The sequence below is a fragment of the Protobothrops mucrosquamatus genome, unplaced genomic scaffold, assembly GCF_001527695.2.
Source record: "Protobothrops mucrosquamatus isolate PMUCROS unplaced genomic scaffold, P.Mucros_1.0 scaffold8, whole genome shotgun sequence".
NCBI lineage: Eukaryota > Metazoa > Chordata > Lepidosauria > Squamata > Viperidae > Protobothrops > Protobothrops mucrosquamatus.
The window spans coordinates 1945132-2016684 of NW_015386395.1; the positions used below are offsets into that span (position 1 = coordinate 1945132).

General features: G+C 40.6%; 3 protein-coding genes across 3 annotated transcripts in view; 2 read left to right on the forward strand and 1 right to left on the reverse strand.

Annotated features, from left to right (window-relative positions):
- Positions 1-3421: 3421 nt before the first annotated feature.
- Positions 3422-13442, forward strand: PPP1R15A (protein phosphatase 1 regulatory subunit 15A). Its single transcript, XM_015810265.1, has 3 exons — positions 3422-3605; positions 7375-8875; positions 12185-13442. Exons 1-3 carry the CDS (start codon positions 3568-3570, stop codon positions 12470-12472), a joined length of 1827 nt encoding a protein of 608 aa, XP_015665751.1. The 5' UTR covers positions 3422-3567; the 3' UTR covers positions 12473-13442.
- An 8435-nt stretch (positions 13443-21877) lies between these two features.
- NUCB1 (nucleobindin 1) lies at positions 21878-39642 on the reverse strand. Its single transcript, XM_015810266.1, has 13 exons — positions 39396-39642; positions 38228-38339; positions 36771-36878; positions 35651-35783; positions 34561-34664; positions 32728-32913; positions 32440-32530; positions 30306-30364; positions 29954-30046; positions 28601-28690; positions 26763-26933; positions 24651-24762; positions 21878-22226 (listed from the first exon to the last, which is right to left on the reverse strand). Exons 2-13 carry the CDS (start codon positions 38327-38329, stop codon positions 22108-22110), a joined length of 1368 nt encoding a protein of 455 aa, XP_015665752.1. The 5' UTR covers positions 38330-38339; positions 39396-39642; the 3' UTR covers positions 21878-22107.
- Positions 39643-46340: 6698 nt separating this feature from the next.
- Positions 46341-71553, forward strand: part of TULP2 (TUB like protein 2) — a 27662-nt gene continuing 2449 nt past the window's right edge. Inside the window, exons 1-15 of the mRNA XM_029283031.1 lie at positions 46341-46419; positions 46786-46832; positions 51034-51069; positions 54586-54637; positions 56549-56705; positions 58048-58173; positions 60975-61082; positions 62380-62574; positions 63514-63696; positions 64167-64315; positions 64700-64882; positions 66702-66814; positions 69090-69204; positions 71089-71187; positions 71271-71442. Coding sequence (XP_029138864.1) covers positions 51038-51069; positions 54586-54637; positions 56549-56705; positions 58048-58173; positions 60975-61082; positions 62380-62574; positions 63514-63696; positions 64167-64315; positions 64700-64882; positions 66702-66814; positions 69090-69204; positions 71089-71187; positions 71271-71442 — 1684 coding nt within the window. The 5' untranslated portion in view covers positions 46341-46419; positions 46786-46832; positions 51034-51037. The remainder of the gene's footprint in view (positions 46420-46785; positions 46833-51033; positions 51070-54585; positions 54638-56548; positions 56706-58047; positions 58174-60974; positions 61083-62379; positions 62575-63513; positions 63697-64166; positions 64316-64699; positions 64883-66701; positions 66815-69089; positions 69205-71088; positions 71188-71270; positions 71443-71553) is intronic.

A 71553-nucleotide genomic window follows, 5' to 3' on the forward strand; every position in this document is an offset into this window, starting at 1 on the left:
AATATAAATGTATGCCTTTCTAGAAGAACTGACATTTAATACCAAGGATACAGTAGCACAGGTGCGAACTGCTCAAACAGGTTGTTAACAATAAGTTTTAAAGCCGAGCAGCCATACTTTCTATTTTAGAAGTGAATGTAGTCACAGTCTATTATGGAAAAAAAACACATGAACTCCTGTGCCCTTTCCCTGTTGCACATGCAGATTAGTGTGTGTGTGTGTATTTATGAGTGTGTTTGTGTATGCATAGTACAACCATAGCAACTTTTAAGATGTGTGGACTTCATCTCTCAGAATTCCTCAGCCAGCCATGCTTAAAACCCACACATCTTGAAGTTGCCTGATAGAACGGTATGTATAAAAATTATCTCTCCCCTTCAAAATGCCCCTTTCATTTCTTGTCCTGTTTATGAAATTAGAAAGATTTTTTAAAAAAAAGTATAATAAAAGTTTTTTTAACTTTGCTTTCAACTATTCTATTCTTACTGTAGATTTATTTTTGTGCATTTGAACAGAACTAAGTTTTTTTTCTTCCATGTAAAGTACCTGTGACAATATCAAAGGCAGGAAGACTGAGCTATAATCCTTTCTATTTGAAAGTCTTTTCGCTTCCTGTTTACTGTTTCCTTTGCTACCATAGTTTGGTACATCAAGTTAGGAAACAGCGAGATAGTTGCATTCTTCCATTAATGCCCGTTGTCCATATGCCTGCTGTGGCCTCCTGATTAAATGTGGAGGCAAGAGAGAATTACAGTAGAGGTAGTCCTCGACTTTCGACCACATTTGAGCCCAAAATTTCTATTGCTAAGCAAAACATTTGTTAAGTGAATTTTGCCCCATTTTATGACCTTTCTTGCCACAATTGTTAAGTGAATCACTGCAGTTGTTAAGTTAGTAACATGGTTGTTAAACACATCTGGCTTTGACTTTGCTTGTAAGAAGGTTGCAAAAGGTGATGATACGACCCTGCAATACTGGAACCATCATAAATGTGTGTCAGTTGTCAAGCGTCTCAATTTTGCTAATGTGACCACAGGGATGCTGCAACGGTCGTAAATGTGAAAAATGGTCATAAGTCCTTTTTTTCAGTGCTGTTGTAATTTTGAATGGTCACTAAATGAACTGTTGTAAGTTGAAGACTAACTATACAGTAGCAGCTACGGTGAACTGTTTTAAAAAAAGGCGGAACAAAATGCTGGTAAATAAATCCACACACGGATGATAAAATAGGCTTTGTATTTCTCATCCCCCAAAATCTCTTGTAAACTGCGGCTGTTCCCTCCACAAACAAGACACCCAGTTCTATGTGGGTTATTCTATTCATCACCAGGGAGGTTTTTTTTAAAAGTGAGCTTTTCCAAGAAACTATTTTAAACTCGCAGGAATGAAAACTGAAAATATTCAATAACGGAGAATATTTGCAGCTCAGGGTTGAAATGAGGGGATTATTTGGTTGGACTGTTTACTGTTGGCTCTTTGGCAGTTTCTTGATTGGGGTATTGTTTACCTGATTGTTGATCTGAAGTCAACCTTGGAGTTAAAGTATGCTGATCTGGGTGCTGATTGCTAGTGAAGAAGTGCTTAGGTCTTTTTCGGAATTAGAATCAGAATAACAGAGTTGGAAAGAATCTTGTAGGTCAGAGGACACCAACCTTTTCATGCTGGCAGCCCAGAGGGAAAGGGAGCAGCTGGGAAATTTGTGTGCTTGCGTGCGCAAATGGGGACGTGTGCACCCACACAGCGCTAGCATCCCCGTTCGTGCAGGCATACAGGAACTACCTGCTGCCACTAGCAACCCACGCGCATGTGCAAACTGGCTGTACAATCCCTGCATGCACAAGCAGCCCCATTTGCACAGGCGCTAGCCCCACGTGCATGTGCAAATGGGTCCACGGGTACTAGTGTGAGTGGGGATGAGTGTGCGCACTGACCAGCCTGTCCCGTGACCCGGTAGCCAGTAGGCCACGGCCTAGTAGTGGGCCACAGCCCGTAGGTTGGGGACCCCTCTTGTAGGTCATCTAGTCCAACCCCCCACCCAAGCAGGAGACCCTACACCATTTCTGACAGATGCCAATCCAATCTCTTCTTGAAAGCTTCCAATGATGAAACTCCCACAATATTTGAAGGCAAACTGTTCCACTTTTTGTTCCACTTTTGGGCTGGCTGATTGTCTCTTTTGCACAGTCTATAGATCAGACATGTCAAACACAAGGCCCGGGGCCCGGATGCGGCCTGCGAAGTGGTTTCATGTGGCCCGCGAAGCCATCCTGGAAACAGTGAGAGAACGGCCCCCGCTGCCTTGGCCCTGGCCCAGGCCGGCCGGGAGCCAATGTACAATTTTGTGGTGGCCATCTATGCTGAAACACATTCAGTCTTAGCTCCACAAGGCCATCTGGAAACAGCGAGGAAACAGCCCCTGCCGTGTTGGCCCCGCCCCTAGGCGCATACTGGGGAGGTGTCACCCTTTGTGAGGAATGAAGAAATGCACCATCGCCTGGAAGTGGCCAGCAAATGGCTCTCGCCTACTTCACATATTTGGCTTGATGGGCTCCGGCGAAGGGGTTTCATCAGGCAGTGAGGCTCCTCCATTGGACCATGCCTTGGCACTTGCCCCGGTCCCACCCCCTTCTGCCAGAGATAGGGTTGCCAGGTGTCCACTATTTGAGTGGACAGTCCACTTTTTTCACATTATGTTCACTATTTTTTTTCACAAAATAGTGGACATTTTTTTTATTCAAAAGCTTTATGATGAAATAGTACGTAATCTAAAGCTGTACAGTCTACTTTTTTTACTACTTAACCCCCCCCCCCCCGCTTGTCCGCTATTTTTTGGAAGCAGACCTGGCAACCCTAGCCAGAGACCTTCAGATCTGTCCCACTCCTGCCCAGGCCCCCACAGGCCCCCTTGAAAAGATGTAGAGCTGTCCATGCCCACCCAATAGGCCACACCCACTCCATCCACACCCACCCAGTAGGCCCCCCCTACCCCCCCCAAGGGCAACTGCAATGTTGATGCGGCCCTCAAATGAAATTGAGTTTGACACCCCTGCTATAGATGTTGTTAACTCTATGCGTCTATTAATGGCTGTTTTGTCAGAGTGGCAGGCTTCTAGAAATTCCCTGACAGTTTTGGACTTGGCCTGATCTAGGATTGTTACATTTTCCCAATTGAAACTAGCAATTGGAGAAACTAGCAGAGAACACCAAGGACCCTTGAAAATCCCCAGTAAGCTTCCATCTCACCCCCCCTTTCTCGCCACAGGACATTCCCCTGACGTCACCACTTCCTCCACTCCCCCCCCCCCTTTCTAGAACCCTCACGTCTCTTTCCCTCTCCGGCTCTGGCCACGCCCCGGCCAACGTCACAATGCGATGACGCTGTTCCCTGCGAACAGGTCTATATAAAGCGCCCGCGGCTTTTGCTTCGCTTTGAAATATCCTATTTTAATCGGCGAAGAAGAAGCAAAAAAGTTAGTCTCGATAGGGCGAAATGGTTCGTGCCGAGAAGAGCTGCTGTTTTGTAAAGCCTACCGTCCGGCTGCTTATTCACATTTATCCCGCAGTTACATGCTGGAGCGAGTTTATTACTGGCTAAAAATCCAGAGGTAAGAGGGTTCAATCCTTATTAGACGTTGCTTTTCCCCGGGGGCGGGGGGGGGGGCAGCCTCCTAAAATGATGCCCTTAATTTATTTGTCGCTTAGCCTCCTGGACCCCTTGGCCTATTAGGCGGTCCGCTCAGCCGCTCGATCTCCTCCTGCTCATTCCCGGCAAATGCACGTTTCCAAGGCGACTCTCCGCCTCCCCACCCCGTGTTTCTGTTTCCCACATGCTTAAAGCACTCCCCAGCGGCAACGCCTGTTTTCAGAGAAGCCCTGGTTCTCCGATCTCGGGCCAGGTGTCCCGGCTTGGCATTATGCTAGCCTGCCACCTCCGCCCTCTCGGTTGTCTTCCCAGGCCTCCACCCAAACGATCCGCCCTTTTTAATTGTTGGGAATCCTCCCTCTTTGCTTCGTGCGGTTCTCAGAACTGTTTTTCCTCCGTTGGCACAAGCGTGGTGGGGTCGCCTTCCCTCGGTTCTGGGCCCCAACCCCAAAGCCTTTGGGAATAGCTTTCGATGTTCTTGGTCTTTGCCTCCCGCCGCGCCCCCCCCCCCTCCCAGCTGTAACATGCTGTTATTTTTGCTCTGATCCTTCAAAATATCATTGGTATATAATTCGCTTCTCTAATTTGTGGCTCCCTCTTTTCATGCTAGGTGAATTTTTTTCAAGTCTTTTCTGTGCTTCGCCAAAGTCTAGGGTGGCTTTCTCCAACCTGGTGCCCTCCAGAAGGGTTAGTTGAGGTCCTTCATCCAAAGAATATTCCAAGTTTTTTGCTATAGAGTAGGGATCTTTATGGACTCTTTTGAGTCTCTTTCTCCCTTCCCTCCCCTTTCTCTGTCTCCCTCCCCCCTCCAAAGTAGTTAATCTCCTCTTCCTGTCTCAGTTTCCAATTTCACCAGTCCACCCACCCCCTTGCCTTCCAGTGCTACTGCTTGCTGTCCACCAAATGCTTGTTAGGAAACTCTCATTGAATCCTCCTTAACTCTCCTCTTTCAGAAAGAACCAAATACCCTCAGGAAAAGCCACTTTACAATTCCTTTCCCTCTTTCCATAATATTCCTCTATATTCCATTAGGATCTTCTCACTTCTTGTCCTAGAGAATCCAAGCTGTTTGTACTGATAACTTCTGATCATTGAAATCAGCTGTCAAAAAGTATTTGTCTGCAATCATTTGCAATCCCTTCTGCTTTTTTTTTTAAATGCCTGTCATTTCTCATACATTGAATATATTCCCTTCCCTTTCTCCCCTCCTCCCCCCATTTCCAGATCTAACCTGTTGTGGGTCAGAAGGGTTGTCTCTCCTCCTCTCTCCCCAGCAGCTGCACAATCAGCATCCGAACTCTTTGTGTGTGTGTGTATGTATGCTCACACGCCCCCCCCTCCTTCTTCCTGACTGGGGTGTTGCCAGCATTTCAGGGGCACTTGCTTCAACTTGTTTGGGGCGCGCCCTGAATTCAGCCTACACACCTCAACCAGTGAAACCTTCCCTAAGAAAGCTGGGAGGTAAACTGCACTACAGGTAGGGGGCAGAAGGAATTGTGTTGGAATTTGGGAGTGAGGCACCTAAGTATGTGGTCTTCAGCCTCTTCCCTTCCCCATTCCTCCACTTGCCAGCTCTTGTTTCTGAAAACTTATTCTGCCTTTGTTGAAAAAAAATTGGATTAGCAAAAAAACAGGATGCCCTGGAAGGAAATTTGCTCCACTTTGATTTTCCAAAGAATGCTGGAGTTGTGATTTTCCAAATGCCAGAACTTGTTTTCTTTCAATCTACACTGGAGGTTTTAAAGAAGAGATTGGACAACCATTTGTCTGAAAGGGTATAGGGTTTCCTTCCTGAGTTGGATTAGACCTCCAAGGTCTCTTCCAACTCTGTTATTTCGGCTTTGAGGTCTGATACCAGGAATAAGACATGCCTTTGTTTTCCTTCTGAATAAATAAAAAATATTCTTGCAGATAAAAAAGTATCATGCATTTTTGTCTAAAAAGATATTAAAATGTGCCGGAATGCCAGTTATTTTTCTGAACTAAGTTAAGATGTTTTAACCAGACTAGCTTAGGAAAGTTTATGGGAAACCTGTGGTCTTTCAGACATTCTTGAACACCAGTGCCCAGAAATCTTGGATTGAAGGGTGCTGAGAGTTATAGACCAGAATATCTAGAATAAAATAGAGATAATCCTCAATTCATGACCACAACTGAGACCAGAATTTCTGTGGTAAGTTAAATCATATGCAATTTTATGACTTTTTATGACTTTTGTTAAGTGAATCATATAGTCATTACATGCCAACAGGCATTTTTTGCCAGAGATTGGCAAAAAGGTCACAAATTGCAATCACCTGGCCACAGCATGCTGCATGCAACAGGTTGTAAATGTGACTTGGTTGCTAAGGTCCATAATTGCAGTCACATGACTACAGGGGTGGTGTGACAGTCATAGATATGAGTACAGATTGTGAGTCACTTTTGCCAAGCCTATCATTAAATGGTCATAAGGTGAGGACTACCTGTGGCTTGATTTTCAATTACAACATGAACACGTTCACTTACTACATTCACATAAACCGTCACCTTAGAAAACATGTCAAAAACCATTTTTTACTGACTGGTCTGTAACAGTAGTAGTGTTCAGTCCTAAACATCTATGTTGTTAAAAAATAGGTTCAGATAGCAGATGATGGGAAAGAGCTCTGTATGAAACAAAGGACAGATAGTGCTAGACTTGATGTATAGATCTAACCTCATAAAAAATACAAGTAATCCTCAGCCAAACAGTTTAGTGACCATTTGAAATTACAACGGTACTGAAAAAAGTGACTTAGGACTGGTGTCAACGCTGCAGCTTTGTTTTTGGTTGCCACAGTTGGGAGGGGGGATTGTGTGCTTTTAAGGGTAGACATAGCAATAAATTGTCCTGTGGGAACCAAGGTCATTGTTGCTGAGGTTTTGGCGGGCTGAGCTTTCCGCCAAAGTAGTTTATTGGGGAATGTGATTTATGACATATTTATGACATATTACTGGGGTTTAACTTTGTAACCTTTGGGAGGGAACTCCAGTCTTGGTTTCACATTTGATCCTGCCGATACTTTGTAGCCAATAAATATGTTCTTTAAGGAAACCTTTTGCCTTGGAGTTCTGTTTTTACTGGTTTCATCTATTGGAACCATTACAACTGGTTTTCACCCTTATGACCGTTGCAGCATCCCCATGTCACATGATCAGAATTTGGGTGCTTGGCAACTGGCATGTATTTCTGATAGTTGCGTTGTCCCTGGGGTCATGTCATCTGGCTCCTGACAAGCAAAATCAATGGGGGAAGCCGTATTTGCTTAACAGCCACTGCAGTGACTCACTTGACAACTGTGCCAAAAAAAGTTGTAAAATGGGATACAACTCACTTAATTGTCTTGCTCAGCAACAAAAATGTTGTGCTCGGTAGAGTCATAAGTCAATAACTACTTGTAGTTTGTTATAGCTCAAGAAAGCAAAGAATCTTGATGTCTAGGGAGATTCTCAGTCATCCAGGTCATAGTTGTCCCAAAGGTGCTTTTTCAGGAGGCAACTGGACTTTCTTGTTTTTTCTTTGAAGACGTTTTGCTTCTCATCCAAGAAGCTTCTTCAGCGCTGAAGAAGCTTCTTGGATGAGAAGCAAAAATCTTTAAAGAAAAAGAAAGTCCAGTTGCCTCCTGAAAAAGCACTTTTGGGACAAAAAATCTTGAGTTTTAGCTTACATGTGCTTACTCTAAATTCCAGTGTTGATTGCTTCTTTTCAGATTTAAAATGCCTCCCTGTATTGTGGCCAGCCAGTTTACCCCACCCTTTGAACCCCAAAATATTCTCCTCAAGAGTTGTTATCCCTCTGGACCTGGAATGGCAAAAATTCTAACTCCTGAACCAGTGAGCTCCACCCCTGCTGGCACATCTCCAGTTCTTCGACATATGATGGAGTTCGTTATGGTTTGGTTGCGAAGATTTTTATATTTTTGGCAGCCTTTCCCTGCAAAGCTGGTGAAGACTGTCTTGATGGGCATTGCCAGAAGGGCATTGCCTATCTTAGAAAAGATGAAATGCTTAAAGAAGGCCGGAGAACTTAAAAGCAATGAAAATGATACTGAGAAGATGATGATAGCGGAAGGCAGCTGTTTGGAATATCATCCTCTCAAGAGTCATACAAACTACCTTTCGGAGGAAAGTTTGGTTATAGATGGCTACTTTGGGGAAGACATTGAACAACTTTTGATTCATTCAAGCAGCCCTGCAGTGAATAACATGCATTTGGAAGAGGAAAGGATTTCCGAGCTGCGTTTAATAAGTCCTACGATAATATTTGATTTGGGAAATAATTGGCAAGGTTCTTCAGGAAAGGACATAGAATGTGTGACTATAAAAAGTTCTGAGCATGTCTCCCCTAAGTTGTTGGAAGATACTTACCATCCTGAAATCTTTACAAAAGAGTTGGACCTCTGTGGATATTTGGAAAATACTTTGGACTGTTTCAATCCTAATGGACAATTAAATTTTAATAAGGGCCTTGATCAAATTTTGGAAATCACCAGAGTTCCCCAGGAATCAGAGAAGAACATGAAATCTAATCGGGATCTGCCATTATGTGGGAAACAAAGCTTAACATGTTCACTTGATTCTTCAGAGGATGTGGAACAGCCAGAAATGAGCCAAAAGAGTAGAGAGAATGAAGATACATGCAACATGGACTCCTCTATCATCCCCAGTAGCTTCCAAAGTTCCCTGGTCCTCTCCTTATTCTACAGTCCATTAGAAGATGAAGAAGATGACAATGATGACAGTTCAGAAGACTGGTGGAGTGAAGATGAGATGGAAGAGAGTAGTAAGACCAAAACTTGTTCTGATGGCAATAATTCAGGAGACTTAGAGAACTATCAGGAAATAGAAGTGGAGGACTCTGCACAGCAGATTGTTTTTGAGAATCTTGGTGGAGCTCTGTCCATGAACAGTCAACCCTTCCACCCACTTTGTTTTTCCAAACCCATTCAGGCCCACACAGACCTCACCACTGATACACTGAAGCCCAAGAACCATCGAGAAACTCTCGTCCCTTCTTATCGGACAAGAGCCAGTTCTAAACTTGAAGAATCGTGTCATCTCCCAAAGCAGCCGTTGCCCAGAGAGGACCAAAAAGTTGATAATAATCAGGAGACCTACCTATGCTGCCAACCAAGTCCTGGGAAAAATGCTTCTCCTGTCGCAGCAGAAATACCTCTAGTTTCACAGCAGGAAATCCAGGTGAAAAAGAAGGTGAGTGTCCTAAAATATTTATGTATGCTCTTTGAATGTGATTGGAATGAGGATTTTCAAAATCCACCTTTGTTTTGTTTTTTTATGGCTCCTTAATTAGGAGCCACAAACACTTGTATTTCTGCTCTTGGTTGTGACAGATTGAAATTTAAGACTTGCCCACATGATTATGTTTGAGGAAATGTTTGTGGTTTTTTTTAAACTATTTTCACCATGGTGATGAAGAGAAGAAATGATACATGATGCTGTTGAGTTGTTGTTTTTGTAGTAGTACTGTAGTCTAAAAAATTGCATCAGTTGAATTTCTTGCAGAGGTTAAAAATGGGTTTTTTGGCTCCATTTATTTATTTTAGTTAATATGCTGCCTGATTCCTGCTGACCATGGATGGTTTACAAAATGTGAAAAACAAAACAAAATAACATAAAACAAAAAAGAGCCAAAATACCAAAAATAACTAACCCAGATGGTAACAAAGAAGAAAAGGGGGCTTCAATCCTAGTTGCCAAAGGCATGGGTAAAAAGTTAAGTTTTTGGGCCCCTTCAAAACACCAGTAGGGTGGGGGCCAATTGGATCTTGGGAAAAACCTCATTGCAGAGAGCAGGTACTGGGGTCTTGATAGACAACGTTGTTTAACTGGAGAAACCTGGAGCATCCCAACCCTGCCAGGTCAGATCAGCCGGGCAGATACTATAGGTGACAGACAGTCCCTCAAGTAGCCAGGCCCTAGGTCAGGGGACCCCAACCCCCAGTCCATGGACCAGTACCAGACTGCAGCATGCCAGCAACCAGTCCATACAAACAAGCAAAGCCCCATTCATGGGATGCAGGCAGCACACAAAACCACGCACTCTCCGGTCCGTGGAAAAACCTTTCTCCACAGAAGTGGTCCCTGTTGCCCAAGAGGTTGGGAACCGCTGCTCTAGGCTATATGGTCCATTTTATTGGAAAATAACTACAGATAGTTCTCGACTTACAAGCACAATTGAGCCCAAAATTTCCATTGCTAAGCGAGACATTTGTGAACTGAATTTTGCTCCATTTTATGACTTTTCTGGCCACATTTGTTAAGTGAATCACTGCACTTAAGTTAGTAACATGGTTGTTAAGCAAATTTGGCTTCTGCATTGACTTTGCTTGTCACAAGGTCGCAAAAGGTGATCACATGACCTTGGGACACAACAACGGTCATAAATATGAATCAGTTGCCAGGCATCTGAATTTTAATTAGGTGACCATGGGGATGCTGTAACGGTCACAAGTGTGAAAAACAGTCATAAGTCAGTTTTTTTCAGTGGTAACTTTGAATGGCCACTAATTAAACTGTTGTAAGTCGAGGATTACCTGTACAGAGTAGTCATTAAAGTGTTGTGTATTTTATCTGCCAGAGGCATAAATACCGGTAGTAGAGGAAAAGATAGTCTTTTATTGAAGAGGTGTTAGGATTAGGCCTTTGGAGGATGTTCTTCAAAGAACATGTTGAAGAACAAAAGGCTGAATGCCTGAGGGAGCAAAGGTGAAGTGTTTATCATTCACAAAATGCCTTTCCTATTCAGTAATTTCAGGCAGTTGAGCTCCAATTGAACAGACCTCTGTGGAAAAGCAAATGGGAAAAAGATTTATGTGATGTGACATGCTTAATTTACAGTTACCAGATTAGTGCCTGAATTAAGAAGAAATGGAGGTCATGGTTTTGTTTTTTTTAAATTGTGCCTGACTATGAATCACAGGACTCGTCCAAAGGAAATAATGATGTAAGATTCGGACATTTCCCAGTCTAGCAGAGTCATTTCCCCGCCTCCTTTTAAGAGATTGCCTATTGTAAATTAAAAATGAAGGTTCCTGGCTTTCTGTTTTCTACTTCCTTTTTGCCTTACTAGGACTTCCGCACTAATGTGCCAAGTCCACAGACAGATGCAAATTCTGTCCTTGTTTAACCACCCTAAATGCACAAACCGCTGGAGAAGAACTGAAAAACAGCAAACCCACAAGGCAGACAATTTTATTTGAACTTAGACTGGGCCTCTGTTTTAAAATCATTTTTGGAAGGTGGAGATTGGGGGTGAAAAATAGCATCTCTTTTCTTAAGGGAAAAATTTAAAAGACAGTCAACCGCACTTAGATGCCACCATGACAAGGGATTAGCTTGAGCGTTGATCATGGATTATGGTGGTTATAGCCCATGGGGCTTCCTGGGTGTTGAAGGCCAGTGACTACCTTTTAGCTCACTAGACTTCATGGATCTATTGTGAGAGTGAAATTATTTAATTTGCACTGCTCCAGGAAGAAAAATGGGATATAGCTCTAATCTCAGATTATAGCAAGGATAAAATGAAATGAAAAGGACTTTACCACTGAGAAGAAACAGTGTTGGAACTGTTGGGAAACCGCCTAAAATGAGTCAGATGAACAAATGTATTCCCTTCTTTTCCTGTAAAGGAGCTAGGGGAACAAAATGCTTTTGTGTTCATTGTATCCACCTAACAGCCTTGTGAAATAGTTGGGATGAGAAATGATTGGCCTAAAGTCACCTAGTGAATTTGGCTGTTAAAGGTTGTTTGGAACTTGAGTTTCCACACGTCTCAGTCCAACTACAGTACATAACTATAAAGAACAAAATTGAATTAAAAGATGGAGGAAGGAGACCATCATGCAAGGAATAACATTAAAAGAGGATATGGCTGAAGGATCCACCCTCCCTTATACTACTTGGAGGACCCTGAATAGGTTGAGAGCTGGGAGTGCCCAAGTGTAAAACCAAATGGATGCTCTTAGCAGATAACAACACACTGCGCGAATATGGAGAGATGCAGAGTCCGGCCCATCTACTGGTATGTTGGATACTACCAGAAACATGTAACAATAGTGAATTATTTTTGGCCAATGACAAAGCCAGGAAGGTGGCTTCATACTGGCAGTTTAAAGTTTGACCTAGACACAGAAGAAGTAGTACATTGGTGTAGACCTAAATTAGATTTAGAGCCAGTTTGGCACAGTGGTTAAGGTACTTGGCTAGAAACCAGGAGACAGTGAGTTCTAGTTCCGCCGTAGACATGAAAGCTGGCTGGCTGACTTTGGGCCAGTCACTCTCTCAGCCCAGCTCACCTCACTGGGTTATCGATGTGGGGAAAATAAGAGGAAATTTATGCTTCCTGACTTGAGCACTTATAAAGTAATAAAGGCTAAATAAAAATCAAATACACACAAAGAGTGTGTGGTATAATATAATTGCGTACTTGATTTACAGCAACAAGCACCTGTCCAGAAATATCAGCCTCGTTAGCTCACATCTTCTTTCTTCCATTCTTAGGTCCGATTCTCCCCAGTGGTCACTGTCCACTCACTGGTGGTCTGGGATTATGCCTCTCGGGCTGCCCGTCGGGGCCCATGGGAGGAAATGGCTCGTGATCGCTGCCGCTTCCAACGAAGAATCTCTCAAATGGCAGCCATCTTGGAGCCTTGCCTGGCAGTGGATCATCGGCACAAAGTTTGGAAGAGGATCTATGGGGTTTCCATGTCTCTTCTGGAAGAAGCCACTGACAGCATTCCCCTCTGTTCCGGTTCCACCAGAAAAGAGAAGTTGGGACTCCAGGGTTAGGAATGAAAAGCCTCTTCCACATAAAAATAACAATTGATGTGCACATAGAAGTTGAGGATTCTGGGGGAACTCTGGTTGGGGTTTTCCATCTCTAAAGGAGGAAGAATGTTGCTTTTGCTCTTCTGTTGGTATTTTAAAGCGTTGCGTGAACTGGGACCTCATTGTTCATAAGTTTGAAGCAATTTCAAACTAGTGACTCTGGGGATATAGTGCAGTAAGATTGAGTCCAGGCCAAAACATTCTGGATGAGATAAGAATGTATTGAGTATATGAAGGGGTAACATGAGAGAAAATATCAAGGATTTTGTTTTCTAAATAAATACAATCCTAGGTTGCTACTACTACTACTACCTCCTTTGATTTGGAAAGTCATGAAACGTGGCTATTGTGATGAGTATATGTGAGAAATAATTGCTTTTAAATACAATGTTAAGTTCTATATTGCAGTTCCATTTCACAGGCCTTAGTTGCTGTTGAAATGGCCAAGTGTTACAAGGGCTCCATCCTATGTGGTAGCCTTCTGAATCTTTTGGATCACAAGCCCCAAGATTCCCAGCCAACTTTGCTTATAATGGAACTGGGACTTGGAGTTGGCTGTTTTATCAGAGGAGCAGCTTGAAGATTATTAGGGAAAAAACTATTGCTAAACATACAGTTGAAAATATCAGTCCGATTTCTTCACCTCTGTAGTCTGATTTCATGGCTAAGCTTTTTCATAGGTATCAGTCAGAGGGCAAAAATCTGGATCCAAAATTTGACAATTTACATTTTATATATTTCAGCTACTTTTTTTAACCTGGAGTTGGTTTGCTTGCTTGTGTATTTGCAAAGTCTCTAGTAGCTTCTATACATTGTTAGTTGAAGAAAAATATTTTGGAGAGAGATGTATTAATTTATATAAAATTATTCCTTTGAAATCCCTGGTTATGTCTTGAATGTATCATAACTGATTATTGAATTTGTAATAATTATATATTTTTTAAAAGAATGTGCTTCCTTGTTTTCTTGATATTTATAATAACAAATAACGAATTATAAGAAAAGCCATTTGGCATCAAAGTAGAAACTTAACTGATTGTTATTTTTTCTAGTTAATAAGGATGGTTTTGGAAAACCCACAAGCATGATATGAGCAGAGTATCCTGCTTATAGTCTCTATCACCTGTTATAAACTGTTACAGATAAGAATAATTGATAGCTTATTCTTCAGAACCCTGGTAGCTCAATCTTTAAAAAGCTATTTCCCAGCTTTTCCATTCTATAAAAGTTGTAGTAGTCATTAAAAGCTTTTGTAGGTTATCACATCAGTTAGCAATTGGTAACATGAAGCCCTCCTAAGGATGATGGCAGATGTGATTCTGCTAGGAGGGTCAATGGAACTCCAAATATTAAATAAGAATACATGCAGATGGACGCAAGAAGATATGTAAATATTGCCAGTTATTAGTGTTCTTGCTCAAGTTTCACATGTGGAAATTTTCACAACCTCTCGCCTTCTTTTATCAAATCTAACCCCTCCCCTTCTACACCACCCACTTGATGTCTAATATGCTAATTGGTTATTTATCCACATACGGTGCGACCAAAATATTTTGTTTTTCCTGTTCTTAATCTTAATCCTAGACAACAACCAGCTTTCTATATAAAAATTCATTCATAGATCCTCCCAAACCATGATTATTAGAAGAAAATATCTTTTGCCTGGACTTAAGCAGCATGTTAAACCACAGCAGTTAAAAAGCCCAGTGAGTTTTTGTAGCACTCTGAACCAAAAACAAACCAATCAAGGCTGCTTATGGCTGGCATGATGTGCAAAAACCAGATCCCAGTGTGAGATTGCTGATTCATGTAGTAGCACCATCTACACCAACCTTAGTGACTTCCAGATTTGCAAACGTCAACTCTTGATGTTCTCGGCAGTAACTCTGCTGGCTGGAGATTTCTAAGAATTGAAGACCACAAATCGGGAAGTAGCAGCAATTGAGAAATGGTGCTTACATAAGCATCCTTCCAGGGCATAAGATTCTTTTCCCAGCCTACATGGAGATGTTGATGACCGAAACTGGGATTTTCTCCAGGTTGTTATCAGAGCAATAGTTCTCCCTATCCCGCCACGTTCCAAAAGTGAATCACATCTGCCAATTTATTTCTAAGGCTGTACTAAAATTGGTGTAAACACTAATTTAGTATATTCAGGTTTGCCGGTTGAAGAGAGGCTGCTTGAGACAGTATCCACATTGTTAAATTATGTCAGGGTGTCAAACTCGCAATGTCAAGTGATGTGTCGGGACGTATTACGACTTTTTTGCCATTGCCAGCAACGGGGTGGGCACAGTTTCACCATGACACATCTGGCCTGTGGCCCGGCAGTTCAACACCCCTGAATTATGTGATGTTCTCAAAGCTTTTAAGCTTGGATTTTTCTTTTTTTAAAAAAAAACTGGTTTTAAATGTTTGGTAGGTCAGTTTTTGATCAGCTTGTATGTTGACTCTACCTATGAACTGCCCTTAGAACAGGGGTGTCAAACTGCCAGTCCACGGGCCAGTTGCATCATGTGGAGACCACGCCCAGCTCCAGCAATGCAAAAAAAGTCACGACACATCGCGGCGCATCACGTGACGCGGCGAGTTTGACACCCGTGCCCTAGAGCAAATTGATGAGATGAAGATATATTAGATAGTCCAGTTTATGACCACAATTGAACCGAGCAAGGCAGTTGTTAAGTGATTTTTGCCCCATTTATTTTTGGGCACAGCTAATTCAGCGAAATCACTGCAGTTGTTAAGTGAATCATGCAGTCATTAAGCAAATCTGGCTTCCTCCATTTGCTTCATTGGTTGGAAGTTGGCTGGGAAGGTTGCAAGTGATGACCACATGACACCAGGACAATGCAAATGTCATAAATACATGCCAGTTGCCAAGAGCACCAAATTTTGATCACATGACTGTGGGGATGCTGCAATGGTTGTAAGTTGTAACTGTGAAAACTGGTCATAAGTCACTTTTTTCAGTGCCATTTATTTGAACAGTCACTAAACAAACGAGGACCATCTGTAGCTAAGAAATAAATAATGGCAACTAGATATAAGAAGAAAGATATTTCCCACCTTTTGCCAGTTTTGTCCTCATATGGACACAGCTATAAAAAAAAAAGTATCTGGAAGAAACAATCGGTGTAAAAGGGCCCAAATCAGAGCCACAGAAATGACTTGTGCTGAATCTGAACTTTTTCATGCAACAGGAATGCGAGCTGACATACCAAGGGTGCTTCAGTCATCAACGTTAAAAATAACCTAAGCCAACGCCTGCCACAAACAGTCTAAGGAACCATCTTAAAATAACTGAGGTGGAAAAAAAATATAAGCGTACTATTACATGTTTTATTAGATAACCCCTGACGCGAGATAGACTTCCGCCAGTACCATAATATTAGGCCTAAATTTGGATGACAAATCGTCAAGATTGGGATCTGTAATACCTAGCTTGGAGGCTTTACAGATAACCTTAGACTACAATTTACAGAATTCTCCATATTGGATGGAAGGCTTGTGATTAGGGAAAATTATAACTACTGAAAGGAAGAAGGGAAAAGAACAATTAATTTGGGCAAATCTCCATCCATCCATATCTAAATATATACCAATCACACTATATTCGATTTCATTATGGCAAGTAAGGAAAAGGAATAATAAATAGCAAGCCAAAGTATTGATGACATAAGGGAAAATAAAAGAAATACAGTTAAATTTAATTTAAGACAGCATCATTTACTATCTCTCTCTACACTTTTCTGTCCTTGCAAACATTTTAGCCTTTTTATTTATATATTGATTACTGCTGTTAGTTTTTATTTTTTGTTATTATCACCATTATTGTGTGTTTATGCTGTACACCACATGGAGTCACACAGTTTAAGTTGGGTGGTCTTACAAATCTTCAAATAAATAAAATTCAGACTTCTACCATGCCACGTATACCAATTCATATGTTGCCTTTGGTTCTTAAGATTTACCTTTCTTTTTCAGAGTTTCATCATCTCTACCTAATCCTAATTTACTTTGTCATTCCCTGACTCTTAACCTACTTTATTTTTGCTTCATAGAATGTTTTTGTACCTTGATCCGCCTTCATTCTCTGTTTAATCAAACCCGAGCTTACTTCTTTTGTGTAACCTGGTCATCCCATTTCATACACGGCCCATACTCATTCATGACTCTTTTTCTTTGTGTACCATCACACAAACTCCTTAAAGTAACTCATTCCCATGTCCTTCAGCTTATTTTTGTTTCTTCCAAAATTCCCTGTCTTACTCTATATAATTAAGCAGAAACATTGACAGACAGCTATTTTCATTGCAACAGATTACATAGAGCTCACTATCTTTCTGATGGCATTTGGAAATACTTCCTGTTTAAAGTTTGTGTTATTATTGTAAGAATTTTTCCACCCCTACAATGAGAAGCATATAATAGAATTAAAAGGCTTGGATATATAGGCATGATTTAAGCATGTTTTCTTCTGAGACCCTCCAAATGTGTTGGCCTATTAATTCCCATCAGCAGTGTTTCTCAACTTCAGCAACTTGAAGATGGGTGGACTTCAATTTCCAAAATTCCCCAGCTGGCTAGGGAATTCTGGGAGTTGAAGTCCACCTATGTTCAGCCAAGGTTGAGAAACACTGCCTATCAGTATTAGGGTAGAGATAATGGGGGTATAGTATAAAATGCTGACATTTCAAGAAATTAGTAGGATGGGGGAAGATTAATGTAACTTTATGCAACATTATTTATTTTTAACATTTTCTCAACAACCCTATGAGGGGGGTTGGGCTGAGAGAAAGTGACTGGTCTAAAGTCATCTAGCTGGCTTTTATGCCTAAGGTAGAACTAGAACTCATTGTCTCCCTAGTTCAGTGGTGGCGAACCTATGGCACGGGTGCCAGAGGCGGCACTTAGAGCCCTCTCTGTGGGCATGCGTGCAGTCGCCCCAGTCCTAGGCCTTCAGCTGGGTTTCATAAAACCTTTTCGCTTTAGGCGTCCGCCACCGTGTACAAAAAAAAAAAAGATTCAATCAATCAGTCAATTTCAACTTCTTGCGGGAAAAAAAGATCTTGCAAAGTTGGAATTGATTGATTGAACTTTTTAGTCCCACCCAGTCTGCCATGACCACCGCAGCCATGCCCACCCAATGGGCCACACCCAGCCAATGGGCCACACCCACCCGGCACCCGACGATGCATAAGTGGGTTTTGGGTTGCAGTTTGGGCACTCAGTCTCTAAAAGGTTTGCCACCACTGCCCTAGTTTCTCCTCATTATATGAAACCTTATCAAGACAAGAGTTGATGTGATCTGGCATAATATATTCATACACCTCTCTAGTTAGCCCACTTATTTGATGGGAGAGATTTTGATTCTCCTCAGCAGCCAGCTTGAAGGAACTCTTTACCCGACACCTGATTTATTTTCCTGGTTTAAATTTAAAGAGAACTAAGAGGCATCCAAATTATTTATGTTAATTCTTTCTCTGGGGCTAATATCACCTTTTATATATTTGCTTTGTGGAAATTACATATAAATCCAAGCTGATCCAGTAACGATAAAACTACAGTCACCGATTTAAACTCTTGTTAAAGAATCTGTGGAATAATATGGGTTCAAAAGGATGTTGATTCCACGTTTTAAAGAGTTAAATGGATCTTCCTAAGGAGCTCCATTTCGTCCTTGCTCTGAATAACCTTAGCCTCTGAGAAATCACGAGGGAAAAAGATAATGACCTACGTTCTAATTCTTGTCACTGACTCAGAAGTAGTTGTTGAATAGGTTGTGACCACAAAGAGAATAATTCACTTCTTAGGTCATTAGTTAGGTTCCATGTGGATGCGTATCATCTCTGGTTTCCAATATACCTTAGAAGGGCAGGTATGTTTACACATGTCTACACCCATGGACCAGGTTTTGCTCTGTGGAAGTCCAGGAAAATAATGGGTCTGATTCAGTGAGTGACCAACTGTAAGGTTTCTATAGTTCGGAAAACTTAAGTGAAAAGATGGGAAACAATACATAAATAATTATAGTTTGAAACATAAGCTTCCTATGGCTCATTACAGCCCTCTCAATTATTCCTTCATAGATGTGGTTGAGCTCCTCTAGCAAGGGTTGTAACTATGACAGAACTGTGGGAATGACTGTTTGCAAGACATCTTTCAATTAAGCAAATATTTTGCAGGCGATGTGACATAATGTCGTTGCTAAGTTTGAAATAACATCAGCTGCCCTATGGGAAGGTACCATAGAGGTAGGAGGAAGAGACATGTCCGCCTCACAGGAGGTTCAGTAAGGTTCTCTCAATGTCTTGGACCATTCCTACCAATTGATCTTTGGGAAGGATTCTAAAAATATCTTCATGTTCATTTAAATAATGCATTTGTATTACTATTATCACAATCAGCCAGATGTGTTTAGACTGGATTTGGCAATTTTATATATCTTTTGAGTCCTTCACTAAGTCCTGGGACAGGCAGATGTTATGTGCACGCCTGGCTGAGGAATTCTGGGAGTTGAAGTCCACAAGTCATAAAAGGGCCAGATTTGAAGACCCCTGTGCTACAGTATAGTCAAAAATTCTGTTGCTAAGTGAGACTGTTAAATGAGGTCTGAATCATTTTACAACCTTTCCTGCCACTTCACTTGTTAAGTTAGTAACGTGGTTAAGCAAATCTGGCTTCCCCCACTGACTCTGCTTGTCAGAATGTCCCAGTGACTCTGGAGCATGTCATAAACACATGCCAGTTGCCAAGTGGCTGAATTTTGATCATCTGACCATGGGGATGCTGTGACTCTTGTAAGTGTGAAAAAACAGTCATGTTACTTTTTTCAGTGCCACAGTAACTTTGAATAGACACTAAACAAATAGTTGTTAAGTTGAAGACTGCCTGTATTGTCACAGGATGTAAGCTTTTCCAAGAAAAGCTGCCTTTTACAATTGATTGCAACTTTGTCAATGTTGATAGTGTTCAAGTGGTGCTCCAAATATTTTGGAATTGCACCTAAGGCACCTATCACTATTGGTACTCTTTGCTTTTTTTTTTTTTTTTGCCACAAGTCATTCTGTTTCCATTTGCAGGTCTTTGCATCATTGTAAACTGTAATATTAAAAATGTCACAACCCAAGCTTAAATTATTTTAATGTATTTTTTCAATGTTATTAAAAACAAACAAACCACGAGTACTAAGAAAACCATGTAACTTGCTATTTTGGCTGGAAGAAACAGCGAGTCATGAGGCAGCCAATGTCAGCAAGTTCTTGCTTACACATTGACTACCGGGAGAAAGATGAGTGCCAAGACAAGATTTCTGCTTCAAAATGAAGAGCAAAGCAGTCGAGTGCCAAGGTATAAGTGCCAAAGTTTAAATTTAAAATTTGCCATGAAAGCTTGAAAGCCCAGTTGAATAACTGGAATCAATAAAGTAAGTCCCAGGATCAGAGCTGAATATGCTCCTCCTAATCTTGGAAGACATTCCACAGGTTCAAAGTTCAATCAATAGGGCAAGGCAGGGCTTTTTTTTTTTTTTTAATTTTCTCTCACACATATTTGCCTAATTACTTCTCCTGGATCATCTCTGTACTTTCCCATGTGTCAAAAGTTAGGCCTCGCATATCTGGGCTGCACAAATCATGACAACAGCTAGATGGCAGCAAAAAGCTCCTTTTCCGTTACCTCTTTTCTACCACCACCTAGTGCCTATTTTATAACTTCTGCAATCTACAGATGGGAAACCCCTTCAATACTGTTAGGGTAGGGACCATACTTAAAGCAAGCATGTACCAGCTTTTTAGGGCATTAGAATGATGTAGGTGTCTTGGGAATGCTGCACTCCCGGTAAAACTCGGGAAAGGAGTGCATCGGTCTCGGTTACTCCCACGACATTCACCTTCCTTCCATTGGGAGGAGCTGCCTGTAAAAACGACGGACAAGGACTTATTCATACGGTACAGTATCACAGGCTCCTGTGATTCACAGCTGCTTCAAACTCCAACGACAGGATGAGATTGTTGGCAAGCTACTGGCCCTTTTTTCCAGAGCCTGGAGGCGATTATGGAGTACTGCATCTCCTCCAAGGATCCTAGCAGCTAGCAATACTTGGTCCACTTTGTAGGGACTTGGCAGCAAAGCCTTACCCCTGCCTAGTACTTAAATAGGTGACCTCCTAGGGAATGTGGGCTAGAGCAGGGTATCTCAACCTTGGCAACTTAAAGATGGGTGAACTTCAACTCCCAGCATTCACCCAAATAAGAGACTTTCAACCAGTCCCCACACTTACAACCACTGCAGTGTCCCTCGGGCGATATCATCAAAATTTGGGCACTTGCCAATCGGTATGTATTCACAATAGTTGCAGCGTCCCAGGGTTCTGTGATCACCATTTACGACTTTCCCTGAGGTCTCCAATGAAAAAAGTCAATGGGGGAAGCCGGATCTGCTTAATGACCAGGGTGATTCTTTTACGACCACAACAAAAAGGCGCACCTCACTTTACAACTGCACCATTCCAGTCCCAACTGTAATTGTAAGTCAAGGACTACCTGTATAAGATGGGCAAAGTGTTACAGAAGCCAAGATAGGAAGATATGGGCTTTTAAAAATTATTTTGGTCTTCCAGACTAAAAGAAGTTATGGGAAAAATAGAAGAAATGTCAATGACCATTCACCCAAAATTGTACATATTTGGTAAGACATACTGCCAAGGAGCATGGTGACTCGGGCAGTTGGAACACTGGGCAGGAGATTTAGCAAGCCCGTGTTCGAGACGGAAGAGCTGTCGTGTTCGAGACGGAAGAGGTGGGATTGAGCTCTTATCCTTCACTCCAGCTCCTGCTGGGGACATGAAAGGAGACCTCCCCCCCCCAACTGGGTGTCCCCAGGGCAATGGTGATGTCACCTGCTAATCCTTTCATCCAGGAAGTGCCTCGGTGCTTCTGGCACAACTGCAAAAAACCCTGCCAAGTATACAGATACTGAAACCATGTCACATGCAAAGGGAAGATGGTGCACCAGGGGAAAAAATGCAAAAAAAAAAAAAGACTCCAAGAAATTCAATTTATTAAATAAAACAGAACCAAATTGTTTTAAAATAAAATCCAGCAACTTTCAACATGTATTTTGCAAACAGATGCAACTGTGGATATGGGAACCAACTGTGGACATGAAGGAAAGAAGGCAAAGCACAATACTCTAGTTAAGAGGCATCATACTCATTACCTTATCTTCCCTTTTATTTACCCATAAGCATTTCTGAAACTGGGGGATAAAATTACCGAGGCATCAGTAACTTTTGCTTCTTCTTTTTTGCCTGTCCCAACCTAATGAACAGCAAAGCCATTCCCTCCCTTAATTATTTCCCTCTGCCAAGGTATCCCCAAGAGAGTCACAGCCATCTGTTTGGTAAAAAAAGTTTGCTTGCTTGGAAAAAGTGGAGGATTGGGTGTAGAAGACAACCATTAAGCTTTCTCCTTCTGTAAACAATGCCTTGCATGGTCCCTCTTCCACAGTCCTGGGCTGAAGTTTGATTCAGATACCCTGACAATGAGAAAAGAAGAATATGCAGACCCCTCTGTGCATGCCATAGCCGTGTTCTATTGGACAGCAACTTCTGGATGTGCTTGGTTTTGAAGAGGTTCTGCTTGGTCTTTCTGAGCATCATGCTCTGGTGCTCCAGGGGCTCCTGGATGGGACTCAGGAGGAGAAGCATGATCTGGAGAAAAGAGATAAGTGTTACACCCACTGGTGCGATTCATCTTAAGAGCCTTGTTCCTCAAAATACCTACTTACCCACAGGTTTGGGAGTGAAACCAACACCTGAGGGACACCTTCTCTAGAAATTTTTTTCAGAGGTTAGACTTATGAAGATGGCCTGGTGTTTGTAGCTTGAACTCAGCAAGGATCAGGAAACAGATGGGTTTACAGATGTTGACTATTACAGCGTTCAACAGCCCCAACAGCAATTGCCAACGAGGCAGGAAGCTGTAGCCCAGCAACAATTGTAGCATCACAGATTTCCCATTTGGGTCCCTATCATTTCTATGAGTTTATAAATTTGGTTTATGCAACTGCACTGCCACCTTGTGGGATGATATGCAACCAGCCATCCCATAGTCACTGGGCATTAGCTAACCTCTTTACCTCGACCCACACAAACTTTCAGAATTTTTTGGATGAGTAAAGAATAGAGGTGAACCTTTATTGAAAACCTTACGAATTTTCTTGCCGTATTTGTTAAGTGAATCACTACAGTTGTTAAATTAGTAACACAGTTGTTAAGTGAATCTGGCTTCCCCATTGACTTTGCTTGTCAGAAGTTTGCAAAAGGGGATCACGTGACCCAGGGATACCAACCGTCATAAATGTGAGTCTGTTGTCAAGCATTTGAAAGTAAATCATGTGATCTTGTGGATGCTGCAACGGTCGTTAAGTGTGTAAAATGGTCACAAGTCACTTTTTTTCAGTGTCGTAATTTCGAACAGTCACTTCTGATTACATCTTCTCTTGGAAAAGGAGGTTGGGGGGGGGGGGGACACTCCTTGGTTGCTGCATAGCTAGTGTGAAGTCCTGTGCGAGAGTTATGGTTCCAGATCTTCTTAGTGCCAGAGGACCTGCTTAGTTGAAGCTAGAACAGTTTACATCAGTGGTAGGCAACCTTGGCTCTTTTATGACTCGTGGACTTCCATGCTGGCTCAGGAATTCTGGGAATTGAAGTCCACGAGTCATAAAAGAGCCAAGGTTGCCTATCCCTGGTTTACACCTAACTTCCCTCAGAAGAGAAAAGTAAGGAATGCTTTTACAGTAATGTTTGGCAGAAGGGCTCTGATTTTTAGCCAAGCATTATTTTTATGAAGAATACTTCTATCAACTGATGAGAGAACCAGATCGCTTCCATATATCCCAGCACCTACCTTAGGATTCTGATTCTCACATTCACTTTAAAAAAAAAACATGACAACCCTAGCTTTTCACTAAATGTTTTGGACTATAACTGTGGTTGTCCCAAACTGCAAGACAGTCTTACACAGGTCAAGGGCCTAAATACCCGAGGTGACTGAGGACTGATCCAACTAAATTAAGCTAGAATAAGTAAAATCTGCAGTAAAATGACACTTTTCAGGATACCCTCTTATCCTATTTTCCCTTTGCCCTGGTTTTCTACATTTTCAGAAACAGCCATATACTTATGTGTCTGAATAATTTTTCCCACCTTAAAGGGTTCTTTGACCCCTAAAATTTACACGTGCATCCTAACAATCTTTGAATGAAGCTTGGTGTTATCTTCTATATGTAACAAGAAAGATGAAACTTTGGGCTAACTAATAAAATAAGAGGATTATTTGTACAGATAGATCTTGATTTACAACAGTTCATTTAGTGACCATTCAAAATTACATCGACATTGAAAAAAAGTGACTTATGACCATTTTTCACACGACCGTTGCAGCATCCCCATTGTTACATGATCAAAATTCAGATACTTGGCAACTGGTTCATATTTATGATGGTTACAGGATCCTGGGATCATGTGATCACATTTTGCAACCTTTGGACAAGCAAAGTCTATGGGAAGCCAGATTCACTTAACAACTGTGGCAAGAAAAGTCATAAAATGGGTCAAACTCACTTATGTTTCATTTGGCAACATAAATTTTGGGCTCAGTTGTGGTTGTAACTTAAGGAATACTTGTATTATGTGGTCTTGAGGCATTGCCAAAGAGGCTAGCAGTAAACAACAGCCCAATCAAGGAACTATAAAGACTACTCCCACTAACACTGATAGGGCAAGCCTCGAGTGTGTAAAATATAAGCAAATCCTGTTCATTACTAGCACTAAGGATGTTACCTATTTTGGCAATGAAACATCTGCAAGAAAATAACCAAAGTTACTGCATCAATTGTTTTATTCTGTGGCTATACCGAGTTGAGTTACATGTACATAAGTACAATTAACATGAGTAGTAGCAACCAAACAACTCCAAGGTTGTAAGGCAAGGATTCTGTCTTTACCTTACAATGAAACAGCTTTAGAAAGCCATGTTCTCCTAACTCTTTTAAAGAAACTTTAGAATCCTGGTCTTCCAATCTTTTTCCTCTCTCAAATGGACATAAATTGCCCTCTTTCCCAAAATCTTACCTGCTGGGGCCGCATGAGGTGGCTGTGCCTGGAACTTCAGTTCTCCCCCAGGGCCAACCTGGGACGCTTGATCAAGTTGTTGAGATTTTCTCTGTTCCATCTGAAGCACAACCTGGAAGGGATGGGAATGTGGAGAGAGTGCCATAAGATGCAAAGCAATTCTTTGGCTTTTTAGCAGACTAAACATTTGGCTCTGGCTAGTGAAGATTCTCTGGGATCCATGAAAGAAGTGCCAGAAGGTTACCTGCAACTCAGGGGTTGAATATCTCTATTCTGAACACTGATCCCAGATTGCAGCAAACAGAACCAGAATTGAAGGCCCCACCAGAGACCTGGCATGTTACAATGAGTTACAGTAGTGGCCAAAATTGTGGAAACCTTTTGGGAAAAGTGTATTTTTGAGGTTTGATGGCTAATAACACCACTTTTATTTTGGAGTGGTACCATAAAATTATATATCAATAGAAAGATAATTTAATCAAGAATGTAATGCACAATAGTTGGTTCAATTATCTGTACTGTATTCTATGAAACGTTATAGCCAAATAACCAGAAAAAGGAAGCACAACTTGCTTATGTTGATATCAAGCAGCTTTCCTTCATCTGATTGTAGCCAATGAGCATGAGTGTTTAAAGAGCCAATCAGGTTTCATCTTGTTTTGGCAATGAGCCAATCAGATCACAGTAGGATTCAGTTATTGATGTCATGTATTGAAGCTGAGAGGAGGACATTTGTCAGTGTGTTATGTGATTGCTATCAAGTTGGTTGGGTTTTTTTTGTGTTTTTTCATTTAGTAGCTTGTAAATGTAATAAAATTAAGGTAATGGTGCAAAGAATTGACTGGTTGCCCAGAAAGCGATGTAAAATAGTATTATTAAGCGGCCTTACCAATGCCTTGGTAAGGCCACATGAGCAATGAGCAGGAGTGTTTAGAGAGCCAATCAGGTGTCATCTTGTTTTGGCAAGAGCCAATCAGATCACAGTAGGATTCAGTTATTGATTTCATGTATTGAAGCTGAGAGGAAGCTGTCAGTGTGTTATGTGATCACTATCAAGTTGGTTGGGAGTTTTTTGTGTTCTTTCATTTAGTGAGCTTGTAAAACATAATAAAATTAAAACAACAGTGCAAGGAGTTGACTGGTCACCCAGAAAGCGATGTAAAATAGTATTATTAAGTGAACAAGGCTACAGTTATAAAGAAATTAGAAGAAAAATTGGTGGAAACTTAACCAAAGATGACATTTCTACTGTACACTTTTCCCAAAAGGTTTCCACAATTTTGGCCACTACTGCACTTTCAGGGGAAAATTTCCATGATTCAATTTGTGAATTGAAAGCACATGATCTGTTTGGGCCACATTTATTTGAGTAGTGCTGGGGATAGAAGGGTCTGTCTACTTAAGGAGGGTTCAAACAACCTTTATAGTATACAGAAGTATAATAAATGCTGACCAGTAATGATATCAGATGCCATTCATCTCTTTTTTGATAATGTGGTTTAGATTTTCTGCTTATAGCGAGATTTCATGGTTAATAAAGCAGAGGTTAGCATGAGTCTTTTTTTTGGGGGGGGGGTGGTTAGTTGCCTCCTAGTTTCCATCTAAAAATACAAGTGCTGATTTAAGATAACTTGTAAGCCAATTTGCAAAAGCTTAAGCAAGCTTTAATTAGGGTTGAGTTCAGGGACTTTTACAATTTGAAAGTTTTGGTCCAAGTATTTGTTTTAATCCTTCAAAATTCACAACCAAGAAATAGCTCCCTATAAAAAGATCCTAAGGAAATCTACGGTCCTCCATATGTCACTGAACTATAGCTCCCATCATTTCTTACTACTAAGCATAGTATAGAGCAGTGTTTCTCAACCGTGGCAACTTTAAGAGGTGTGGACTTCAACTTCCAGAATTCTGGGAGCTGAAGTGCACATATCTTAAAGTTGCCAAGGTTGAGAAACATTGTTGTATAGTTCAAAAATATCTGGAAATCACAGGATCCCATACCGGTATATAAATGTCAGCATGACATGGGACCTCTGTTTCCCCTTATCAAAAGAAAGCATAGTGTTCCGATTTCCATACTACAATGTGTATCCCTCCAATTACAATATTCTCTACCTGTTGATACTCCTTCTTCTGAGCATCCAGTTCCACCTGCCGTTGCTGGAGCTCTTGATGTTCCTGGTGAAGCTGTTCTGCTCGCCGGTTTAGCTCCTCCTCTTGAGCTTTGAGCTCCGCCTCAAATCGCTGGAGCTCCGCCTCTGAGTAGATCTGTGTTTCTTCTACTGTCTAGATAGGGGCAGAAAGAAGAGAGACCACTGCCCTAAGAAGTACAAGAATACCAAATCTGTGGGCCACCTGTGCATAAATATTTCTGGGCAGGGAGAAACTAGTGACAGGATACTTATGAACCTCAATTCGGTTCTTAAAAAGTATCCTCCCCAGATACTACCTGGATATTTTGGACAGCAACCTGTTTTGCTGCATTAATTTTGGAATAATTCAAATCTCTTAACTTTTTTCCCTTAGCCATGATGGTTGGGACTGATGCATGTCTGAAAAACCGCAAATCGCTGAGCCGCTTTTCAACTCGGTAGTACAATCAAACATATCTAGAATGAATTTGCTCTCAACCCCATTCATATGTAGATGTTCGTTCCCCTGGAAATATTTCATTGGGGTTATCAGGACTGATAAAACAAGTGGTTTCTCTGCCATAAGATTATAAGGAGAGCCTTCCTGGATTATCTATATCAGGGGTGTCAAACTTGCAACGTTACGTGACGTGTCACGACGTATCGAGACTTTTTCCCCATTGCCGGCAATGGGGTGGGCGCGGTTTCGGCGTGACACATCCGGCCCACGGGCTGGCAATTTGACACCCCTGATCTATATAGTCCAGCATCCTGTTACTGTTGAAGCCAAATGGCTAATCAACACAGGAAAGTTTAAAATATGATGGGATGTGCAAATGACCTTGGGATAGAGGAGGAGGAGGAACAGCAGCTTAGAAAATGGTCAGCTAAGAAGAGATATCTCAGCTCACTGAAGGACTGGATGAAGAAGGGATCTCAGAAGAGCCCTCCTTAGTTCTCTGGAAAATGAAGGCAAGGGAGGAGTACTTTCAGATTCATAAAATTCTGTTACTGTAACCTTACAATCATAGTGTTAGGACACATGGTTTTGATTCTTGTTTAGACTACCTCGAAGGGTAGTCTAAACACAAAGCAGGATCCAGCCAAGACAGCATGCTCCTGTCCATCTTCTTAATCAATATTCAGAGGCCTCAGGCCTTTATTGCTACAACTAGAACTATTAAGACTAGCAGCCACCAAAAGCTGCCTCCTGAATTGGTGTGCCTGATCCTTTTTAAATTTGTGGATGTAGGAATGTTTGAGAGCCTGGAAAAATGTTTCTCAACCTCAGCAGCTTTAAGATGGATAGACTTCAGCTCGCAGAATTCTCCATCCAGACTAGAGAATTTAAGTCACAGAAATGGACCAGAGATTAGCTTCTCTAACAAGTTTTCAGAGGACAATCTCTGATTGTGGAGGGAGAAAGCTAAAATGGTCTATCACAGGGGTCTTCAAACTTGGCCCTTTTATGACTTGTGGACTTCAACTCCCAGAATTCCTTAGCCAGGCACGCCTGGGGCGTGCCTGGCTGAGGAATTCTGGGAGTTGAAGTCCACAAGTCATAAAAGGGCCAAGCTTGAAGATCCCTGGTCTATCATAACCTATCCCACCTAGAGTTCTTCCAGTATGCTGGAATTCAACTCACTTCTCTAAGGCTATACTGATCAGGAAATATGGGAATTGAAGGTCCAAAAGATTGGTAAGTGTGTACTAGCTGGGGAAAAAAATCTAACCATCTACTTGCTACTAGAAAAATGCTTTCTCAACCCTTCAGACCAACATTTGGAATCCCACTCAGATAGACAGTGTCATTTCACATACCTCCCATCCATCAGCTTCATTAAATTCCTTCCTCTGAGTGGATTTAACAAACTCTTCCAGGGTCACCAGCCGATCCTTATTAAGATCCACCTGCAGGAGGAGAACAAGCGGAGGAAAGAAAATGAAATTGCTTCCTTCTTTTTGTACTTTTCCTACCAAGACTAATAGATTTTGAGAAGTCTCAAAAAATAATTAAGAACTCATCCCATTTCTCTACTTGCTTTGGGTTGTAATTCAGCTGCAGGGGACATTCACTTTCTCAAAGCCCAGATCAAGGGTGCTTCACTAACCCAAACCAAGGGCTGTGGCAGTATTTAGAATGTATGTTTTCTTTTTACAGAGAACAGTAGCCAAAAGTAAACACAAAGTTACGTTACACGCATTATAACCAAACACATCCAACAATGAAAATAAAATAAAGAATCATGCTGGATTGAGCAAAGCCCTACCTATTATCCTATTTTCACAGAAGTTGAACATGTACGGTAGGTATGAGGTGGCTAAGAGCATATCATGCCAAGATATAATGAGCTTTCACTTACACTGCAGGAGTCAGAGAGACCCTGGCTTTGGAAACCATGATTTACATCTTAGCTCACTGTACAAAACCAGACACATTGATCTATCACGTTAGTAGGATGTGTGAACCCAGTTTTTCTGAAGCAGAATGTGAATGAAACTGGGGGTTCTTTAAGATCTTTCTTTGATGCACATTTTGGGGAAACTATCTTCTGCACACCTTTTGTGTCATTTTGGTTGGTACTACTATAATAAAGTTACTGATCTGGAAAATAAAAACTGGAACTGACAGAGACATTCCCCGTTAGTTAAAAATTCACTTGTTTCCAATAACCATCATCATTAAAGATTAGCCAGACTTTGTTTCAGGGTAGAACCCGGCAGCTGCAGTTAATAAATAACAGAAGTGAAATAATTATTCTTCCTGAGGAAAAAGTGAACTGGACTAGACTGGGGGGGGGAGGGAAGGGGGGAATTAGTTCTCCTATCTTAATGTTAAAGTATAACCTATGATTCATTTGAAGACCAAGGGGTTTTTAGGAAACAAATTCCCAATAAACTGGTCTCCACTAGTCCTGCTGGTATGCAGGATCAGTTTTTTCTTTCTGCAAAGCTTTGAAAGACAGCCAATGCAGAAAAGATGCCTTCTTTTGCTCTTTGCAAGCTCTCAAAAGTGAGACAAGAAAAGAAAGAAAGACAAGTCTCTTGTTCTCTTTCCCAGGCAGAGGGGATCAGGAGGCAAGAGATTTCGGGAGAGGAAGAAATCTCCTGTTCTGTCCATGAATTGATTTGTATTTTTGCTTTTATATTCACACACTTAGCTCGTACACTTACATTCTTCATGACATGTTCTCGCATGCGCAGCCGTTCTTCCTCCATTTCTAACATATCGTCCTCCTCATTTCGGGGATCGTATACCTTGTCCAGCTGCAAATAAAATAAAATAAAATAAAATATTCCTTAAGCTGATGTTTGCTTAGTTTGTCCCCACCCCCAAGGAAAAAAGTCCAGGGATTGATGTTGCCACTTTTGTATGCAAAATACATGTTCTATCTCTGAGCTGGTAGTCCAGCTTGCAAGACTGCTCTGGAGTTTTTTTCTTTTTTAATGGAGCATCACTAAAGCACCCAAGTTGTCTAAATTACAGGACTGTTATCAGGAAGAGTACGGTAAGTAAAGAACTTGCCTCCTTAGTGAAAAGGGCCTCCAATTCCTGCTCATCCAGCACCCCATCACTATTGGTGTCTGGGAAAAAAAGGGAAGAATGTTAAGTGAAGCACATCAAATGTGAACTGTTGTTCTTTTCTTACACTCAAACCCATATGCCTGTTTGAAAGATGTCGCAAGTGGGGCTGAACTTTGTTTGAGATGGCCCAATAAGTTAGAACAAAGTATGCTACCAGCTACACCAGAGATCTCCAACCTATGGGCCGCGGCCCACTACCGGGCTGTGGCCTCTTGGCCACTGGGCCGTGTGAGTGGCTGGCCAGTGCACGTGCATGTGCGCGCTTCCCTCCCCTCGCGCTGATGCTAGCCAAGCCACAAGCCATGAGCCTTGCAGTGGCGCTAGCCTCACTGCGAACCTTGCACCGGTGCTAGCCTCGCGCCAGCGCTAGCAGACCCATTTGTGAAGTGGGCATGCTTGCGGCCCCGTTCGCGCACATGCTTGCACAGTCACATTAGTGTGCCTGTGTATACGAGCATAAAGATGCCTGCCCCTCCCTTTCCCACTGAGCCGCCAACCCAGAAAGATTGGGGACCCCTGAGCTACACTCAGAAACAGGTAGTCCTTGACTTACGACCACAACTGGGACATAAATGGCAGTTGTTGAGCAGTTTTACAGTCATTAAGCAAAACTGGTCTCCCCCATTGATTTTGTTTATTGGAAATTTCTTGGGAAGGTCACAGATGGTGATCACGTGGTCCCAGGATGCTGCAACCGTTGTAAATACATACCGGTTGCCAAGCACACAAATTCTGATCACGTGACCACTGGGACACTGCAACACTGGAACATAAGTACTTTTTTCAGCACCATTGTAACTTCAAATGATTGTTTAAAAAATGGATCTAAGTCATGGACTACCTGTATAAGCCAGAATTGCTAAGAATTCTGACATCTCAGTTCAGGAGCCATGTATAGATAATCCTCAACATACAACCACAATTAAGCCCAATATTTCTGTTGCTAAGTGAGACAGTTATGTTTTGCCCCATTTTACAGCCTTTCTTGCCACTATTGTGAACTGCAGTGAATTACTGCAGTTGTTAAGGTAGTAACATGGCTGTAAAGTGAATCTGGCTTCCCCAAAAGATGATAACATGACCCCAGGACACTTCAATCATCAAAAATATGAGCCAGTTACCAAGCATCCAAATTTTGATCATGTGGCCATAGGGATGCTGCAATGATTGTGTGAAAATTGTTCATAAGTCACTTTTTTCAGTGCCATTATTAAGTTTGAATGGTCACTAAACAAAAGGTTGTTAAGTCGAGGACTACTTGTAAAGTATATGCTTAGACTGCTAGTTCTTTCTACTTAGATCCCACCTGCCAGGAAAAAAATATTCATTAATGTGGGGGGAAAAAAAGCTTCCTATTGCATCAAAAATCCACAATGTGAAATGGCTACTCCTTTCGTAATTATTACTGAAATTAGAGTTTATGGCTATTTATGTCTCATAGAAGCCAGAAAGAAGAACTGGGACATAAGATAAGGGGAAGTTAATTTATTTCTAGTCAGTTATTTTCACTTCACTTGGCCAGCAGTTGTATCAAAATATTTAAATTTATAACTGGAACAGTGGGGGTTGTGTAATGAGTCGAAGCACACAGTTATAGCTTAGTGGCCAGCAGTTGTATCAAGATATTTAAATTTATAACTGGAACAGTGGGGGTTGTGTAATGAGTCAAAACACAGTTATAGCTTTGTGGCCAGCAGTTGTGTCAAAATATTTAAATTTATAATTGGAACAGAGGGAGTTGTGTAATGAGTCAAAACACACAGTTATAGCTGATTGATTGAAGAGAGCTGGCTACTACGTGAGGCAATCTAAGCTGTGATTGGTTGCCTTGAATGAAAAGGGGTTTCCCCCCCCTTATTTCCCGCCTTTTTCTTCTGTATACCCCATGTGCTCTGTAATTTACCTGATGATGCTCCTGTTTGCCTGATTATCTTGTCTGGTGTATATCTAGATCTAAAATATATTTATTTATATAAAACCACAAGTACGTGTCAGAATCTATGACTTCATTTGGACACCAGCTGCACAATTCCCTGACAAGTTGTCTTAGAACTACACATACAGACTTCCCTACCATGAAGCTTGAAGAACGTCTTGGGGTTAAATTCATTGGGGTCCAAACCATCCGTCTCCTGCCAGACCTCTTTGAGCTGATCACGGCTGCCCTGCAAGGACAGAATGAGGAACTCAAGTCAAATGTCTATGCAGATTCTCAATCATCCAGGTCATGGTTGTCCCAAAGGTACTTTTCCAAAAAGGCAAATGGACTTTCTTGGAAAGGAGAAGGTCCAGATGCTTTTTGGAAAAGCATATTTGGGACAACTCAAGCCAAAATAAGCATCCAAAACCCTGGAAGCCCTACAGGGACGTTGACTTTGGGGTGCTCCTTGTGCTTCTTCTTGAGCTCTTCAAAATGTGCTTCTTCCTCACGACGCTTCTCCTCATCCAGAGATTTCAAGTATTCCCGACGTTCATGCTCTTTCATCATCTCATAGCGTTTGAACTCCTCGTGGTGAGCTGCATCATAATTCTCCAGGTCCTTGGTAGCCTAAGAGGGAAAAACAGAAAAGCAAGAACCAACATTACTGGCATGGGAGGAAATCACCGTCCTTTTATAATTCCTCCCCCCATCCCATAGGTTAATCCTGGACCATTGCATCACTTTCATTTGCCTCTAATTTCTGCCAGAGACCCCAACGTTGCTTTAATACAGGTCCAGATTAGAACATTCTCAGAATAACAGAACAGAATAGAATAATAGAGTTGGAAGGGACCTTGGAGGTCTTCTAGTCCAACTTCCTGCCCAGGCAGGAAACCCTATACCATTTCAGACAAATAGCCGTCCAGTCTCTTCTTAAAGATTTCCAGTGTTGGAACATTCATTACTTCTGGAGGCAAGTTGTTCCGCTGATTAGTTGTTCTAGCTGTCAGGAAATTTCTCCTTAGTTCTAGGTTGTTTCTCTCTTTATTTTCCATCCATAGCTTCTTGTCCTGCCTTCAGGTAAAGGTATTCTTATACTGAGGTAGCTAAGATTTTTATTTATATACAGATAGTCCTTATGTCTGCAATTGGGACTGGAATTTTGGTCCTAAGTTGTGACGTTTTTAAATCAAGGTCCCCATGTGACCGGACCCAATTTTACACCTGCTTTTACAATAGTGATTATGTGGATCACAAAGTAGCAAGTTCAAATGCATCCTCCAAATGGGTGTTTTTTTGATGAAAACTAACAAAAAGATCATAAATCATGGTGATGTGACCTTGGGAGGCTGCAACCACTTATAAATGTGAGCTTTTTTGCCAAGTGTCCAAAATGTGACAAATGGTGTATGTGCTGGCTGACATTTTATGACAGTCTGCAGTGCTTTATGAATCGCAATGCATCTTTACCAATGCAACTGTAACAATGAATCAGTTGTAAGTTGAAGACTATCTGCATTTGTTACTCAATTTTACACAGCTGCCCACCTCACAAAATGCAACTCTGGAGTATGAACCAAGAAGTGCCTCATTTGAATTCCGGTATTCAGTTTATTCAGTAATAAACTCACTGAATAATCTTCAGCAAATGTGTTGCACTCATCATCTGTTGCCTTCTCTACAACATGGAGAAATTACTGTTGATCTTAACTTCAAAAATTAACCAGGGCAGTCTGTTCCAGCCTTGGGTCTTCCAGCCTCTTTGAACCCAAACTCCCATCAACCACAGCAATAACCAAATTGAAGAATTTTTTATTAAAAGCTTTCCATGTTGTTTGGTGAGGTAAATGAGAAAATATCAGTTTTAATCTTCTGATTAGAGCTCCTAGGATAGAAAAGGAGTAGGAGGAAGAAGCATGGATTATCCATAGAGTGTTTCTGCATTTGGAAGGTGTCTAGAAGCTGGGACTTCCCTTTTAGCACTGACCTAACCAGGCACTCCAAGACCCTCAATAGCTGAGCATCAAATTAAGCTGAAATGTAAAAGAGATTAATCCTCTAACTGTTAGAATCAAGCACCAAAGCCTTCTAAGCAATTCTCACCACTCTCCTCTCTGTTCTGCCAAGTCTGGGCAAGGGTGAGGAAGAGAAGGAATAGAGAATATGCCCTGGGCTTGAATTCACAATATACAGAGGTGAAGGAGGGGCCAAAGTATGCAAAGCAGATTTAAAGACTTAATTATCTGAAAGAAATAAAAAAAAGTTTCAACATACGGCTTTAATGAGCAGCTCCAAATCTCGGGCTTCAAATGTGTGCTGGTTTTGAGAGTCCAGATGTTCAAACTGCTTCAATAAAGCCAGGTGATCAACCTGCACATCTGATGGAAGGAGATGAAAAACAGAGGTGAAGACTACAGTTTTAGATCTGAAGCTTAAATAAAAACCAGACAATACTGGGGCTCACATACTGCACTACACCAAAGTTTGCTTAACTGTTGTTTATTGAACATTGAATGCTAGGTTCACGCAACGGGCTACAGCAAAGCCAGATAAGTAAATTATGGTTTAGCACACGGATGTCAAACTCAATCGCGTTATGTGACATATCGTGACATATCATGATGTTTTTTGCCTTTGCAGAGCCGGGGTGGGCGTGGCCTGTGTGTAACGCATCCGGCCGCCAGTTTGACACCCTTGTCTTAGCACATTCAAGAAAACAGGTTGATTTCTCTCAATAGAGGTTTTTTTCCACACATCTTTGATTACTAGATTTTGAGGGTGGGACCTTTGAGAATGAAGTCCACTCCATTCCCCTTTAATATCCTGAGGCACAAGGGAAAGCCCATTGGCAGTAAGAATATCAAACTGATTTGAAGACAAACCAACCACTTTTCATCATTTAGCCAAATAATTACAAATTATTTGTGTTAACTTACAATTATTTGGCTAAATGATGAAAAGCAATTGGTTTTTCTTCAAATCAGTTTTCCCTAATATTCTATTACTGCCAACAGACTTCCCCTTGTGCCTCGGGATATTAAAGAGGCAATTAAGAATTGTTAATCCAGGGATTAATTTATCTGTGGGGTCCTTGGTACTCTGAACTTGGAGGTTTTCTTGCAGATGTTTCAATATCAGACTAGATAACATCATCTGTGCATTGATGATACAATAACACAGTGGCTGCCACAAGATCTGTTTGCACAATGATTCCATAGCAGGAATGACCAGCCATCAAACAGCTATTCTCCGTCTATCCAACTAATGATACTATAATAATGAAACCCAGGATTGAGGCTTCACACATTCTCTGTCCTCAGCATTTGCAGGAATCTCACCATCAACACTCTCCATCTCAGCTCACCTTGTTCCATTGTGGCATCCATTTTGGCTTTCAGGAGCATCCGGAGTCGGGACACCTCCTGTCTCTTCAGTTCATCTAACTTAGTGCGGACACTGTGACCAACAAAGTCCAGCTCTTTGCTGAGTTTTCCACTCTGAAAGGAGCAACAAGGAAGCAGATATTTTATTTTTATCCTAGCCTTGTGTTAAGGAATTCATTCTATATGTGGTCACTTCTTTTATCTCACAGCAAACTTGAAAGGTATATTATTTATAATTTATACCTACAATTTCAATATATAACTCAACTAGACTGTGCTTGACCCGAAGTAATTTGGATAAACACTGGGATTTCTCATCATAATTGGTCACTACATCACGTTGATTGTGTTATACAAGTAGTTCTCAACTTACAACAATTGGGACCAGAATGTTCATTGTTAAGGAAGATGATTAAGTGAGTTGCTCTGATGTTTTTTTGTTACAATTGTTAAGCAAATCACTTCAGTCATTAAGTGAATCATGTAGTAATTAAGCAAATCCTATTGACTTTGTTGGAAGCTGCTTGGATGGTTGCAAATGGCAATCACCCCAGGACACTTTAATGGTCTAAATCAGGGTTCTTCAAACTTGGCCCTTTTATGACTTGTGGACTTCAACTCCCAGAATTCCTCAGCCAGGCACACTGGCTGAGGAATTCTGGGAGTTGAAGTCCACAAGTCATAAAAGGGCCAAGTTTGAAGAACCCTGGTCTAAATACATGCCAGTTGCCTGAATTTTGATCACATGACCATGGGCATTCTGCATCCAGCTGTAAGTCTGTGTACCAGCTGTAAGTCATTTTTTTTTCAATTATATATATATATATATATATATATATATATATATATATATATATATATATATATATATATATATATATATATATATATATATTTCACTTTAAGACACAGAAAAATAGGATCATTTTCCCTTCTGCAAGTGAAAAGCACTATAGTAAAGGTGGTTTGTATCCATTACTGACTCCAAAATAGAAGTCCAAGTTTACCAAATTGAACTTGGATGGTTGCAAGGTAGTAAGAGAGGACTCAGTTCTTGTTAGGACATAACAGCCACCCTGCTCTTTGTATATCCCAATTCACCTTGATGTCCTCTGCATTGGCTGCTTGAAGTTTTTCCCGGAAATGCCCATCGGTTTCCAGCACATTGATGACTTCTTGGAGGTAGCGGTGATAATATAAGCCTGTGTCCTGCAGAAAAACAAAAGTCAGGAGCCAGATCCATCAGATATTGTACTTCTGCAAATGAGGTCTATTGAAACTTCTCTTCTGCTTATAGATAGTGCTATTCAGGGTATATTAGCAATGGCATGAACTTCAGAAAGGATAACATCATACTAATAAAATGAAAAATACATTATTAAGTACAAGAATGCAAAGGTTATGCTTAGAGAATTTTACAGTCTAAAACTGAAAATAACAGAGGAGGAAGGGAAAAATAACAAGCGTGGCTAAAAGTAAACAGAATGCATTTATATTATGATGTCCACTTAAACTTAGTTTGAGAATAGCAGTCTTCCCCAGCTTGAGCTTATCATAAGTATGCTAGTTGGGGAATTCTGGGAAATGAAGTCCCCATTTAAGAACCTCAAGTTGGGAAAGGATAAAGTAGAAGATTAGAGCCAAGTGTTTTGGGGTGGGTTTTTTTTTGCCAAAATGTTTACTGAAAAAAAAAAACTCTGAAGAAACTTATCACTATGTAATATCATCCATGAAATAATTTGATAGGGAAAGATAATTTCTGATATCCAAGGATAGTTCATTATATATTTAGGGCCCAATGCCCTGGGTAGAGGTTGGACTAGAAAAACTCCAAGGTCCCTTACAAGCCTGTGATTAATGCCTTGGGGATGAATCCACATAATTACCATTTAAACCCCAGCAATAGATAGTGCATGTGTCACAAGACTAGTTATGGAAAGCACAAATTTGGGAAGGGACAGTATAATGGCCATGGTATCTTATGTAGGGTTTCACTTTGGCCCCTCTTGGAAACTTGTGGGCACTACATTATTCTGAAATTTGGTCCAACACCATTTTTCATCTTATGTTATCTTTACCAGTGTATCCATACAATCTTTATTTGCAGCTCGTTCAGGTAACTAGAATAAGATGATCTCAGGTCAGCTGTCATAAGGTAGTGAGAAAACCTTGGGGAGCAGTTTGAAAAAATGGCTACATTGACTTGTTTGCTTAAGGAAAGATAATGTATTAAAAAAGAGACCTTTTGTGAACTTTTTGCTGAAAACTGATAAAAATCAATTTAGGGATTTATTGATTCAAAAGTTGTGTTTATGGGAAGAAGAGAACCATGTTTGTAATTTGGGAGGGTGGAGATGGCAATTATTAGGTTTGTAACTCCTGCAAAGAAAAGCTGAAATGCTTTAGATACAGATATATTGTTATTCTTACTTTTTCTTTACTCTTTTGTATTTTTTTCTTTTAGTTTTTTAAACCTATTAAACCCATAAAACACATATATATGTACATATAAAGGCTCTGCCAAGCAGAGAACAATGGACAATCATCAGAGCACTTACTGGTGGTTCTGGGGCAGCTTCTTCTTTCTCTTTGGGCCGTTCAATGGGCACACAGATAGCCAACCCTAAGAGAGCAAAGCCCATAAACCATGGTAGATGCATCTTTGAGTCCCTGAAATCAAAAGCCATATAAAGAAAAGAGAAGGTAAGCAATCTAAGAGAGGAAAACAAGCTGCTTTAATAGGACTCAATTTGGAGCAGGGCTCCAGTTTATGGGGGGAAGCTAGAAAGTCTAAAATAGGAATCCTTTGGAAAGTTGCTCAGTTCAAACTGAAGCAAGCAACAAATTCCTGGGTCGCGAATCTTCTATTTCCACCGAAAGACACTCAAAGTATCAAAGTGACATTTTTCCTCCAATGTAAATCAAACCCTAACCCAAAACCCAGAAGTTGTGAATGCTCCAACACTGGAAGTGTCTATGGAGATTCTCAATCAACCAGGTGATAGTTATCCCAAAAGTGAAAGTTTTTAAGAGACTGGACAGCCATTTGTCTGAAATGGTATAGGGTTTCCTGCCTGAGCAGGGGGTTGGACTAGATGACCTCAAAGGTCCCTTCCAACTTTATTATTATTATTATTATTATTATTAATAATAATAATAATAATATTACTGATCATCGCACAGTCAGCCAGATGTTCAGATAGGATTTGGCATTTTTATTTACCTATTATTAGTATTAGTAGTATTATTAATATTGAAGTGCTTTTTTAAGAGGCAACTGGACTTTGTTTTTTCTTTGAAGCCATTTCACTTCTCATCCAAGAAGCTTCTTCAGCTCTGACTGATCCTTCCCTTCCCCACCATCCAATCAGAGCTGAAGAAACTTCTTGGATGAGAAGTGAAATGGCTTCAAAAAAAAGCCCAAGAAAGTCCAGTTGCCTCTTGAAAAAGCACCTTTGGTCCAACACTGGACGTTTTTAAGAAGAGATTGGACGACCATTGGTCAAAAAGGGTATAGGGCTTCCTGCCTGAGCAGGGGGTTGGACTAGAAGACCTCCAAGGTCCCTTCCAACTCTGTTATTCTGTTAAAACCAAATCCTACAAAATCGCGTTATCCAGATAAACACAAAGAAGCTTGAGACCCCCGCCCCTTTTTTTCCCGACATACCAAAAATCAGCTGCCAAATCAATGAATACACCCTTCCACACAGCCAGGGCCGTACTTACGGTAGAGAACGGGACTCTCCTCCCTTACAGACTCTTATCCGGAACCGCCGAAGATGGAGAAGGAAATGTGAACCAAATGCACTCCGTACATGCGCAGACAAATCTCCGGGAACACCGTTGTTGTTTTCCCCTCAGCCGATACCCAAAAGCTCTTCTGCGCTGGACTGCGCACCACGTGATCCAGGCCGCGAACGTTCTACAAGCTACCCCGCTCTATCGCCTCAGTCCATTTCTAAGCCCCGCCTTTATATCTAACCTAGCTGGCCACGCCTCTTTATATTGAGTTTCGGATACGTCACTTTCTACCGTGTCACGTCCGGTGCTCCATTTTGCATCATGACGCCTTCGCTTCCTTTCTCTTCCCCTATTTGCATGGGGGACTATAAGAATCCGCCCCCTTTTTCCAGAAGGAATGCCCCTCCTTTTTTTTTTTTTCCCCTTTCTAGAGTTTTCCCGTAGGGACCGAAAGAAAGAAGTCTGATAAAACTAAGGACAAGGTCACTGAATATAATGTGTCGGGGTAAATGAATGGCAGGGTTTCCTTATAAATTTATTTGGAATTCAAGTAATCAATTGAAGCCTGGGTGAAAAAAACAATAACCAAACCTCCTGAGCATGTTCAAAGTGCATAAAAATAGAACTATATCCGATCTCGGTTGCGAAAATTCAGATAATCGCTATTAGTGAAAGCTAACATTTTGCTGTCGTCTTATGTGCTGTCCGCATTTTTTGCCCTGCAAATGGGATAGCTCTCATTAAAAACTGCACAGGAATTTCTTTTTTAATTTAAAATTCAGATTTGTCCACAGGAAAAATCTCCAAATGGATTCTTAAAAGGTGGGCAAATGAAGATTTGGACTTTCCCAAATTCTAGCTTCGATTACATAGAAAGCAAATATCAGGAGGGGCAGGATTGATGTTTTAATGTTTCTCAAACTTGGCAGCTTTAAGATGTGTGGACTTCAATACCCAGAATTCCCCATGGCAGGTTAGAGAATTCTAGGCATTGAAGTTCACAGAAAGCTGCCAACATTTGAGAAACAATGGTTTAAGCCATGAGGTCCAGTTTTAAAATGGAACCTGGAAATTAGATTTTACAATCTGCTTCTACTTATGCAGTCCCAGGCAGGCCTGCAAGTGGATTGCTATCCAAAGGTTTTGGTGGGCTATTTGGTGCATGGGGTTGTGTGGGCAGGAATATTAAAAGGTTAGAAAAATACAGTACAAGTAGTCCTTGACTTAAGACCACAATTGAGCCCAAAATGTATGTTGCTAAGTGAGACATTTGTTAAATGAATTTTGTTCCATTTTGCAACCTTTCTTGCCACAGTTATTAAGTGAATCACTGCAGTTGTTAGTAACACGATTGTTAAGTAAATCTGACTTCCCATTGACTTTGCTTGTCAGAAGGTCACAAAAGATGATCACATCAGCCCGGGACACTGCGACTGTCATAAATATGAGTCACTTGCCAAGCATCTCAATTTTGATCACATGATCATGGGGATGTGGCAATGCTCGTAAGTGTGAAAAATGGTCATATGTTGCTTTTTTCAATGCCATTGTAATGTTGAATGGATACTAAGCGAACTGTTGTAAGTCGAGGACTACCTATATAAGAAAAATTATATCAGCATTCTATTTTGTTTTATATCTGCAAATAATACATTGAAAAAGCAGACAGCAAAAAGCAATCGAGAAGCACAAGGTGGAAGAGAGGAATGTAGGAATCCGTCACAGCTGTGAGAAGGTGATTAAGGAGTTTAGTAAGCTGGCCAGGATAACCAGCTAAGAGCAGTTTATTTCAGGGGAGGGAGAATCAAAAATGAAGGAACAAAAATGAGAATAAACTTGATGGAAGATTTTTGGTAGACAAATGATATAAACCAAACAAAATTAGCACACATAAGAGCCATAGAAATCAGGTCACGCTATGCTAAAATTGGTTTTCTAGAATAGTTTTTTTTCAACCTGATGACAACTACTATACTGGCCAGGATTGATGGAAATTGCGAAGTGGTCCATCTGGATAATACCAGGTTACAGGAAGTAACAGTTGTGGGAGACTTCCTTAAGGGAATTGTCAAAATCATTGTCTAAACATTCTGGAATTCATCATTCCAGAACAGAACATCATTTTTAATCCTTTGTAGCTGGCTGGCACTGTCATGGTTACCCATTGTTCAATAAGAAAACAGTAACCTGTTTGGCAACCTAGCCCTTAACATTACATATACAAGTGATAAAGCAGCTTCAGTGAGTTGTTCAAATAAAAATATTAATTAGCAGGGAGAAAGTTAAGTGAAGTAGCAACTTTTAAACTTGAACTGATCTATTCCCTGAGGGATTAAAAAAAAAACAGCAAAGGCTGTTTTGCAAAAATATATTGTCAAATACATTTTTAGGATTATAGGATAAAAAAGTGCAATGGCCATGCTCCACTGGGAAGATGATATTAGCATGTCAAAAAAGCTGAAATCTCCAGATAAGGTAAGTTAATGAAAGGTAAAAAAAGAAATACTTATTTTTCTGTTTAAGTTCCAGCACATATGGGACACTGTTTGTAAAGACTTATGACTTGGTGTTTATCTTATCATGTAGTGTACTAAGATATGTTTTTGTTTTTTTTTAAAAAGCATAATTTCTTGAAATGAGCCTTGTAGTTGAATTCACACATAACACCAAGTCATAAATTCAGTTTACGAATCATAGTGGGTTTGCATATTACACTAAGACAAAGAACAAGACACATGATGCTAAGGTATAATGTGAACCCAAGTGATAACAATTTGTAAAGTTATTAATAAGATTAAGAAAGTAATTAGAAAAGCTTTCTTTTTGCTTATTCATTTCTAGAATTTGGGTTTTCCTAAGTAAAGAGCTCAGCAGTTGGGCTAACAAAAAATATGTAGTACATAACACAGGGTGAAACTCAGTAAATCTAAATGCAGTATCTAAGTAATTAGCAGTTACTATAGATTTTTTTAAAGGGTTAAATAAATGAATTGAAATTGCATTGATTAATACATCTTAGCCAGGAATACTAAGGAAATTCACATATTCAAAGATGACACTTCTGAATATCAGATTTTAGACAAGAAAACGGGGATCTTAAGTCTCTGTTTTGGAGCCTCTTAGGGGTGTCAAACTCAATTTCATTGAGGGCCGCATCAGCATTGCGGTTGCCCTCAGGGGGCCGGGTGGGTGCGGCCTACTGGGTGGGCGTGGATGGAGTGGGTGTGGCCTACTGGGTGGGTGTGGCCAGCTCTACATTGTTCGCGTCAAGGGTGCCTGTGGGGGCCTGGGCAGGAGTGGGATAGATCTGAGGGTCTCTGGCAGAAAGGGGTGGGATCAGGGCAAGTGCCAAGGCATGGTCCACTGGAGGAGCCTCACTGTTCCTCTCAGCCCATGCAGGGGGAGGGGGTTATGGAGCTAAGACTGAATGCGTTTCAGCATAGATGGCCACCACAAAATTGTACATTGGCTCCCAGCTGGCCTGGGCCAGGGCCAAGGCAGAGGGGGCTGTTCATTCACTGTTTCCAGGATGGCTTCGCGGGCCACATGAAACCACTTCGCGGGCCACATCCGGCCCCCGGGCCTTGTGTTTGACATGTCTGCTCTTAGAGATAATGATTGGGACAGAATGATGAGGTTGTAGTTCAATCCAACAATATCACTATAATGTAAATAAGGAAAGCTATGCCTTTCTTGATGAAATACAGTTGAATAAGTAGACAGACTACCAGCTTATGATAACAGGATACAAAACCGTAGATGACTAGAGACTTTCATATTAAAGTTCCTTTCACACAAGCTTGGTTCCTTGTCATATCAGAGAAACATATTGTTTTAATGGCCATGAAATTTGTTGCCATTGTGTCTTCTGAGATTTTTGTTTAACTCCTTATTAGAGTATGCCACTCTCGGATTTCATGGTGGGTGTCCCTTCCAAGTATTCATCAACCTGGCACTGAAGTTTTTTTAAAAAAAAATTGGACGGGTTTAGCCAGGAGCTACCATTTGTTGTGATTACCAAATAGATTAAAACAGTGTTTTCCAAATTTGGCAACTTTTAAATTGTGTGGACTTCAGCTCCCAAGATTCCTGGCTGAATCTTGGTTAGGGAATTCTGGGAATTGAAGTCCACACATCTTAAAATTGCCTAGGTTGAGAAACACTGGTTTAAGCCAAAGACAATCTTTCCCAAACTGGTGCTCTGCTGAATGGGGATTATGGGAATTAAAGTACAACAATAGATAAAGGAAAGCTGATGTAAAGACATTCCCATAGGCATTTCCTGAACATTTAATACTGGGAATGAGTGTGCATGCAACTGGTACAGAGTTATTCATCTCACCATCAACTCATCAAATTTGCAGATGACACCAAGCTGGCATAAATAGCGAATAAGAGGCTCAGGAAACAGAAGGATCTTGACAGACTTGAGCAATGGGCCCTATCTAACAAAATGAAATTCAATATAGAGAAAAGTAAGGTTTTACATTTAGGCAAGAAAAACCAGATGCACAGGTACAGAATAGGTGGTACCTGACTCAACAGTAGTAACTGTGAGAGGGATCTTGGAGTCCTACTGGACAGACATTTAAATAGGAACTATAGGCCAAAAAAGCCAATGCAGTCCTAGGCTGCATTAACGGGGATAGAATCAAGATCATGTAAAGTTTTAATACCACTTTATAATGCCTTGGTAAGGCCACATTTGGAATATTGCATCCAGTTTTGGTTGCCACAATATAAAAAAAATATTGAGACTTTCTAGAGTGCAGAGAAGAGCAACAAAGATGATTAGGGGACTGAAAGCTAAAATATATAAAAAAAAAACCAGTTGCAGGAATTGGGTTTGTCTAGTTTAATGAAAAGAAGGAGTAGGGGTGACGTGATAGCAGTGTTCCAATATCTAAGGGGTTGCCACAAAAAAGAGGGGTCCAATTTATTCTCCAAAGCACCAGAAGGAAATATAAGAAGCAATGGATGGAAATTAATCAAGAAGAGAACAACCTAGAACTAAGGCGAAATTTCCTGACAGTTAAAACAATTAATCGGTAGAACAACTTGCCTTCAGAAGTTATGGGTGATCCAACACTGGAGGTTTTTAAGAAGAGATTGGAAAACGATTTGTCTGAAATGGTATAGGATTTCCTGCTTGAGCAGGGGGCTGAACTAGAAGACCTCGAAGGTCCCTTCCAACTCTGTTATTCTGTTATTCGGCCATGACAGCCAGTCATATATAGCAGGGCTTTTCAACCTTTTCACCCATTGTACCACTTTTAGGATATGGCAACATCTGAGTACCACCAGTCGCCTAGCAAGGTGTCAAAAACTTGATGGCCCCAAGAAAAAAAAAGGAAAAAAGTGATAAAGTACAGGTAGTCCTCGACTTACAACAGTTCGCTTAGTGACTGGTCGAAGTTACAATGGCACTGAAAAAAGTGCCCCCAAGCCACAGCCGAGCAAGACACCTGCCTGCCGACCTGGCGGCGCTCTTCCTCCTGTTCGAGGTTTTCATTGTTGTGAGCATTTCTGTTGAGGATTGGCAGCGGGGGTGGGATGGGGGGGTGTTTGGTTTTTATTCCCCCCGTCTGCTGGGTGGTTGCAGCAGGTTTTGGTCACTTCACATGACCCTGGGATACTGTGACCGTCATAAATATGAATCAGTTGCCAAGCATCTGAATGTAAATCACAAGACCCTGGAGATGCTGCAACATTCCAGCTGATCGGCGCTTCTTCTGGGCTCAGCAGAAGCACCAGGATCAGTGCTGCTTTCCAGCTGATTGGTGCTTCTTCAGGGCTCAGCAGAAGCACCAGGATCAGCGCCGAGCTCCAGCTGGCGCCTGGCATTGATCCTGGTGCTTCCGCTGAGCCCTGACAGCCCTGCAGCTCCAGCCATCTCTCGCTCAGGCTTTTGCAGTGCTGCCACCGGTTCAGCTCATTCCCCTGCCCCACTACCACTTTTCTAGGATGGTTGCATACCACCTGCCAGGTGCCAATGTACCACAGGTGGTACCCGAACCACTGGTTGAAAAGCCCTGATATGTAGAACATCAGGAGAGTCCTGAATTAGGTCAGCTACTGAGCTGGGAAAGAATATCTAAAAACTGAATGGAAATTCTTTGTAGGAGCAGAATTTATATCACAGAAGATGCCTCCAATTTTCAGGAATTCCTCCCTTCCATCACAGCCCTTGGGATTCCTTGATCCAGCATGTAACATTTTCCTAAGTCTGCAGAAGCTTCTACAGGAAAAACAAAATGGGCTATTGAGTTGTACCAGCCTGGCTGAATGAAAATTCAATCTGAATCCAAGTCACAGAATTGCCAATTATGCAAAACTGCTTATATGTGCATCATGATGCTTAAAAACTGTATGATGCTTTGTGTTCACACATGCTCATTTGCACATAATTTCTGCATTTGGTTGTGGGGGGCCTTTTGGGGGCCTAAATAATCTTACACACCTTCATAGAGAAAGCAATTAATATGCTCACATATAGGTGACAGAACACCCACCTACAATTGTCTTTTCCCATTACTTGCATAGCTAAGATCTTATGCACAGCCATGGACATTGGGGGACCTAATTATCTAAATATAAACGTACCCACATGGATTTCTGAAGCTAATCACTCACATACCCGCTTTCTCTCTCAGTTTTAAGTATATGCAAACATTAGAGGAACATGTGCCTACTGGCACAGCCTACAGTAGACCTTTATATAAACAAACTACAAAGTCTCCATAAAGAAGACTATGCCAGCCACAAAACCTGGAGACTTAAGACAGACAAAGCTGATTAAGCAAGAGAGAATGTGATGCCGGTTTTGGTGGGAGAGGAGGAGGGACCGTCAACTGCCCTCCCACTGAGCCAGCTGCAATTTGAAAGCAACGTCAGAACTGAGCGAGAGAAAGAAGGAGAGAAAGAGAGAAAAAAAATGAGAGGGAGAGCAGGATCTAACTTGGATGTTTGAGATTTGAGAACTGGGATTACTGGATACCGTAGAAAGAGGGTAAGTAAAAAGGGAGCCTGACTTCTTTTGATATTGAATATCGTTCTGTTGTGTTGATCACTTAGCTTTGTTGGCATTCCATAGCAAATGGTGGGATACAAATATTTGAAACATGTTTTTAGTGTGCGTCAAAAGTGACTGAGCACAGAGAGCAATAATGGATTCTGAAGCTTTGTAACACAGGCACAAAAAAGAAAAAGGAGAAAGCAAAGATTCCTTGCTTCAAAGAGAAGTGAGTAGAGTCCAGTGATTTAAAACAGAGACACTTTCGGAGTCAGAGCTAAAACTGCTGGGCCATACTTAAAGGTGCTAAGAAAACTACTTTGCAAGATATTATTAAACATGTTTTTTTCCCCCCACTTCCAGTTGCAGTTGGAGCCTATTTTAGTGCAGTCATCTCCGAGACACAAGATGTAAGTTACAGAGAGCATTCTCTCTATAGATGTGTGTGAGTGTGTGCCTCGGGGCTTTATTTATGTTAATCTCTAATGCCCTGTCCGTCTTGGGATAACCACAGATGCCAGAAATGGACAGCCTTGGTATTACCATACCTTCACGCTTTTAATCCACACTCTTAGTCTCCTAAGGTCATGGTTTTTTGAAGACTTCTAAAGGCAAAACCGGTTGCACTGTTGTGAACTCTGCCATCTGGGACAGAAATGGGCAGATTTCAGGCATGTAGAATCTGCTGAGCTTTTTACTCAAATCCCGAGACCTACAAGTGGAATCAGATACAAAACCTGTGACTCAGGCAAAGGGACTCACAGCACAGTAAGAATAGGGCACTTTGGAGCACAGCAGAATTCCTGTCTAGTTTTTATCTATCCAATCTTTATAGTTATTAAGGATATATTTTTTTTTATCAGCAATCTCATTTAGGAGGAGGCAAACATTTTCTTAATTGTTTTTGGACACTGGGGATTAGAAACTTTTATAATCTTCTGGAAATTATCCAAGAAATCTAATAATATGTTCCCAACTGCTTTCTAATCATCCATAAATTCAGAACAAATGTAATTGCGGTAATGTCCTACACCAGGAAATGTACATGTGTGCATGTGTGTATGTATGTATACATATGTACTGTATATGTATATGTGTATATGTATTTTAATGTTGTGTATAGGTATAGGTATAGGTATGGATGGATTTATTCATCTTTCCATCCATCCAACCATCCAATCACCCTGACTCGACCCCAAATTAAGGGATTACAAGGTTGTAAAAAGGGAGTTTTTATATATATATATATGAATGAATTAGGCTGTTGATTCTTCAAGCTTCAATATGAACTATACTGCCTTTGTAGTGAGTCTCCAAGACTAGAGTTAATTGATTGAATATTATCAACAAATACAATTGTAGATTTCTCTAAGTAGGTATAGATAGGACCATTGTCTGCAATGTTGTTGACCTCTTGATATGATTTCTCTCTCTTTGTGAGGTGAAATATTCCTCCTTAATTCTTGACCCAGTGGAAAAGTGTACCATCATGTACACTTGTTCCTGTGGTAAATTCCTAGTGTACCATCATGTACACATGTTCCTGTGGTAAATTCCTATCATGTCTCTATTGCCTGGGCCCCAGTCACCTGACATCTCTCCATGGTAATGGGTGACAAAATTTAACAGATTTAGTCCTCTATAACAGTGTTTCTCAACCTGGGCAACTTTAAGATGTGTGGAATTCTCAAGCACAGCTGGTTGAGGAATTCTGGGAGTTGAAATCCACACATCTTAAAGTTGTTGAGGTTGAGAAACACTGTTATAGAAGGATGCCTTTGGTTGGTGCCAGAGTAAGATGGAAAATCAAATGCTATAAAATCAAGAATGAGTTGAGGCACTGGTGGAGAGAAGATGAAGGAAGAGTCAAGGATCAGAACAACAATGAAGTGTTGCCCGAGGATATTTGTGGGGCGGCTAGATGCCTGTGGGGAAAAACCCATATGTAGTGTTAACAATACTAAGCTTGATAACTGAGTCTGACACAGCATCAAGGCAGCTTTGTGAATCTTTCTAACATCTAAGATCTACTGTGATTGCTGAGGTGTAAAAACTAGGTCTTTGGGCTTGACTGGATAAGTTAGGAAAAGCACTGAAGCAGAAAATAATTGCCTCTTCCTCCCCTTTCCCATATCAATTCACTATTTACCCACCCCAGGAAAGAAATGTCACAATGTGCTTTTCTCCATCCTGAATTCTTTATTGATCATGAGAAGGTCTTTTACAGTATTGGAATCCATCTGTAGATCTCAGCCATTTTCTGGGACAGCTGCTAAATTAATGAGAAAGCATTTGATTGAAATTTTCTCCCCTGAGTTTTTTTCCCCTAAATCATTATTTTAATTCATTCTCTCTGCCTCCCCAAACTCCTCAACATCTCTTATGGCAGCCTTCCTGGGCCACAAATATTCTCCAGGCATCACTCTTGCTAGGATCGTGGTTCATTTAGTAATATATGCCTAGAGCTTATGAAGTCAGCTTAAATAAAGGAACATATATTATATACAAGAAGATCTGTTAGAATCCTCCCACAGTCAAAATCCTTCTATAAAGATTTGTTCTGGCAACATTTTACCTTCAAAATTAAACTGAGCATGAGTTACAATGCCTTTGTTAGGAGTTGCTATGATAGATTTTTTTGTTAATTGCGAAGTCGTGTCCGACCCATTGTGACCCCATGGTCAACATTCCTCCAGGTCTTCCTGTCCTCTACCATCTTCTGGAATCCATTTAAGCTCACACCTACTGCTTCAGTGACTCCATCCAGTCACCTCATTCTTTGTCGTCCCCTTCTTCTATTGCCCTCAATCTTTCCCAGCTTTAGGCTCTTCTCCAGTGAGTCCTTCGTTCTCATTAGGTGGCCAAAGTATTTGAGTTTCAACTTCAGGATCTGGCCTTCTAAAGAGCAGTTGGGGTTGATCTCTTCTAGGACTGACCGGTTTGAACGCCTTGCAGTCCAAGGGATTTTAATGGACTGTAAAAACTTGATTAATGTTTGAATTGGTGCTTTGATCATCATCAACCAACAAATGAAATCTGAATAAAGGGAACATCTGGTTTCACTATTTCCAGGAATGTGCATGCTGGAAATTAAAAGGGTAAATATGTGAATTTTCAGGACTTTTTCACCGTTGGATTTCTATTGGATTGAATCAAAAGTTTCAGGTTTTTAATCCAGCATATATCAATTTGTGTTAATCTGAAGCTTATTTTCTTTTGGGCCACCTGAGTAACTTTGTTTAACTCTTTTAGCTCCAAAAATTATAAACATGGCCTAGAAGAGGCAGATCCAAGGAGAAACATGTATGAATATATATGTATAAGGGAATTCAAAATATATCTGGACACATGGTAGAAACAATGTGAAATGAATCAGAACAGAACAGCAATTCCTCATATTTTCCTGAATCTCTGTTCAGTGCTTGGATTGGGCTGTTAATAGTTACTACTGTTACAACTTTTTCTCCTGTGCCTTTGAGTTCGTCTTGACTTCTGGCAACTATCTGGATGAGTCCCTGTAGTTTCCTTGGCAATATTTTCAGAAGTGAGTTGCAATTTCCTTCTTCCTAGGGCTGAGAGAGAGAGAGAGACTGGCCCAAAGTCTCCCAGCCTAAGCTCTGTGTGTTTAACCATGGCACCAGACTGGCTCTCTGTAGTAAACTGGGCTGCAAAACACCAAATGATCCTCTATGGCAAAAAAGAGTTAAATGAATTTCCCACACATTATCAAAATTTTGGCAGCTTGAATAAGGTAAAGTTACCAAGTTCTCAGCAGTGGGAATACTTTCACTTTTAGAGCCCATTCTCTCTCTCGACTTATTAAGAAAGGCATTCAACCTTTTACTGATGGCCTTTGCAGGCTGTATAGGTAGTCCTTGACTTACAACCACAACTGAGCCCAAAATTTCTGTTGCTAAGCAAGGCAGTTGTTAAGTGAGTTTTACTCCATTTTATGACCTTTCTTGCCACAGTTGTTAAGTGAACCACCGCAGTTGTTAAGTTAATAATGCGGCTGTTAAGTGAATCTGGCTTTTCCATTGACTTTGCTTGTCAGAATGTCGCAAAAGATGATTGCACGACCACGGGACACTACAACTGTCATAAATACATGCCAGTTGCCAAGTGTCTGAATTTTGATCCTGTGATCACGGGGATACTGCAACAGTCTTGTGAAAAACAGTCATAACTCACTTTTTTCAGTGTAGGTTGTAACTTCAAAAGGTTACTAAATGAATGGTTGTAAGTTGAGGACTACTTTTAAATGATAAGGAAAGGAAAAAAAGACAAAGTCACAATCTTGGCATGTAAGCTTATCCTTTTTACATGCATGAAATCCCCCAGATTCTAAACATAACATTAGAGATCACATTGCTGTCATCTAATGATCTGTAGGATTTTTGTAGCCCAAATGTAATACTGTAGACCTATATTTAGATTAAAATGGCTTGGAGTTCTATAGGTATTGCCTGCTTGAGATAGGAGCACAGTATTTATGATAAAAACCGAAGACTCTAATCATTAATTTCACTGTATGATTAGGGCCTGATTTAGCACGGGGAAAGCCATTTTAATGTTCATGATTTGATTCTTCTGTACTGATTTTCTCCCCAGCATAATGGAATCCTCAACTACATCCACTCCTGGAAGGTAAGGAAGATGACAACACAACAGTGACGTGGTGGGAATGGATGTTTAAATCTGTTCAAACTTCCAATGGAAAAGAGTACCAGAGACTAGCCCTATTTTATGCTATGTATACAAAAATAAGCAACCAGTAATGGGCAGCGAAGAGTTGAGGTTTTCTGTCTAAATTTGGTAGGCCTACCTTGGCCTATGTGCTAAGATGGTCCTGATTTAACAACCACTCATTCAGCAACCATTTGAACTTACAACAGGACTGAAAAAGTGATACTTACAGTGGTTCTTGAAAGTCTAGTCATCACAGCACCCCCAAGATCACATGACTATGATCCATGTGATAGACAACTGGCCCAGGTTTCTTATTATTCTGTGGTTGCATGATCACAATTTCTGACATTATCTGCCAGCTTCCCACTAGCAAAACCAATGGGAAAGCCAGCAGGAAGTCAGAAGTCACAATGGTGAGGTGCTTGCTTAACAACCTATGATTCGCTTAACAGTGGTAACTGGGCATTGCCAGAACTGCCTTTACTAAGCAGCATGGTCATGTGACATTACATGTTACAACTGCATTGTTTAGTGATAGAAATTCTGGTCCCAATTATCATTGTTAAGCAATGACTACCTGTACTGAATGTTTTAGGAAGGAAAGCCTAGGTGGGTCATGTCAGACCTGTGAGCAAGGCTGAGATTTTCCATTGGAAGTTTCTTTGAAGGACTGAGTCTTTATTTTTATTTTTAAATAGCTACTCCTATTTTAGCATCAGAATTTTCATTTTATTTGCTGTCCATATTGTGACCAACTCAAAGTGCAAAGGACAAACTTCCTGTTTGCTTTTTCTCAGAAGAAGGCTATCCATAGCTCTGATTGGCTGGCCCTTGTATCAGACATGAACCTACCATCCACTCAGAACAGGCTTCAAATAGAAAGAATGTGCCACTTTAAAAAAAAGAATTGGAAATAATACTGGAGTGAAAATCTAATGGGATTGCCAGTGTGAAGTGATTGGCTTGGGAATGGGTTCAAGAAGATCCATTCTGATGCGGAGGTTGGAATTTGCATCCATTTGGGAACAATAGTGGGCCAATGGATGGATGGTCAAAATGAAGACTGCACTTTTTTTCTAGTACATCAGTAAGTAGCTACATATAAACAGTAGAAAAGATAAGATGGGTCTCATATGCTGTATATATTCATTACATTTCTATCTCTTCTCTCTAAGGCAATGATTCTCATCCTTGGCAACTTTCAGATATGTGGACTTCAACTCCCAGAATTCCCCAGTCAGCAAACGTCTGGGACTTGAAGTCGACACATCTTGAAATGCCAAGGTTGAGAAATACTGCTCTAAGGATTAAAAGCAGACTGAGTGATTCCACTTCACCCTCAGAACAACTTTGTGAGGCAAGCGTGGCCTCACATCATCTAGTGAGCAACATGGCCGGACAGGTTTTTCCCCCGAGGCCAAAAAATAGAATTTGGATAGGCCTCTTTCACCATTTCAGGGCCACAACTAAAAAGTCTCTGCTCTTCCTGGAAATGGTGGAAATTTCTTTGGAAGATGGAAGGGAAGTTCATGCAGGAAAAAATATAATATCAGAATGCATTTTTGCTTTGGTGGGATTTGATTGTAACTTCCATCATTTATATGTGTATTAAAATCACATGCCACTGTTTTGATAGGGTATTCTACATTTAGATGCTTCATGGCATAAGGCCTTTTTATCTGAGGAACTGCCTGCCTTTGTTGTTTCTGTCCATTTGGTGAGATCAAGCAGAATGGGCCCGCTCCAGGTCCCCTTGATTAGAAATTTCTTCTGGTGTCTTCTCTGTCATGGTGTTTGCCCATAGAATGATTTCCTCTGAAAAATCAACATGGCTCCCTCTCTGATGACAGTTGAGAAGCAAACCTGTTTATTCTCCCAGGCTTAGGGAGATAGAAATGGTTGAGCCCCTGTTATATTAGATTGTTTTAGTTTATATATTTGCTCTTTTTTTACTTTTTAATTATAAACTGTCTGGAGTTGTTGGGCCTCAGGCAGCCTATAGATTGAATACATAAATAAATTGTCTCCACATAAAACAATTGTACTTTGACTTCTACTTCAGTTGTGACATTAGAAGCTCACATTATTGTACTTTTAATTTAAACATAATATCCCAGTCTGGTCTAGCCTTCTAGTTCAGTGAAGCTTTAGGATGGGACATCTCATTATTTTTGTTCTTTCTAGAATAGTAGCCTTCTGCTTTGTATATATTTTGTTTTTATACTAGTTTGACTGTCAAAAGGACTTTGATTGAGGCCTGAACCTTTGTGGGGGTTCTGAGATGACCCTGGTGGAGAAAGAATGGCAGCTTGAATATGCAATACTGTATAGAAAAGGTTGCCTCTGTCTTTGAGGCAGTATCTCTAAGACGGGAGTGGTCCTTGAAATTTTTTAATACGCTAAATAAATAAATTTTATTTATTTATTTAGCGTATGGTATCTACAGAGATCATGCAATCACTGATATGAAAATTTAGTTTAAATAAAGTGTCAGCAAATATATATAAATGTATGTATATGTATATGTATAAAATAATAAATATTATGTGGACAATACAATATAGGAGATAATATATTAAGATAAAACCATAATAAAATCACCATAATGTGGAACCATAGAATTGCAAGGGGGTAGCTAACAAATATCATATCATATCATATCATATCATATCATATCATATCATATCATATCATATCATATCATATCATATCATATCATATCATATCATATCATATCATATCATATCATATCATATCATATCATATCATATCATATCATATCATATCATATCATATATGATAGATGTTATAACACTACAAGAGATTCATTTGGCTGACGAGGATCAGATTAAATCTTGAGGGAAGATCCTGGGGTAGCTGACTTAACATCTAATGTCCATGGCTCCTTAATGTAGTTCCGTCATGATATCAAAGAATGCAAGATTATTAATCGTACCAGCAATACAATATTTAGTGGCTTAAACATGCTTAAACGGGATTTAAAACATGATGCATTGAATCAGCTTTTGTTGATCTTGTATCTAAAGATATAGACCACAACTCCTATATCTTCCAGCCATTATGGTTAATCATGCTGACTGGATGTGATTGGGATGGTAGCATCGGATGTCTGAAGGACACTGGTTTGGAAAACAGAATGGAAAATAGTGCTTACTTAATGAGCTTTGGGTTGGGTGAACATTGTGGGGGAGCGATGTCTCAGCACAAAAACCCTTTTCCCACCCCAGACCTGGATGCCCTTTGAAGCTTTTGTGAGGTCACAAAGTCCCTGTAATGCCATGACATTCAGAATCTTTGGGAAACAGGTAATCCTGGGGGCCCACCTGTCAGCGGATGGGGCTGCCCTGGAGCTGGCAGAGTGATGCCACATCTCAAAATGTACCACAATCTGTATCGCCGCCTCCGTGCCTTCCCCAGTTCACCTCTTAACACTGGCACCTCTTTTCCTTCTAGTAATGGCAGTGGTGAGGCAGCATTGATCCGGAAGCAGAAACTGGAATTCCAGGTATTTTGCTGGGAAAATACTTTTCTGATTCTGTGGTGGTATTGGGATGAGAAGAAATGGCTCTTGGTGTGAAGAAACATCTGATGCAATGAGAGATGAGGTGGGTAGGCTAAAAGCAGTGTGGAGCAATAGACACATAAGGGACATTATGTTGTCCATAGGAAAACTGCAGGTAAGATACAGAACTCTAAACTCGGTCCTTCCATCGTGTTGCTTGTAGTGGTGTTTGAAAAAAACAGCTCTTTGTGTGAAGAAGTTTGTTGCATGGTGTTTGGGCTCCCACCTTGTAGAAGTGTGCTTACTCAAAGATTCTGGGTTCTTTTGAGAGGAAAGCTGATATATAAATAACACAATTAATAGGAAGAACAACACCAAAATAAAAATAATACATCTTACCACATATCAGTAAGAAATATTAGTTCAGAGCTAGGGAGTGAAAGAGACACAATGGGGCATCTTCCCAACCAGGTGGATTGAGGTACATCCCTGGAAAATATAGCCGAGCCCTTTGTGAATGTTCAGCTTTTATTTTATTTTAAAATTAAATCTATTATCATACAGGTAGTTCTCAACTTACAACAGTTCATTTAGTGACTGTTCAAAGTTATAATGGCACTAAAAAAAGTGACTTGTGATTATTTTTCACACTTATAAAGCATCCCTGTGGTCACATTATAACAATTCGAACACTTGGCAGCTGATTCGTATTTATGACAGATGCAGATGGAGTCATGTGATCAGCTTTTGCGACTTTCTGACAAGCAAAGTCAGTGGGGAAGCCAGGTTCACTTAACAACCTTGTTACTAACTCAATAGCTGCAGTGGTTCACTTAACAACTGTGGCAAGAAAGGTTGTAAAATAGGGCAAAATTCACTTAACAGCTCTCTCACTTAGCAATGGAAATTTGGAGGAGAAAAGGGAGGAGGAGGAGGAGGAGGAGGAGGAGAAGGAAAAGGAGAAGAAGAAGGCGGCAAGCCATAGTACATTCATTCCTGTGCAATTGCTTCCTGGCTAAAAACAGTTCTATTTGTTTTTGTCAGAAATCAATCCTACAGAGTTGAAAGTAGGTTGCACTTATTTATTAAATTTATATGCTGCCCATCTCACTATCCAAAGCAACTGTGGACAGCTCACTCTCTCTCAGCCCACAGTGTTAGGCTTAGGCAACAACCAATGGACCAATATTCAGCTGAAAAAGTGGATCCTGCACTTTCAAATAACACTTGTTGTTGTTGTTGTTAGTTGCGAAGTCGCGTCCAACCCATCGCGACCCCATGGACAACGTTCCTCCAGGCCTTCCTGTCCTCTACCATCTTCTGGAGTCCATTTAAGCTCACGCCTACTGCTTCAGTGACTCCATCCAGCCACCTCATTCTCTGTCATCCCCTCTTTCTATTGCCCTCAATCTTTCCCAGCATCAGGCTCTTCTCCAGTGAGTCCTTCCTTCTCATTAGGTGGCCAAAGTATTTAGTTTCAGCTTCAGGATCTGGCCTTCTAAAGAGCAGTCAGGGCTGATCTCCTCTAGGACTGACCGGTTTGATCGCCTTGCAGTCCAGAGGACTCGCAGGAGTCTTCTCCAGCAGCATTGTTCAAAGGCCTCAATTCTTTGGAATTCTGGGGAGGGAAGCTATGGCAAATCTACACAGAATACTAAAAAGCAGAGACATCACCCTGCCAACAAAAGTACGTATAGTCAAGGCCATGGTTTTCCCAGTTGCAATGTATGGCTGTGAAAGTTGGACCATAAGAATAATACTAAGGAATGAAAAAGAAAAATAAAGGCTGCCCTGGAAAGCTGATCTTTCACTGAATGTCAGAACAGACATTTAAAAATGAATTTTGTGTGCCTCTTTGTAAGTAAGTAGATGGTAACTTTTCCTTACTTGCAATCTCTCTGAACTCTTTTTCAGCGCCGTATCATTGAAAAGAAGCAACGCCGAAAGCGCCAGGAGCCACTTATGGTTCAGGCCAATACAGACACCAAGGTGAAGGGGTGCCGGGGGAGGCAGAAAGCCGAGGAACGCATCCCACTCATGGAATCTTGCAGTGAACACAGCCTGGGGAATAGTGAGTATCCTTGTTCTTTCCAGTCTTATGTTCTCTTTTTTTAGAACTGCTAACTTCTCTTTCCGCGGGCAAGGCTTGGTCAACATTGTTTTGCTCAAATCTGCAGATTTGCAGATAGGTCATTTGTGCTTTCTGAATAATAATAATAGCACTGTTACTCATACCACACTTTAATTCTTTGCTGCTATGTCATAGTCATAGCCCAGATAGGGTAGCTCTGCCCTTCTTTCAGGTTCTGCCATGACCCTAAGCAATAGAAAGCTGTAAATCAGAGTAAAGGGACAGGTTGCTGCTCTGGAGCCCAGTATTATTTCAACAGATCTATTTGGCCCAATCAGCAATGTTATTAGGATGATATAGCCCAGTGGTGACAAACCTACGACATGCAATAAAATTTTGGGTGATACGCTACCATTCCATAGCTATTCTTGATATCACATCCCATTTTGGCATAATTTTTGGACGCTGCAGAGGCAATGCAAAAAGTGGGGTGTGCTCTCACGCGGCCTCTGGACCTTCTGAAAATGAGTTTGTTTTACTTGTATTTCGTTTTTGTAATTATTTGACATTTGTTTAAATAATGCATAGCACCACATGACTGGGCTGTATTTTTTAAATAAATGAATATGTAAAGAATTGTTTCTCTTTTATTTCCGAAGATGGGGAGGCAATGACAGGCCAGCAGAGTCAGGTTAGGCATTTCAAAATTTTTGACACACCAAGGCCAAAAAATTCATCATCACTGATGTAGTCTATGGGTCTCTCACAGAACCATATCCAAACCCTCTTGGTACTGGAGTCCCAAAGCCCCTTTTTCACGAGGCAATTGGACTTTCTTAGTTTTCCTTTGAAGGCCACCTGGAGGTTTATCTGTGTCATCAGGGTCACCTGAGTAGTACAAAAGGATATGGACAGAGAGGACCGCTGGTTTGAAAGAGGGTCAAAGGGGCCCTCTCTCAACAGAGGGGGAGGGACATGACACCATTTATCTCTAGCCTACAACAGCCTCAACGACTCTCTAAAAGAATGCAAATGACCAGCTGTCTGCAAGGAGTATAAATCCTTCCATTCCCCACCATCCAGTCAGAGCTGAAGAAGCTTCTTGGATGAGAAGTGAAACGTCTTCAAAGAAAAACAAGAAAGTCCAGTTGCCTCTTGAAAAAGCATCTTTGGGACAACCATGACACGAATGGCTACGAATTTTCATAGACATTGGTACTGGAGCAATTTGTCTCAGGTAAATAGAAGAGAGGATGGATAAATGAGACTAGGAATCAGGTTGGAATTTTTTAGTGAGCACAAATTACTCATTTTAATGTACTAATTGTTTGTCTCTCCAAAGGTACAAACAACCCTTTTCTTGTGGAGTCTGTTCCAGAGGCTCACCTTGGTGTCCATATGTGGGGTAGCTCTATCCAGATGAGCCGGTCACACAGTGGCCAAGGGGAAAGCCAAGCAGCTGGACCAGGTAACCCAAAATTCTGAGGCACCAATTCCAGATGTTCTACATTGTTCTTCTATGAGACCCTCCAGTTTCAGCTGCCAAAGTTTCCAGCAAACCAAAACAATCTTATTTTATTCATTTTATTTCTTCTTTCCACCTGCTCTCCATGCCATCTTTAGTTAAAAAAAAAATAAAAACTTCTCAAGGCAGTTGAGATCAAGATAAAATTATAGGAAGATCAGCTTGTATATATGTGTGAATAAATCTGGTATCGCAGAAAGCCCACAAGCTACTTGTGACTTCCCTTTAAAGAAAATGAATTACGGGTATGTGCTGTCATCCCTGAAATATCTCCTTACTTGGAAATAAGGCACCAGAACATATCAATATGTTCTTCTGAGATAAGCTCCATCCTGTAGTTTTTGATTTGTGCATGGAATATGTGCCTTGTGAGAAACTTCAGCAAATTCAGCAAGCGGATAGCTAACCACAAACTTCTAAAATAGAGCAGGATCTTCCTAGCACTTCAATTGCACACAACTTTGGTGGAGCCAAAAACTCACTCTGCAAAGGTGTGGGGTCACACAAAAAGGTTCTAAAAGTGTATTCAGGGTGAAAATTGGATTTAAATATCATGTCTTTTAATTATTAGACTTTTAATTTTAACCCACACCATTTTCCCACATCAAATGTGATTCCTAGATTTAAAATTAAACAGGTATGTAAACCAGAAAGAGATAGAGAGAATGAGTGTCATATAATTTAACTGGCTTTGTACAACATGATAGACTAAACTAAAATTAAGCTGGGGAGTTTGTGGGCCAGTGTTGGTTTGTGCCAGACATGAAAATACAGCCCAGTTTTTCCAGCAACTCAACTTCCTAATTTTGTAAATAGTTAACAGAGAAGTTTCATAGCTTCAGTAAAGCTACTGAAGCTGCCATGTTGCAGACAAGAAAAAAGCTATATGCAAAAATACCAGAATTGAGCCTTATATAAAGGTCAGCCCCAGGGTTTAAATCCCAGGTCTTTTCTTTTCATCCCTTCATGCCAGACTTATGACCACAATTGAGCCCAAAATTTCTGCTCCTAGGCAAGACAGTTGTTGAGTGAATCATGCTCCATTTCATGGCCTTTTTGTCATGCTTGTTAAGTGAATCACTACAATTGTTAAGTGAATTATGCGGTTGTTAAGTGAATCTGCCTTCCCCGTTGAGTTTACATGTCAGAAGCTCCTTATAGGAAAGTTGCAAATGAGCACTCCAGGACCCCGGGACGCTGCAACCATTGTAAAAACATACCAGTTGCCAAGCACCCAAAGTTTGATCATGTGACTGTTGGGATACTGCAATGATCACAAGTCTGAGAATTGGTCATAAGAGGCCTGGACTAGAAGACCTCAAGGTCCCTTCCAACTCTTGTTATTCTGTATTCTTTTCAGTGCTGACTTTCATTTGGTCATTTCTCAGCCTTGAGAGTTGGAGACTCCTCCTCCATATTAATACAATGATTCTGTCTGGCCTGAGAATTGATAGTTCCTGCCTTACCAGCTTCTGTCCTTAGAGTAAGCATGTTGTTGTTGTTAGTTGCGAAGTTGTGTCTGACCTATCGCAACCCCATGGATAACGTTCCTCCAGGCCTTCCTGTCCTCTACCATCTTCTGGAGTCCATTTGAGCTCACGCCTACTGCTTCAGTGACTCCATCCAGCCACCTCATTCTCTGTCGCCCCCTTCTTCTATTGCCCTCAATCTTTCCCAGCATCAGCCTCTTCTCCAGTGAGTCCTTCCTTCTCATTAGGTGGCCAAAGTATTTGAGTTTCAACTTCAGGATCTGGCCTTCTAAAGAGCAGTCAGGGTTGATCTCCTCTAGGACTGACCGGTTTGAATGCCTTGCAGTCCAGGGAACTCTCAGGAGTCTTCTCCAGCACCATAGTTCAAAGGCCTCAATTCTCTGGCGCTCAGCCTTTCTTATGGTCCAACTTTCACAGCCATACATTGCAACTCGGAAAACCATGGCCTTGACTATACGCACTTTTGTTGGCAGGGTGATGTCTCTGCTTTTTAGTATGTTATCTAGATTTGCCATAGCTTTCCTCCCCAGGAGCAAGCGTCTTTTAATTTCTTGGCTGCAGTCTCCATCTGCGGTGATCTTGGAGCCCAGGAAGATAAAATCTGTCACTACCTCCATTTCTTCCCCATCTATTTGCCAGGAATTGAGAGGGACAGATGCCATGATTTTGGTTTTCTTAATGTTGAGTTTCAAGCCAACTTTTGCACTTTCCTTCTTCACCCACATGAGGCATGTTAGGAAACCACATAAATTAAATCAATCAATAACAAGAAATCACTGTTTAGAATGTGTGTGAACCAAATTGGTACTGTATGTCAAGCCTATCATAATATCTATGTGAATATTTCTCTCTCCCTCCCTCTCTCTCTCTCTCTCTCTCTCTCTCAACACACACACACACACACACACACACACACACGTGTGTCATTCAAAGAGGAGGTGACAGAGTCAGAAGCGTAGGGGCTGTTAATAGGCAATCGAATCTGGGAAAGCACGGGGGACAGTTCTGATTTCCTGACGAGGAAAGATATATACACTGTCTGGCCCACAGGTGGTGTATTTATGATGGGGAAGGCTCATTCTCATCATTTTCAAAATATATTGGATTATAATCCAGCCCATCTGAAGGATGTTATGTTGAGGAAAGTTACCAAGTGTAGCCTGCACGGTGCTTTTTCAGAAATGACCATGGATCCTCATACCATTTATTTGTGCGCTTCTCAGTACCTGCCCTTTTTTTCACCTCTCTGACTAGATTTTTCTGATGAGGCAGAGCTGGAGGTGGCCATTTTGGAAGAAACCCAGCCTATCAACAAGAATGAATCCATTCCCAAGAATGGCTGGCAGGTCAAACGAAAAGAAGGTGAGGCCAGGAAAGGGAGGAGTTGCTGAGATTGCTATGATGCCATTCTCTGTTGCTAAGCTACTGCCTTTGGAGTGAAGCACTTGGTTGCCAGGCAACAAAGTTGGGTCAACAAGTCAAGCTTGTATGCGCCGGACAAGGAATGAATTCCTTCTTCATGAACCAGGGTGACCAAAAGTGGAAGCCATGTAACAGATATGATGTTAAGCATGATGGTATCAATGGACCTCTGTTTCAATGTTCCTCACCTGGATTTCCAAATTTTTCTAGGCACTATAGAGGTTTTCCAGAGCTATTGTGCCTTTTGTTAAAAGCTGTTTCCTTCTGCCTGTTCTAGTTCTTCTTTTTTTAGCAGCAATTGGGAAGAAAGGCTAGTAATGAATTGTCCCTGGATTAACCAACTTCAAAGATATCAGCTCTAGGATTTAATTGTTAATTATTAAATTATTTGTTAATTGTTCAATTCTGCTTTTAGGCTTGCTCCAGATTTAATGTAGAACCAGCTCATAATTAGTGGAAGTTAAATTAATCATGACTATGTTTGATTTCAGATAGACAATCCTTAGCTATAATAAAGATGGTCCCTCTGAACAGCTCTTAATTGTTGTTGTTAGTTGTGAAGTCGTGTCCGACCCATCGCGACCCTATGGAAAATGTTCCTCCAGGCCTTCCTGTCCTCTACCATCTTCTGGCGCTCTTAATACTACTCATCAGAAGATACTATATAGATCAGCATTTCTCAGCCTTGTCCATTTTAATATGTGTGAACTTCAGCTCCCAGAATTCTCCAGCCAGTCTTGCAAACTGGGGAATTCTGAGAGTTGAAGTCCACACATATTAAAATGATTGAAATTGAGAAACATTGCTATAGGCATTCTGCTTTTCTCCCCACACATTTGATTCTGTTACGTGAAAAAAAATGAAAGAAATGGTAGGAAAATGAAGACTGTTAGAAAAGGAAGATAATGATATCTGGATACCCTTCCCCTCTCCAAAATTCCCTTCTTATTAGTGTTTTAAATATTAGTATTACAACTTTTCATTGTTTGTTGAATAGCTTTTTTTTCAGTAGCAGAAGTGTGTTTGTGAGGGGATATGTAATGAAATTATGGATGGAATTCTTTCCAGACATTGCCATGTTAGTGGCTTATTTAACATCCAGTTTACATCTTCATCAGTCCAAAAGTATGAATGGCGTCTGACCGTCAAAAGATTTTTCTTCCCTCCAGTTTGTTTCTGACTCTGAGACTTAATACACTTCTCCCCTGGATATGATGTCATCTTTGATCATCCACAGGACGACCAAATACTCAACGGCATGGCCAGACTGCCAGAACAAAAAGAGAAAGTTTATCCCCAAGATATGACATTCCATCTCCCATGGTGGGTATGGAAGATGAGGCTCCTGAGCATGTGTTCCAGGCAACCAGATCAAAAAAGGAAAGGTTAACTCCAGTACAGAAGGTTCCATCAGTTGTCATGGATATGGAAGGTGAGACTTCTGAGATATAAGTAAGAATCCAGGGGGATTGGGGGAAAGAAACTATACATGTATGAAATGAAATGGGAATGAGTATTGGTGGTCTATGCGTCCTGTTGCAAATAAATAAGTGCAGAAAACTTGTGTACTTGAAATGAATTATCTTAAATTGTAGCAAGGCAAATTGAGATGACATACTAGGAAGAACAGTTAAACAATGGAGCCAGTTACTGAGGGACATAATAGTATTCTCTTTGTTGATGCAGCAAAGCAAAGCCTTTTTTTGTAGATACTGCAATTTGTGGCCTCCACTAAGTAGGCACTTGGATTCAATGACCTAAATAATATCTCCCAATGCTAAGATTTTACAGTATCATGTACACTATTGGAGACTATTGATTCCTGACAGTGGAAACGCAACAATGCATACCTTTCATGGATTCTCTAATTGTAGTGAGGAAAGAAGATGTTTATTTAAAACTATACAGTAGTGGCTAAAATTGTGGAAACCTTTTGGGAAAAGTGTACAGTAGAAATGCCACCTTTGGTTAAGTTTCCACCAATTTTTCTTCTAATTTCTTTATAACTGTAGCCTTGTTCGCTTAATAATACTATTTTACATCGCTCTTCTGTGCGACCAGTCATCTCTTTGCACCATTACTTTAATTTTATTACATTTTACAAGCTCACTAAATGAAAGAACACAAAAAAACCCAACCAACTTGATAGCAATCACATAATACACTGACAAATGACCTCCTGTCAGCTTCAATACATGACATCAATAACTGAATCCTATTGTGATTTGATTGGCTCATTGCCAAAACAAGATGACACCTGATTGGCTCTCTAAACACTCATGCTCATTGCTCATGTGGCCTTACCAAGGCATTGTAAAGTGGTATTAAGATATTAATAAAAATAAGATATTTCATATCTTATTTAATTTAGTTTTGAAGAATGATCTTCCCAAAGAAGACTCAAAGTCTACAGAGTCCAAAAGGGCCATTGGAGACATGTATAACATCACTGTGCTCCAAAGCAACTCTGAAAGTGATGGGGAATACTCCCAGGAGCTGACTGTACCCCCTTCACCTATGAAGAAGCCCCGTGACTGGATGCTGAGGCACAGAGGTTAGTGGTCTTTCTGCATGGGTGGGGAGTCATGGATGGAAAGAGGTGATCAAACACGCTCTAATTTGCTTTGCAAGTTTTTTGCATCGTGTGACTTTGGAACTTCAGTTCTGTTCCATGCGATTTCAGAAAATAAGCCCTGTGCCATTTTTTTTTGCAATTGTCCTTCTTGCCCTGGTTTTAATCTCTCAATTTGTCATGATTTTATGGTTTTAAACCCTGGGCTTTAAACCATTTAGCAATTGTGCTGGTAATGAAAAGCATTTAAAGAAATATAAACAAATTATCAAAATCTGGGAACCCGGATTCACATGTTTTCAGACAGGAAAGCAAACATCAGGAGTCAGGATTGCTGGCTTGACCTTTGTAGTTTGTAGTCTTTGGGATGGAATTAAAGACAAGAAGGGGGAAAAAGAAAGGATGACTCATTTCCTTCATCCAACTTTTGCAGTTCTCCTTGATTTTTCCAGGGTCTCTCACTAACGGAAGGAGGAGTCAGAGTGAGGAAGAGGAAGAAAATGATGATGATGATGATGATGATGATGAAGACTTCAAAGATGACGATCAAGACATTCTCAGGAGTGTCATGTACATTCAAGAAGAAATTGACTTATCTGCGGTAAGGGGCTAAAATAAAACTTGGATGTATTTTAAACGCCCCTTGGGAAATCTTTATCATTTCATCTAATGCACATAATGCACTTAGTAAAAAGGAATTTTCTTCTGATTCTTCCTCCTTAAAGACCTTTCTTCTTGCCACCACCCACTGCATCTCCCACTTACTGTTTCTCTGCCGTTGCATGTATTTTCACACTGTATTTTAGCCCTTTCGGTAGAAATCAGAAAATGAGGGCACCTTTTACCAACATCTAATCCTTAGAGAACAGGGTGGGTTCCCATAGATTTGCAATAACCGGCATTTTATGGGTGGAAAAGCAAGAGGGTTGTAGTGTAAATCCGCTCTCAGATTTTATTATAGCTTACCTCTTCTTCTCCCTGGCAGTCCCCAAACGAGGAATCAAGCACTCCCTTGTCTCTCAAAGCGGATGACATTGAAGCATTTGTTTTGCAACCTGCCCCTCAGAGCCACACAATCCAGTGTCGCATCACACGAGACCGGAAAGGGATGGACAAGGGCATCTTCCCCTTCTACTACTTGCACCTTGAGATGGAAAATGGGAAAAAGGTATCAGAAAGCAAAGAGTGATGCTGTGCTCAAAAAGAAACACACACATAGTTAAAAATATGTGATTCTGAAAAATCTGTTTGAATTTGCATCCCAAAAAGAGCAAAGTTATCCCAGAAAGAGCAAAGTTTCTGCTAACTACTGTTTGGAGATGAAGTCCTGAAACAAACCAATTGAAAAGAAGCCCAGTATTGTGATCCCTTTTACAAGAAGCATCCATTACATCCTATGGCACAGGTAGTCCTCAGTTAACAACCACTCATTCAATTTAAACTTATAACGGTGCTGAAGAGGTGGTACTTTTGACCAGCCTTCAAAATTCCAGCTAGTGCAGCATCCCCATAATTACACAATCATGATCTGGGCACTTCACAAACCAACCCAAATTTCTGACCATTATAGCATCCCACAGTCACATAATTATTATTTGTGACCTTCCAGTTTTTGACAAGCAGAGTTAACAGGGAAGCTGACAGAAAGTCAGGTTGAGATCACATGAGGTCCTTGATTAACAATTTACAGGGATTTGCTTAACGATGGTAACCCGGGATTGCCAAAATTGCCATTGTTAAGTGGCGTTATTCATATAATGTGCCGCTTTATTACTTTATTGTTTAGCGACAGACATTCCGGTCCCAGTTACTATTGTTAAGTGAGGACTACCCGTATATGTTTAATAAATTATGCTATTTTAAAAATATTTGTTAGATGCTCTGTAAAGGATTCAGCTTACAAACAAGTATCAAGTCTAGAAATATTGAAATATCAAAAAAATAAGTCTTTCAAGATATCCATCACACATGTTTAGTCTTTGAAAGTACCTACAATTCTTAAAGACTGATCAATCTCACATATTTGAAGTGACAATGCATTAGCTAGAAGCTCATAACACCTGCAAGAATGCTGTGATACTAACAATGCTGAGTTTGTTGTAATGGTTGTCAGTCAAAGAAGTTGGCAGTATCTGGCCATCCTTAATTGATTTTGAAAAAGCTAATATGATGGGACCTGTTCAGTACAAGAGCCAATTGGAAACTGAAAAACAGGAAGGTGTCAAAATACTTCTATTTTATTAATTAAAACAACAACAACATGGATGGATGTGTCCTTGAAGTCACTCATTTGAGAGAGTCTTCACCTCTATTGCCTTCTATCACCTTATCGAGGCTGATATTAAAATATTTTGATTCAGTTTAATCCATGACGCAGTCTCCTTTGAACTTACTTTCCGGAAACAGGTAGGTTGTCTGAATCCTGCCAAAAACAGAAGGGACTTTTTGTTCCTGCTGAAATATACTGTACTTAGGGTGGACTTCAGCTCTCAGAATTGTCACCGATGGCCACATTAGAGTCCATATGTTTGGAGGACACCCTGCTTGGGAAAGGCTGCTATGGACAAACCCCAGCAGCAGTGTTCACACAATAAAAGTTCACACAATAAAAACTGGAAGTTTTTAAGAAGAAACTGGACAGCCATTTGTCCAAAATGGTATAGGGTTACCTGCCTGAGCAGGGGGTTGGACTTGATGACCTCCAAGGTCCCTTCTAACTTAATAATAATAATAATAATAATAATAATAATAATAATAATAATAATAATAATAATAATAATAATAATATAAGTGAGACTGAGCAAACTGTTTTACTATGGTGTATAAATCCAACCTGAGCAAAAGTTAGTTTTATAGAGGTGAACTTGCTGTTATGACAATTTTCATTTTTGATATCTTTGACATTCAGTAATATTGAAACAGCAGTGATGGTAATTAAAAAGGCAACCAGGAGTGATTCTCACCAACAGCTGGGTGTTCTCTTTCAGCGGTTCCTCATGTCTGGGAGGAAGAGGAAAAAAAGCAAGACTTCAAATTACCTTATTTCTTTAGATCCGATTGATCTGTCACGAGGTGGAGAAAACTTCATTGGAAAAGTCAGGTGTGTCTGGGTTGCAGCCTATTAAAAGCAGGTGTGAGTAACTAATAGACCTACATCCAATAGTTCAGCTTTCTCCAATGGACATTGAATGAGCTCCCAGAATTCCTAACCAGAATGACCAGGATGGGGGATTGTGGGAGTTGAATTCTAATACTCTACCCCTTTGCCAAGCGTTAGAATCTCTATGATTTTCAGTAAGTCAGTTGCATATAACTCCATTGTTTTACTTATGGGGTAATGTACATAATTATCTTGATTTTTCAGTGAACACACTTAAATATTTGAGAACATGTTACGGTTGCTTCTACAAAATGGTCTCCATGGTGGCAGGAGGGTCACTGTCATTGAAATGGGAGGGTGACTAGACTGTTGAAATGTGATGCACATTAAAGAAGGTTGGAGCTTTGTTCACCCAGTTGTACCCACCATTTTGACATCATTGATGTGCATAATAGACATGCTGGACCAAAACCATGCCTTTCCTAGCAGACCATTTGGTGACATTATTCTCCGAAATAGATAGATCTCACTTAATGATTTTCATGGGCAGCCACTATTCAAAGTTACAACAATGATGAAAAAAAAATTGCAGCCAATGCTTGAATGTCTGAGCTTTGCAGTGTCTCAGTCACATGTTTTCCATTATAGTCAGCATGCATCGTCCTGTGGAGAAAAGCAAAGTTTTACATTTAAGCAGGAAAATCAAAGGTACAAGTACAGATTGGGTGAGACCTGGCTTAAAAACAGTAACTGTGAGAGAGACCTTGGAGTCCTAGTGGACGATCACTTGACCATGAGCCAGCAGTGGACAGCAGCTAATACAATCCTGGGTTGCTAATACAATTTAATACAAAAAAAAGTTAATACAATCCTGGGTTTTATAAACATAGGCATAGAATCAAGATCACGCGAAGTATTAGTACCGCTTTATAAAACCCTAGTAAGACCACACCTGGAATATTGCAGCCAGTTTTGGTCATCATATCACAAAAAAGATGTTGAGAGTTTGGAAAAAATTCAGAGAAGAGCAACTAAGATGATTAAAGGCCTGAAGACTAAAACATACAAAGAATGGTTGTAGGACTTGGGTTTGTCTAGTCTAAAGAAAAGAAGAAATAGGGGAGACATGATAGCAATGTTCCAGTAGTTGAGGGGCTGCCACAAAGAAGAGGGGGGGGTGTCATGTTATTCTCCAAAACACCAAAGGGCAGGACAAGAAACAACGGTTGGAAACTGATCAAAGAGAGAAGTAACCTGGAATTAAGGAGAAACTTCCTGACAGTGAGGATAATTAACCAGTGGAACAGCTTGCCTCCAGAAATCATGGGCAATCTATCACTGGAGATTTTTAAGAAGAAACTAGACAGTCACTTGTCTGAGATGGTATAGGTCCTCCTGCTTGAGCAGGGGGCTAGACTAGAAGACCTCCAAGGCCCTTTCCAGCTCCTATTCTATTCTATTCCATTCCATTCCATTTGATTCGATTCGATTCTATTCTAAAGCTGAGAGGATTTGACCGAAAAAAAAGGGAATGGCCAAGGATTCTTTGTTTACTAGCTGAGGGAGGGTGTTTTCCCATGAAGAGAAGTCTACTTTTCCCATTTGCAAGTTTAGCGTTTAACTACAGTATTCTATGCAATTGTAGGGACATCTTGGAACTCTCTTTGAGTATATTTGCTGAAAACTAAGAACAGTTTTGTCTGATGTTGAGGTCAGAAGCACATGAAGACCCTAGGGCAGTGTTTCTCAACCTTGGCGGCTTGAAGATGCGTGGACTTCAACTCCCAAAAAGTCTCGGAGTTGAAGCCCACCTATCTTCCAGTTGCTAGGGTTGAGAAATACTGCCTTAGGGTGTGTCTGAAAAGAGATAGATCACAATGTAAAAAGCACACTCCTGAAAACTTTTCCAGACACCCTATTCTACCTCTATGGATGTTGCATCCTAATTTGAAGGGAGATCTAAATATACAGTAAAGTACTGATTTCCTGCACTCTTATTATGTACATTTTCACTATCCAGCCTTCCTCCATAGTTAATACAGGTTTCCTTGTTGAAGAATTTTGCTCATAACAACACTACAGTTTCTAGAATCTCTTAGTGTACTCAATTTGCTTTTTATGTACTTTATGGGTGCTTCTCGGTAGTTTTCATAGTAGCTTTGGGTTCTTACTTAATTAACATGAGGCCGGGGCAGGAGGGATGATTGAAGAAAATATGGCGGGCTCTTAAGATGCTTAAAGGAAGTAAACATCCCTTTTTTTGCTTGCTTTCCAGATCTAACATGCTTGGGACCAAGTTCACTGTATTTGACAATGGAATCAATCCAGAAAAGAAACCTTTTGTTCCAGAAACTGCCCACCTACGGCAGGAGTTAGTTGCCATTTGCTATGTAAGTATCACAGAGTTGGCAAAGTGGGGAACTGATATGCTCCTTATATACAGGTAGTCCTCAATTCCTGAGTATTCATTTAAAAACCATTTGAAGTTAAAATGACTCTGAAAAAAGTGACTTATGACCAGATCTCACACAGCGTCCTTGCAGTCACATGATCAGAATTTGGGCACTTAGCAACTGGCGTGTATTATGATGGTTGCAGTGTCCCAGGTCATGTGATTACCATTTGCACCTAGATTTGACAAAGTTAGGTTGCTTAATGCCCATGAGAGTTTCTTAATAATCACAGCAAAAATGTCATAATATTGAGCGTGACTCATTTAACAATCACCTTGCTTAACAACAGACGTTTTGGGCCCAAATGCGGTCATAAACTGAGGACTGCCTTTATTGAGAAAGATCCCAGTGCCAACAAATGCTCAGCCCAAAGAGAGTGTGCTAAGCCAGTCAGCTCAGTTAGCTTGATTCAGGAACTCTGATTTTTGTTTTATTATTATTGTACTGGAGAGTTTTAATGAATTCACTTTAAAACAAAGATAAATGATGTAAAATAAAAATGAATAATTTATCATAAACAGAAAAAAATAAGTAACAAGAAAATTAAAAAATGAACAAACAAAATAATTACCCTATATCACCTGATATTGAAAAACTTTATTTTTGAAAAGATTTTTAGTGTTGACTAAGACTGTCCAAGAATTTTTTCCCCAAAGGAACAATAGCTAATGTGGCATTTTCTGATTAGCCAAATATATAATTTTCTCAAAAATTGATAAATTCTGCGTCTCTGAAATTGATCTTTGTAGTCACGTGGTTTCTTCTGCCTTCCCTTTGATCATTATTAGAATATCTGGCATTTTTCTTATATCCTTTGACAATTTGCCCAATATACTTTGGGACAGAAATACCTACAAAGCATTTGAACTTGTTAAATCAGGTAGCTGATATTGTTAAGGTGATCAGAGGAAGGGTGATCTTCTCCAGATAAAATAAAAGGGTATGCTGATTGATAATCGATAATCTTTTTCAGAGATTTTCCATTCTAACCAGGAAAAAAGAGAGCATTTCAAATACTGCACCTTTTAAAACTAATTTCCTCAACTTGGTACCTTCAAGGTGCTTTGGGACTGTAAATTCCAGACTTCCCCAGATAGACTGAGCACCAAAAATGAGAAGATAATTTTGTTTTAGTAGAAAATGATGGGCTACTTTAAACTCGGGAGAGAAATTACCCAGTACAAAAATACTGTATAAGGTTGAATAGGAATGCTTCCCATCTGTAACAAATATTAACATTTCTCAACAAATCAGTGGCAGAATTGAAGATTAAAAAACTTAGAATACTGCATCCAGTTTTGATCACCATATTACAGAAAAGATGTTGAGACTCGGGAAAGAGTGCAGAGAAGAGCAACAAACGTGTTAAGGGGCTGAAGGCTAAAATATGTGAAGAACTGCAGGAATTGGTATGTCTAATCTAGTGAAAAGAAGGACCAGGAGTGACATGATAGCAGTATTCCAATATTTGAGGGGGACAACCTATTCTCTAAGTACCCATAGGCAAAACAAGAAGGAGTGGATGGAAACTAACCAAGGGGAGAAGCAGTGTAGAACTGAGGAGAAATCTCCTAACAGTGAGAACAATTAACCAGTGGAATGACTTGCCTTCAGAGATTGTGGGTGCTCCATCACTGGAGGCTTTTAAGAAGGGATTGGACAGCCACTTGTCTGGAATGGTATGGGGTCTCCTGCTTGAGCAGGGAGCTGGGCTAGATAGAAGCCTCCAAGGTCCTTTCCAACTCTATTATTCTGTTACTCTGAATTAAAAGCAGAAGTCTATAATAGATTTCTTACTTACCATCCCTGTCCCCCTTGCAGGAGACCAATGTTTTGGGTTTCAGAGGTCCACGGAAAATGACAGTGATAATTCCTGGAATGAATTCAGAGAATGAGAGGATCCGCATCCAACCTAAAAATGTGAGTGGTTCTTATTGCTACTATTTCTGTACAAAAAACATCAGCATAGGAATTCCATAATGTTTGTACTTCTCTGCCTACAGGAACACGAAACCTTACTGTTGAGATACCAGAACCGGAATATGCAAAACCTGATCAAACTCCAGAACAAGGTGCCTGCTTGGAACGAGGAGACCCAGTCATACGTACTCAACTTCCATGGGCGGGTCACGCAGGCTTCCGTCAAGAACTTCCAAATCATCTCAGAAGACGACCGTGAGTAGTGGGCAAGGTTCAGGAGAGTGCAGAAGGTTTTGCAAACTGAGGCTAGCTATCGAGCAGATGTCCCATTTAGTGAGACTAACTTCTAAATAAATCTATTGTGGC

What these genes read in the sequence shown, in the direction of transcription:
- PPP1R15A (XM_015810265.1), top strand. Translation starts at nt 3,568, where the DNA reads ATGCTGGAGCGAGTTTATTACTGGCTAAAAATCCAGAG. An exon ending in TACTGGCTAAAAATCCAGAG is followed by an intron (nt 3,606 to 7,374) that starts GTAAGAGGGTTC and finishes GCTTCTTTTCAG; the next exon opens with ATTTAAAATGCCTCCCTGTA. An exon ending in AAATCCAGGTGAAAAAGAAG is followed by an intron (nt 8,876 to 12,184) that starts GTGAGTGTCCTA and finishes TTCCATTCTTAG; the next exon opens with GTCCGATTCTCCCCAGTGGT.
- NUCB1 (XM_015810266.1), bottom strand. Translation starts at nt 38,329, where the DNA reads ATGCATCTACCATGGTTTATGGGCTTTGCTCTCTTAGGGTTGGCTATC. An exon ending in AGAAGAAGGAGTATCAACAG is followed by an intron (nt 24,763 to 26,762) that starts GTAGAGAATATT and finishes CATCCCTTCCAG; the next exon opens with GTTGTGCTTCAGATGGAACA. An exon ending in ACCTCATGCGGCCCCAGCAG is followed by an intron (nt 22,227 to 24,650) that starts GTAAGATTTTGG and finishes TCTTTTCTCCAG; the next exon opens with ATCATGCTTCTCCTCCTGAG.